At 31.9% G+C, this 70,433-nt stretch overlaps 8 protein-coding genes and 1 pseudogene across 64 annotated transcripts in view; 2 read left to right on the plus strand and 7 right to left on the minus strand.

The window, feature by feature from the left end:
• The window catches only part of LOC112790369 (protein PLASTID TRANSCRIPTIONALLY ACTIVE 10), a 6,127-nt gene extending 5,675 nt beyond the window's left edge, over positions 1–452 (minus strand). The window contains exon 1 of the mRNA XM_025832731.2: positions 1–452. This exon is cut by the window's left edge and continues 489 nt beyond it. Within this exon, the coding sequence (XP_025688516.1) occupies positions 1–261 (261 nt within the window). The 5' untranslated portion in view covers positions 262–452.
• A 16,159-nt stretch (positions 453–16,611) lies between these two features.
• Positions 16,612–20,160, minus strand: LOC112790370 (zinc finger protein ZOP1). Its single transcript, XM_025832732.3, has 5 exons — positions 19,450–20,160; positions 18,756–18,956; positions 18,028–18,103; positions 17,337–17,432; positions 16,612–17,119 (listed from the first exon to the last, which is right to left on the minus strand). Exons 1-5 carry the CDS (start codon positions 19,456–19,458, stop codon positions 16,752–16,754), a joined length of 750 nt encoding a protein of 249 aa, XP_025688517.1. The 5' UTR covers positions 19,459–20,160; the 3' UTR covers positions 16,612–16,751.
• Positions 20,161–22,179: 2,019 nt separating this feature from the next.
• LOC112790371 (small ribosomal subunit protein uS5w-like) lies at positions 22,180–23,115 on the minus strand (annotated as a pseudogene).
• A 325-nt stretch (positions 23,116–23,440) lies between these two features.
• On the minus strand, positions 23,441–27,564 carry LOC112790373 (uncharacterized). Of its 3 annotated transcripts, none has more exons than XM_025832733.3 (7): positions 27,122–27,564; positions 25,541–25,986; positions 25,226–25,378; positions 24,801–24,947; positions 24,155–24,307; positions 23,881–24,003; positions 23,441–23,686 (listed from the first exon to the last, which is right to left on the minus strand). In XM_025832733.3, exons 2-7 carry the CDS (start codon positions 25,697–25,699, stop codon positions 23,609–23,611), a joined length of 813 nt encoding a protein of 270 aa, XP_025688518.1. In that variant the 5' UTR covers positions 25,700–25,986; positions 27,122–27,564; the 3' UTR covers positions 23,441–23,608. The 3 variants fall into 3 exon arrangements, with proteins under 3 accessions (XP_025688518.1, XP_025688520.1, XP_025688519.1); XM_025832735.3 differs by having other exon boundaries at positions 25,541–26,006; XM_025832734.3 differs by having other exon boundaries at positions 25,541–26,016.
• Positions 27,565–29,165: 1,601 nt separating this feature from the next.
• LOC112790374 (lysine histidine transporter 1) lies at positions 29,166–40,506 on the minus strand. Of its 50 annotated transcripts, none has more exons than XM_072232895.1 (15): positions 40,120–40,502; positions 39,845–39,995; positions 39,604–39,675; positions 39,177–39,460; positions 38,074–38,106; positions 37,587–37,648; positions 36,978–37,055; positions 33,285–33,343; positions 32,387–32,556; positions 31,812–32,195; positions 31,170–31,563; positions 30,321–30,426; positions 30,116–30,207; positions 29,954–30,022; positions 29,166–29,571 (listed from the first exon to the last, which is right to left on the minus strand). In XM_072232895.1, exons 8-15 carry the CDS (start codon positions 33,300–33,302, stop codon positions 29,473–29,475), a joined length of 1,332 nt encoding a protein of 443 aa, XP_072088996.1. In that variant the 5' UTR covers positions 33,303–33,343; positions 36,978–37,055; positions 37,587–37,648; positions 38,074–38,106; positions 39,177–39,460; positions 39,604–39,675; positions 39,845–39,995; positions 40,120–40,502; the 3' UTR covers positions 29,166–29,472. The 50 variants fall into 50 exon arrangements, with proteins under 50 accessions (XP_072088996.1, XP_072088997.1, XP_072088994.1 ...); XM_072232896.1 differs by having other exon boundaries at positions 38,074–38,192; XM_072232893.1 differs by lacking the exon at positions 37,587–37,648.
• Positions 40,507–51,187: 10,681 nt separating this feature from the next.
• Positions 51,188–53,091, plus strand: LOC112776611 (uncharacterized). The gene is made up of 3 exons (XM_029297420.2): positions 51,188–51,485; positions 51,621–52,087; positions 52,283–53,091. Exons 2-3 carry the CDS (start codon positions 51,647–51,649, stop codon positions 52,895–52,897), a joined length of 1,056 nt encoding a protein of 351 aa, XP_029153253.2. The 5' UTR covers positions 51,188–51,485; positions 51,621–51,646; the 3' UTR covers positions 52,898–53,091.
• Positions 53,092–55,677: 2,586 nt separating this feature from the next.
• Positions 55,678–59,701, minus strand: LOC112790377 (uncharacterized). Of its 6 annotated transcripts, none has more exons than XR_011879843.1 (13): positions 59,327–59,652; positions 59,115–59,252; positions 58,960–59,044; positions 58,795–58,871; positions 58,606–58,709; positions 57,972–58,101; positions 57,669–57,785; positions 57,497–57,582; positions 57,055–57,121; positions 56,795–56,873; positions 56,519–56,610; positions 56,187–56,335; positions 55,678–56,073 (listed from the first exon to the last, which is right to left on the minus strand). XR_011879843.1 is itself a non-coding variant. In XM_025832758.3 (13 exons), exons 1-13 carry the CDS (start codon positions 59,459–59,461, stop codon positions 56,038–56,040), a joined length of 1,290 nt encoding a protein of 429 aa, XP_025688543.1. In that variant the 5' UTR covers positions 59,462–59,701; the 3' UTR covers positions 55,678–56,037. The 6 variants fall into 6 exon arrangements, 4 of the variants coding, with proteins under 4 accessions (XP_025688543.1, XP_029152864.1, XP_029152863.1 ...); XR_011879842.1 differs by having other exon boundaries at positions 57,669–57,803; XM_025832758.3 differs by having other exon boundaries at positions 56,187–56,330; positions 59,327–59,701.
• A 2,296-nt stretch (positions 59,702–61,997) lies between these two features.
• LOC112790376 (uncharacterized) lies at positions 61,998–66,442 on the minus strand. The gene is made up of 8 exons (XM_025832757.3): positions 65,625–66,442; positions 64,998–65,156; positions 64,578–64,670; positions 64,405–64,479; positions 64,237–64,308; positions 63,683–63,820; positions 63,280–63,603; positions 61,998–62,599 (listed from the first exon to the last, which is right to left on the minus strand). Exons 1-8 carry the CDS (start codon positions 66,171–66,173, stop codon positions 62,315–62,317), a joined length of 1,695 nt encoding a protein of 564 aa, XP_025688542.1. The 5' UTR covers positions 66,174–66,442; the 3' UTR covers positions 61,998–62,314.
• A 2,485-nt stretch (positions 66,443–68,927) lies between these two features.
• On the plus strand, positions 68,928–69,955 carry LOC112790378 (large ribosomal subunit protein uL6m). The gene is made up of 2 exons (XM_025832759.3): positions 68,928–69,425; positions 69,747–69,955. Exon 1 carries the CDS (start codon positions 69,072–69,074, stop codon positions 69,378–69,380), a length of 309 nt encoding a protein of 102 aa, XP_025688544.1. The 5' UTR covers positions 68,928–69,071; the 3' UTR covers positions 69,381–69,425; positions 69,747–69,955.
• The last annotated feature ends 478 nt before the right edge of the window (positions 69,956–70,433 follow it).

Raw genomic sequence — 70,433 nt, forward strand, 5'->3', positions numbered from 1 at the left:
TGGCGCCCAACCGCGGTCGATCCAGTTTCGGCGGCGAGCTTCGTCTTCGGTTTCTTTGTTCCTGTGGACGAAGTTTTCGGGTAAGGTTTCGTCGACGGGGAACTCGTCGGAGGCGAAGCATTTGAGGGGAGGATGGTGGCGGTGGAGGCGCAGAGGCGGTGGCGGATGACGGTATCGAGGGTGGAATGAAGAGGTGGAAGGAGGGTTTAAGGGTTTAGGGAAAGTGAAGAAAAAGAGATAAGGTGATTCAAGGCTTTGCATTTTTGCTGCAGAGTCTGTAGTGTATTACTCACTCACTCACTCTATCCACTTTTCACTTCTTCTCAACTGAATTTTTATGCAATTTCTCCCATTTTTTGTTTTATTTTGAAGAAATTGAAGAAGAAAATTATTTGTACAATTTTATATGGTGGATGATGGGAGTGGATTCTCTACGGTGAAAAAAAAATAAATGGTGTTCACTATTTGATTTTATCCTTCATTATTTTTTCTCTCCTATTTAATTTTAGTCTCATTTATAGAATTAAATGTGAGAGATCACACTTTATTCTCTCAATATTAAAAAAATCGTAGACAATAATATCTTTTTACCAAAACGGTATTGTTAATATATCTTACCAAATATACTTATTAACCATCTAAAAATTTATAATATAATTTTGATGTGAAAATCTCATTATCAGAATATTTTTTTAATTAGAACTTTAGTGTTATTTTTTAAAAATATTGTGTTATCTTAAAATAATAAAAATTCTAGTATTTTTTACATATTTTTTGAAAAATTTACAAAACACCAAAAAATTTATATTTTTTATTTTGAATTTTCTTCCTTGACGGACAAACTACGTTTCCTTTATTTTCAAAATTTATGTAATGCTTTACAGCCCATGACCTCAAGGAATAAAAAGAAAAAGTAAGAAGGAATTTGGGAATTGATAGAATAAAGAGATAGGGGTGCATATAGTACGGGTGAAGTCGGGTTTGATAAGATCCAGATTCGACTCGAAATATACACCGAGTTTATTTATTAGACCCGAATCTGACCCTAGACCCGATGAAACTAATACATTTTCGGGCCACAATTATACCGGGTAAAAATTGGATCGTTAACATTACATTACATTGATACCTTTTTGTAAACTAGCATGTAAAAATATCTAAATTTCTAAGACTCCAACCATTATTTAACATGGTAAAATTCACTTAGAAAAATATAACAAGAACCAATCCTTCTTTAAAATTAAAGCATAACCACAATTAATACTAAAGCAAAACCACAATCAATACTAATATTGTCTAATAATACCAAATATTTAAATCAATACAAATAACACAATATTATACATTAGTCTAAAGTCTTATGCATTCTAAACATAAAACATTAACTTATATAGCGTTTGGTGGAGAGACAGAGACGGAAAGACTGAGACTGAGAGCAGAGACTAAGAGACAGGGATTGAAATAAATCTCAGTATTGTGTTTGGTGCAAAATGGGAGACAGGAATTGAAACAAGAATGAAACTCTAATTTAATTTGCACAAAGGGTAAAATTGGAATTAATTAATTGAAATGAAAGTATTTTAGGTATAAAATGTTATTAAAGTTTCAGTCTTCATCTCTAAAAATTTCAGTCCCTGTGTCCCTACTTTTTGGAGGTACTGAAATACTGAAATTTTGGAGACAGAGACAGAAATTTTAATACCAATCTCTAAACCAACAAACACAATACTGAGTCTCAATCTTTCAGTCTCTGTCTCAGTCCCTCAAAACAAATAACACAAAATATTAAGGTTTACAATACTTAAATTCCACATAAGAATAGTCATGACTCATCACTAATAACACAAAATATTAATTGTAAATGATGACCGGGCCACCGGGTCGACTTCGGATGACCCGAACTATGGCCTGGACCCGACCCGAAATAATAATCGGGTCTACTTTTGAGACCCTTACCCGACTCTAAACCCAATAAAATCACACCTAATTAGCCACTAAAGTGTTCGGAACCGAACTAGGTCTTCGGGCCGGGCCGGGTCTGTGCACCCCTGTAAAGAGATAAGGAGAGAGATAGGAGGTAGGTGATAATAGAAGAAAGGTATCTGATTCTTGAATGTAACTTGAAATTTTTTCCAAAGGCGAAAATGATTTCTCCTTGTTATTATAATGAGGCATTCAAGGGTTCAGCTAGGACATAAAACATGGTCTGAACCAAAACTCCAGATTCACCACCTGAATCTGAAGTATTATAAAAGGATAAGGTGATGACTTGAATGAATATTGCTTGCTCCAAATTTCTGAACCATTAGACAGAAGATGCCCCAATCGGTTGTGTACCTGAATAAAATATATTTGACGAAAGAAATTATGAAACAAACTCTTCCCGTTACTCAGTTTGCTATCTACATATATGGATATCAATAAGCGTACACTTTAATTTGTGAGTAAGGTTAAATAAACAATAAAATTCAAGATACACAAGCTAATGTTCCAGCAGGAGATTGCATTGGAGTCTTTCCCTTAATACTCCACTCAATAAATGGTGTAGCTTCATTTATGTCATATCCACTTAATAGATCAAGTGTCTAAAGAGTATGGTACTGAATTTTATCATAATGATTCATATAAATGGCATGTATCACTTCACTCACTATGCTCAACTAATATTAAGTCATCCCAAGATTTCCCTTGATCAACGGTTAGCAATTTCATAAAATAAAAATCATATACATATTCTGAATCAAGATAATAATCAGCTGTTTTTGTAAACAGCAAATGCTAGATCAAAATTTCCTGTCTTTGTATCACAAATTTGTACCGGCACAAACATTCAAATGGATAAGATCAGCATTCAGCAGGGTACTACTTTGAAGTAGTTAATCATAAAGAGATTAATGAATAACATACTAACCTTTATTAACAAAATAACAATAAAGAATTATTCAGATACATTGACTAAAAAAAAGCCGAATAAATAGAGTATTTGATACTTTTCGGTTAATGCAGGTGATTGCTTGTTCAAGCATCCCATCTTGTGTTGAATTCTTTGCAATACTGAGGAACAGAGTAAGAACATTACCTGAAATCATCTGCAGATTGGCGAGGGTGACGAAACAAGAAGAATCATACTGCCTCTAAGGATCAATTATCAAAACAATACCTCCATATATATGAATATATTGAAAGTGAGGAGTGGACTTGAAGTAGCAGTAGGGCAACTTGTTAAATGCATCTTCCACCTACCTACCAAGCTTGGCTTTTTAATTTGCTTACATTGACAAGTTATTTATTTTCACCCTAGGGAGGAATCAGGCTTCCAATTGTTGCGATTAACAGACTTTACTAATAAATAATTCTTCATGAGATTGAAGGTTCTTTTGTCACGACACAAAGTATATAGACTGAGGAATATACTAAGTATATTAGATATTTCAGGAGCACAAAAGTATATTTCAACAATTTTCATGGATGAAACTTACCAGTTTTGCATGACCTATCCAATATGATATATCCATTTTCATCTCCAGCACACTTAAAAAATAAACAAATAAATAAATAAAACGGTTAACCAAGTTACAGAAAGAAAATTCATATGAGTTCCCAATAATTAGATAAAAAGAAAACTCAAGATATTTGGTTAATCTGGTTCAGATTCATTGCATCATTGACTTGATCTGATTTTATTATTAAATTTCATACATTGAGTTTGATGTCACCCAAATCAAATCGAGCAGCTTCTTGAGGCTCATATCAATCAACTTGGATCCAGAATGACCATACCTAACGGTAAATCCAGCCACCAGGTTCGGGTCAATAACTGTCTTGATTCTAACGTTCTTATTAACCCCGTTAACTTGTGCACTTGCTTTGCTATCTGTGCTAAGTGCTGCGACTCAAGCTTCACCACTGAACTCACCACAGCCATTTCTATATCTGTGAGTGTGTTGTACACGAACTCATACTCCTTCACAATCTCCTTCAACAGCCCCATGCGCTTCGTATCAACGAGAATGTTCAGAAAGTTGCGCGTGTGGGATTGAAAGTTATTCAATTCTTTCAGATTATATAGGGTAAAAATGACATGGAAAGTTGAAGAGGAAAGCATGCTAGAGTGAGGAATCATGAAGAAACTTGGAGCTTGGAATTCTGCTGGTTCTGCATACGCGAGCACCTGGTCGCGTACGCGAGCTATGGATTGAATCTTGTTAATTTCAGTGTTTATTACTTTAATTGTAGTTTTTTCATTCTAATTTTGCTTAAATATTTTACTAGTAGTTTCATTTTAGTTTATCTCTTTGTTTCAATTTGTGAAGCTTGTTAATTTTAATATTTTATCATCGCATTGATGTTTTTATGTTTCAATAGTTTTATTTTAGTTATTATTATTGATAATTATTAGGGGGTAGTTTTAATTTGGGTTAAATACTTTTTTCGTTCATAAGATTTGAGATTAAAATTAAAATTGTCCCTAACCTTTTTTTGTTATTAAAATCATCCTAACGTTAGAAAACATTATAAAATCGTCTTTTTTTTATTTTAATTTTATTCTTTTTATCAAATTATCCTTAATAATTAAAATCAATAATAAAAATAATATTAAAAAATAAAAACAAAATCCTCGCTCGCGCCTGCAGCCCCACTCCTGTATCTCTTCCAATTCCCTTTCGTCTTTTCCCATCCCCTTCCTCGTAACCCCCCTAACCTGCACCCCCACTTTCGTATCTCTTCCCTTTCTTTTCTCCCCATCTCCTTCCTCATACCCCTATTTTCGAAACCCCTAAATCCCAATTCTTCTTATCTCCCTTTTTGCTGCCCTATTATCTCCGTCTTTGCCTCCTTCTCCACCTTTTTCTTCCTCTCCATCACCAACCTCAACCCTTCTTCCATTGGCGTTAGCCTCACCTTCCTCAGCCACCCACCAACGGCAACCATGTTGGCATCGATCTCAATGACGTCGTTTTAGCTCTGGCCGCTGCCATCACGTTGTTCTCCATCACTGTCGTTTCTTTCCTCGTCAGTAGCAGTAGTTTCCCACACGTTGTTCCTCTTCTTTCCCTCAACTGCGACGGCAACGGATGGCAGCAACACTACCCCTCTTTTGAGTTCTCTGTTTCTATCTTCGTTCTTCCTTTTTTTTTGAAGAACATAAAATCATCTCTTTTTTTTATTTTTTTAATGTCTGTTGTTGCTGATTTTAGATCTGAAATTATTGTTAATGATTATTGAATTATTGTTTAATCTGAAATTTTTGTTGATTTATTTTGTGGATGATTTATTTTGGGACTGTTGTTGTTGCTGAAGGAAAGTGTTAGGAGTAATGAATGGGTGATAATAATCTAAAATGATAAACGAGTAATAGAGATAAAGGAGTGTTGGTTATGGTGGCAGTGGTCATGGTGAGGAAAGGGAGAGGGAGGAGATGCGAAGCAATGATGATGATGTGAAGTTAATGACGAGGGTGTGGAGATTTTTTTATTATTTTTGTTTAAGGGTAAAATTGTTTAAAAAATATTGTTTATGGACAAAAGGACAATTTTATAACGTTTTGTAATGTTGAAGATTATTTTAATAATAAAAAGAGGTCGGGAACGATTTTGATTTTTGCCTCAAAACTTAAGGACGAAAAAAGTACTTATCCCTTTTAATTTCTATTTAATTTTGCAATTTAATTATGTCTTTGACTATTGCATATCAAGTGTTTGATGAAATGTCTTCTTTGATTATAGGAGTAGTTTTTCATACTCTTGGTCTAGGTTAAAGAAATTGAGTGACCTTGAGTCATTGGGTCTAATCGAATTGATGATTTAGGAGTCCTTATTAGCCAAGTTGATACTCATTGACACTAATCTTCTACTAAATTAATTAGTAGCTAAATTGGGACTTATGGGTTGATATTAACTAAGCCTATTTGACATATTTCAATTTTAGAAGTAAACTTAATAGGATTAACTCCTCATAATTGTCAATATATAGTTATTAGACAAGAATAGTGTTCCGGGGCTTACCTAGAACCGGACGGTGGTTGGACTTGTTTGAGGCCCAAGCGCTGGAGGAGTGTGGTCTCCGACTTGGTTTACGTCTGCGAGCTGCCTCCGAGTTGTGTGTTCCAAGAGATGGGGGGTGGTACCTGCAAAGACACTCCGATGCCTAAGTCAGCATGGGGTTAAGCAGGTTTAGAATGTATTGGAACTTGGTTATACCTGAGGAGTGTCAGGGTATTTATAGTGGTGATCCAATAACCACCGTTGGAGTAGTGCCACCTTTTTAGGTGGATAACCGTCCCTTTATCTAGGGATTGTTGGGATATGGCTTCTAGAAGTGGTTAGAGAGATTTTAGGGGCAGTTACTTATTTGAATAAGTGTTATCTGCCAGCTATTTCTTGAGCCTGACTTCTTTGGAAAGAAGTCTGTGTTGAGTCCGACCTCTTTTGAAGAGGTCGGTGAATAACGAAGGCCAATCTTTGGATTGGGCCTTTTGGTGTATTTGGACCTGGGCCATACCGTTGGGTCAGGGTAGGAACAGTGCCCCTACTCGAGTCCAATCTCTTTTGCTTATGAGTTGGATTCGAGTATTGAACTTGGTCTGTAGCTGACGTAACTTTTAAAACTGGCGTGATTTTAATTTTCTTAACCGCCAAATCTAATCAAACGTCGCGTCTGTTGGGGTTTTCGCATTTACACGTGGGAGCAGTTACATTGGTAACAACGCGTTTCTTTAATGATCGCGTCAATTTACCCTTATGCCCCTGGCGTGCTATAAATACTTTTCCCTCTTTAAACGACTTGTTTTTGGCCAAGTCTTTTTTCTAAGACTGATTGGTACAACTCGTTCTTTCTGAGTTATTTAAGGCTTGTAGGCTTTGTATGACTGGTTTTAGCACATCGTGCTTAACCAGAAAACATTTCTTATCCTAATTTTGTACAACTCGTTCAGTTCGAGCTGTTTTGAGGATGCATGACTTGTTTTAATACAAATCACCTTTCTGAAACTTATTTTGATTTCTTACGACTTGTTTTGATACAAATCGTTTATTTCAAAACTCGTAATTATTTTTTTAGTATAACCTCATCTAGCTCGTTCAATGCGAGTAGTTTTAAGGTCTTACGATTTGTTCCATTTCAAATCGTTTAATTAAAACGTGGCTATTTCTTGATCTAATTTCATACAACTCATTTAAATTCGAGCTGTTTTTTAGGACTTCACAACTTGTTTCAAGTACAAATTGTTTATTTTGAGTCCTTTTAAACTATCAGATCATCTTTATAACCATCGGACTTCGTTGCTTTATCCATTATGCCCCTGCTCGAGGTCGAGCTTTATGAAGTCGGACTCGAGCTATCAAGCAAAAAGGATTTTCGAATGAAGCCTTTTTTTGTTGAACTCATTCATTCTGAGTTTTCTAGATGACTTGTTTTTTATACAAGTCACTTTTTTGAAGCACAACTCGTTATATATCAAGTTGTTTTGCGCAATTTAAATTACTTAGATCATATGGTTATTTTTTACTCAATTTTGTTCAACTCATGGGCTTGAGTTGTTTTAAATCATCAAGCCGTATTATAACCATTGGACACCAATTTATACCTCGTCGCTTTATCCGAGCAACCATTGAAAAGGCCAGCTCGTGATTTTTGCGCTTTGTCGAGCATAAATTGGCGCCTTAGGTGAAGGGATTATATGCTTATTCCCTCCCCTTTCTAGTTTTTACAAGGTTGTCGTCCTTGTGTATGATACAACTTGTTTTATCCAAGTTGTTTTGGAGGATAGTTTTTACGTTTCGATTTTGTTCAAAAACGTTTACAATCCTTCCTTTTTAACTCGTTTCTATACGAGTCGTTTGGTTGAAGTGATTCATTTTCATACAAATCACTTTTAAAGCTTTGCTTTTAGATAGACACGACTTGTGCTTAACACAATTTCGTTGAAAATATGGTTGACTGGCATAACTCGTTTAATCCAAGTTATCCTTATGTTGTTGTGAATGCTAGAACAAGTTTTCTTGGAACAACTTGTTTTTGTGAAAGTGTTCCATTTTATACGACTAGGTCGTTTATTTTTAGAACTTGTAGAGATGAGATTGTGGGCTTGAGATTTTGTACGATCCATTTGTTATCCGTGTGGATCGAGTTGTTAGATCGTATTTATGCCTTAAGGGGCATATTTAGTTAAGTTACTTTTGCGACTTGTTCTAAACACAACTTTTTCAACCCGTTTGGCCCGAGCTGTTTCGAGGTGTTTTCTTTCCAATTCGCATATGTAACTTCTTTCCACCAATTGGTTCTTCGTCGCTTCATCCAGGCGATTTCTATATGATCGGCCCGTGATTTTTGCGGTTTATCGAGCTTCAATTGGTGTGTGTTAATTGTAGAAAATCAATTTTCTTAAGGAATTGTTTTATCTCCTTATGTTGGAGGTGTGTTGCGACCTGGGTAGTTTTTCACCCTCGAAGTTAGACACTTTGTAGTAGCCCTTTTCTAAGATTTCAGTAATCTTAGAAAAAACCTTTTTGATCTTTGTTTTGAAAAACCTTTTTCTTGGCTGACTGTCCCTTTCTTTAAGTTAAGTTTTCCTTAACAACTCGGGACAGCCTTTTGCCTTAGTGCTTTCAATAGGTTTCCTGATCTCTTTTTGGTATTCCTTATACTCAATTTTTGATTTATTGAGCTCTTATGATTTAGGTTATTTTTGCGATGCGTTTCCTTTTTTCTCGGTTTTTCCGACTTGTAAGTCAGATAATTTTCGAGTTTATTACGATCGACTTTTATAACCTCTTTACACCGACTTGTACCTCGTCGTTTTATCCTGACGACCATCTAGGTCGGTTCATCGGATTTTCACGCTTTGTCGAGCTTAAGTCGGTACGTTTCGTAGAAAGAAAGAAAAACGAGAAGGAATTTATAAGAGATAAAAGATCTTTATTTATTTGCGAAGGTACTTTTATTGCTACTAAGGGTTTTTCACTATCTATGATCCCTTAGTCTCTACTACGATGCCTCGTTAAAAACCCTTCTTCAGAAAAAATCCTTTAATTTTTGGGAATAAATCATGAAGTTGGAAAAAGAGTACATCAGGGAGTAGAGTTCGTTTTTAGTACCTTTTCATGTTACAAGCATGCCACGACCTTGGTAGCTCGGTGTTGTTTAAGTCAGTCACCTTGTAATAACCTTTTCCTAAGATCTCAGTAATCTTGTAGGGTCCTATCCTTTTTGTTGTCAGCTTTCATTCGCCCGAACTCAGTAGCCTGATATTTTTTCTTATCAAGATGAGGTCTTTTGCGGCGAATCTCGTAGCCATCCTTTGTCTCAAGAGCTCTTTCCTTATCTGAGTTTGCTCTCAGGTTTCTGGAAGGGGGTCACGTTCTTCTTTCGTGCTCTAGCATCATTGTAGAATGTTGTCTTTAGTTTTTAATAATTTTGGACTTAGCTTTCATGATAAGCCAGTGCCCCTACTCGAGGTCGAGCTTCATAAAGTCGGACTCGAGTATTCAGTCATGCCATTCTTAAATCTTACTATTTGTTGCTATGTGACTTTTACAAGTTATTTTGGACTCTCTTTTTGGGAGGTCGGATAACTTGTTTTATACTTGTTGTGTCAACTTAGTAAGGTTGGATACTTATCTCTTGGCTTGAGGAGGCATTCTTATAAATCGCCGTCCTTTCTCAATTTGTTTTAAACAAATTGTTGTGACGTCGGGTTTACATCCTCTTCGTGTTGATGTTTGATTATGATCACGTTGTCCTTAAGTTATTTGTGCAATTCGTTTTAGGCTTTGCCCCTTGCCAGTTTGATTTAGTACAAGTGGCTTAATGAGGTCGGACCACGATTTGCATTTATAACTTCTTGCGCCACTTTGGATCTCATCACTTCAAGTCAGAAAAAGTGTGCATTAAGGAGTAAGGTGCGCTTTCTAGCTGTAGTATCCCTTTTGTTGTAAACATGGCACAATCTAGGTAGATTGTTTTCGAATAAGTTGAGTATGCTGTAGTAGTTCTTTTTCAAGTCTTAAGTGACTTTGTTGGATCTTTTTATTTTGGTGTTGGCTTTTCTTCGTCCGCTTTTGGCCCGATGTCATTTTGGATCAAGACGAGGTTGTCAGTTGAGAAATTTCTTCGTATGACCTTCTCGTGGCCATTTATGCTTGGGATCTGGTTCTCGAAGTTGTACCTCAAGAAAGAAGTCGGACTTTTCTTTGTAAGCTCTAAAAGGAAGTCGGATTTTTATTTGTAGACTTGAATCCTCAGAGGAGGTCAAATTATCTTCATAAGCTTGGATCTTTAGAAGAGATCGGATTTTTCTTTCTAAGCTTGGAAAGAGGTCGGAATTTCTTTCTAAGCTTGGAGGTTTTCGACCTCATTGTAGACCCTGATCTTTAAAAGAAGTCGGAATCTCTTTCTGATATTCTTCGAGGTTTTTGACCTCATTGTAGAGTTGATCGTGAAAGAGGTCGGATTTTTTACAGACTCCAAAACGAGGTCGGATTTTTTCCTTGTCGGATCTAAAGAGGTCGGATTCTTCTGAGCAATGAGGTTTTAGACCTCATTGTAGAGTCTAACCTTTAAAAGAGGTCGGACTTTCTTCGTGGGATCTAAAAGAGGTCGGATTTTTTTTGTGAGCTCCAGCTCATCCGACCTTGTTGTAAAGTCTGACCTTTAAAAGAGGTCGGACTTTTCTTCTTGAGCTCTCTAAAAGAGGTCGGATTTTCTTTGGTGAGCTCCCAACTCATCCGACCTTGTTGTAAAGTCTGGCCTTTAAAAAGAGGTCGGACTTTTCTTCATGAGCTCTCTAAAAGAGGTCGGATTTTCTTTGTGAGCTCCCGGTTCATCTGACCTTTGAAGAAAAGTCTGACCATCATTCTCTCCAATGAAGACTGGGCCTTTGTCACTCTGACTTTCTTTTTTCTTTGGATCGGATTCCAGTTTTCTTCCCAGAAGACATCCATCTTTATTGGTGTGCAAACAACATCAAATTCTACCGCAGGAATATTTCTTTCCATATTCATTGGCAGTGATGTAATTTGTGAGCAACCAACGAAAGATGTACCATGTGAATTTTTCGTGTTATTCACTGCTCTGTTGTAATTGATATGTGAATCCAATGAAGAGAAAACTGGATTCATCACTTCATTGTCAGATTGGGTTGCATTCAAATGGATTGATGCTGCACTTTTTGGCATAAGTTGAAAAGAGAGGTTTCATTGTTTTTATCAACAACGTTTTCCCTTCTTTCTTCAATTACTGACTAATATGGGATATTTTATTTATTTATAAAACCTGTGAATTTGGAACATGCAACTGCTCCATTCCATGAGTGGGTATCATGGACTTTTCCGAGATTGTAAGTCGGCACAGATGTCATTGTCCATCCTATTTCACGAAGAGGTTGGGATTAGTCACGTTCCCTTTTCTCCCCTTCTTTTTTTATACGTAACTTCTTTTGCCAATTAAATTTTCTGAATTGAAAATTCTTTTATTCAATTGGCTTTTGAGTTTGTCTTTTTTTTTCACGTAACTTCTTTCGCCAATTGAATTTTCTGAATTGAAAATTCTTTTATTCAATTGGCTTGAGTTCGTCCCTTTTTTTTTTCACATAACTTCTTTTGCCAATTGAATTTTTTGAATTGAAAATTCTTTTATTCAATTGGCTTTCGAGTTCGTCTTTTTTTTTTCACGTAACTTCTTTTGCCAATTGAATTTTCTGAAATGAAAATTCTTTTATTCAATTGGCTTTCGAGTTCATCTTGGTTTGCTTTCTACAATGGCCTTGGGACAGTGCTTTCTTCTCTTTTAATCCAATTTAACTGTAGAAGTAGAATCATCATCCCTATTTGATATCCTCTGCTCATTGGGAGAAGTTTTTACGGAATTTCTGGTATCCATAGAAACTGTATTCCAGCTTCTTTTTAACATGCTTGCATCTTATTCATGTCGAGTGGTTGTCTGACTATGTTATTGATCATCCGCCATTATCAAGAGTTGTGCTCCAGGTCCCCGGCAACGACGCCAATGTTCCGGGGCTTACCTAGAACCGGACGGTGGTTGGACTTGTTTGAGGTCCAAGCGCTGGAGGAGTGTGGTCTCCGACTTGGTTTACGTCTGCGAGCTGCCTCCGAGTTGTGTGTTCCAAGAGATGGGGGTGGTACCTGCAAAGACACTCCGATGCCTAAGTCAGCATGGGGTTAAGCAGGTTTAGAATGTATTGGAACTTGGTTATACCTGAGGAGTGTCAGGGTATTTATAGTGGTGATCCAATAACTACCGTTGGAGTAGTGCCACCTTTTTAGGTGGATAACCGTTCCTTTATCTAGGGATTGTTGGGATATGGCTTCTAGAAGTGGTTAGAGAGATTTTAGGGGCAGTTACTTATTTGAATAAGTGTTATCTGCCAGCTATTTCTTGAGCCCGACTTCTTTGGAAAGAAGTCTGTGTTGAGTCCGACCTCTTTTGAAGAGGTCGGTGAATAACGAAGGCCAATCTTTGGATTGGGCCTTTTGGTGTATTTGGACCTGGGCCATACCGTTGGGTCAGGGTAGGAACAAATAGTAATCTCAATTCCAATACATTAGCCAAGAGTTCTTTTGCCATTTGTACTTGAAAACCCAAAAATCCCATTCACTTAATTCTAGTCTTAGTTATAGTTAGTTAGTTTAGTTAGCTTTAGAGTAGAATTAGATTCATACATTGATTTGTTAGATTGCCATCCATTTAGGTATTGCTTTAATTGCTTGAATTTAATTTCTTATTATTTAAGCTTTTTGCATGTCAAGTTTACTAGTTTAAATTCATGCTTATGTCTTTCAACTCTAGAATTCTAGCCAATTTTAATATACACGATTATCCATTTTTGTGAGAACGATCCGGGAGTAATACTCTCAGTTATTTTTATTGAGTTGAACTTGTGACAACTAAATTAAACTTTGATTGAGAGCTAGTTGTCGATTTGGAACTACACTTGCAACGCAATCTTCATTGATAAATTCTAGACCGACAATTGGCCCCATCACCCCACAGACGGCGCCAATGTACAAAAAGTCTCTGGTACGGGTTGTGAGATGGATCGGGGACTTTCGCCGGATTATCTGACTAAGCAATGGGGATGGGTACCTGCAAAGACACTCCGACGCTCAAGTCAGAATGGATCTAAGAGGTGTAGGGTGTGAGGAATGAGTGAGTACTTGAAGGGGTCTCTGGCTCCCCTTTATATAGCTGGTGGTAGTTATATCATCTTACCTTATCTGACTAAGATACTTTATTTGACTAAGATAAGGGAGGTATTTGAATTCGAATGTCTGGTAGTAGTTATCTCATCTTATCTTATCTGGCTAGGATAAGAGAGGTATTTAAATTCGAATGTTGTTAGATATTGTAGGGCCGTTTTAGGCCGATAAAAGGAGGTCAAAACCCCGAATAACCGGATCGGAGGCCGTTCCAGTGTGAAACCCGAAAAATGGGTCCGTAACATTTTTCAAATTTTTCTTCCTTTTTTTTGAATAATCTCAAAATGTGTTTGATATACATGACAACAAGAAGAAGAATCAGAACCCATCCAAACCACAACAACACTTAGGTAAAGCAAAAGTAGTGGCGAACTGCTGGCCAGAGAGGAGAGCAGCAACGAAGGAGAAGGACCAACGCAGCTCAACCAACCAAATCTGGAACTAGGTGAGGAGATTGAAACTAGAAGTCGAAAGGAAGCAAAACAGAGGCGAAGAACGAGGCGGTCTGACATGGAGAAAAATGAGGCGTCAAGTGGCGAAGAAGCATGAACGATTAGGGCAAGCGAGCAATGCCGAGCCATTCGACCTCTGGCATGGTGGTGACAGAGGGATGATGGTGGTCCAGTAAAAAAGGGACAGAGGAAGTGAAAGTGTGAAGGAGGTGGCAAAATCTGAAAGGGAGGGAAACTTTAGGATTTTTTTTAAACTAAAATAAAAAATCTTTAATTTCAAAAAAAAAATTATTCTATCTTTAATTTTTAAAATTTAATTTTTTTTTGTTTAGAAGAAGCTTCCCTAACCATGGGCAAACTTTACATAATGCGTAAAAATCACCTAATATTCAACGAATTTTATCTTATTCATCCAATTAAATACACGTTATACAAGAATGATACTTTTTGTAAATAAAAATGTCATCTACCTCCATTAAATATTTATAATGATTTTTTTTCAATTTTTAAGTGTGTTATTGACCATTGGCATATACTATAAAATTCTTTAAGCCGACTCTTAACTATTTTTTTTATTATGTTCACTCTTATTCTTTCATTTTACACCATATTAAATATCTACTATACTATAATAAAATATATTAATGAGAATAAAGGTGAACATAATAAAAATAAGGATGAACATAACAAAAATAAATAAAAAATGATTAAGAATATGGTTTAAAGAATTTTATAGTATATGTCAATGGTCAATAATACACATAGAAAATGAAAAAAAAAATTATTATAGATTAGATAAAAATAGATGACATTTTTATTTACAAAAATTATCATCTTTTTATTTGTAACATGTATTTAATTGGACAAATGTAGTAAAATTTGTCAAGAATTAGACGAATTTTAGGCATTGTGAAAGTTTGCCTAGGGTTGGACAAATTTCTTTTAAACAAAAAAGATTGAATTTTGGACACTAAAGATAGAATAATTTTTTTCTTAAATTAAAATTTTTTATTTTAGTTTAAAAAAATCCGGAAAGTCTATCTAATGTATTGATGTGGGTTTTTGATTGAGCAGTAGGTGAGTATATATATATATATATATATATATATATATATATATATATATATATATACGGTTTTAAAATACACATAAATCGCTAATGGAGTTCCGCGGCTTACGTTGATAACGAATTTGACAAGAAATCGTAGTAGGGGTTTCATAGTTACTATGTGAATGGGAAATAAGCATAAATAATGGAAGGGTCCAGTGATTTATGCTTGCATCAAGTTCCACTACATATAATTAACCCAAATTTAGAAGTTATTCGCCATCATTTAGATATATTATTTGTTGCATTGCAAATATCTATTTAGGTTTATGATTGGGTTCCATTCTTTTTTCATCAAGTATTAATGGATTTATAAACATTTAATAACATGAATTTGGGTGTCTGAACTCTAATCTCATTGTATTTATTACAATGCAGGAAGGTGATTATGAGATGATATATATTGACAGAGCATTTAAAGTGGCCATTGCTCTTTTTTCTCTTTCTATGCTTGGAGATTATGATGATAAATTGATAATGATGTTACTATTTGAAATAGAGAGCTTGTGATGGATTATTTTGGATTTAGATGCTCTCCAGGAATTAAAGTAAGGTATTTTGTATATAAAGGATCAAAGTATCTTCTTGTGAATATCAGCAAATGTAGCATCAAAGTTTTTCCTCTTATAAATATATAAACATTTATTCCACATTTGAACCTAAAATGTTATAAAAAAAAAGAGACAAATGTATTTTATAGTTTTTGGATTTGGGTGAGGTAACTGAAGGATCATGTGTGAATTATAACTTGTGAGTTAATACTTACTATTTATGAATTTTTTCTACTCCAATATTATGATAGATTCATTGACATAGAAATTTGCTTCAAAGGGTGATCATCATCACCATTAATATGATATAGAGAAGTTAATCAATCAAGTTCACGTTTATATAGTCATAAGATTGTCACCATGAATGCATACATGCCACGTCATCACTCACCAGTCACCATGATTTATATGCAAACTTTTCAAAAGAATGCAAACATTCTCATTTCTCTATAACTTCATGCTATGCTCTTAAGTCTTAACTAACTCCTCTCTCTGTATATTTATATGCTTCTATTATTATATTGCCATCAAAGATAAAAGGTGTTCATGTAAAAGAGTTAGTTAGAATGTACTTATTCACACAGAAATTATGGAACCCCTATCATGGTTTGCGGAATCTCCTCTCGCGGTTTACATAATTTTATAGAAAGTTATATTTTCGTATCCAAACTGCAAAAATTGTATTTCCGTAATTTTAGAGTCTAAATATTTTATTTTAGTAATTTGCCCATATATATATATATATGGAGTGAAAAAGATGGATTGATTGGCGTGTGACACATGAAATGAGTGACTGATTTATGTTAGACTATATGTATGGTATAAAAATACAAATAGAAGACAAATAAATCTCTTATCAAACTAAAATACAAGTAAATATCTGACTTATATAAATAGAAGGCACAAATTTTTCTAACAGATGGTTTGAATTCAGTACAGAAAAATCTATATCTCCCTTATTTACAAAAGTTAGAAATTTATTTATATTTAAGATGAAAGATTAAAAACTTATTTTTTATTTTCTTTAAAATTTTATATCACCGCTCGATGATAACCAACCAGAACGTATTGACCCATTAAACTAAATAATTTCAGACGGTCAGGTAGATTTATCTTCATGCTAATTTTAAGTTATATGAGCGGAAACAAATATATTATCATGATGTATAGTGTAGTATGCCCAAGTGCATGTGAAAACCACATTAGTGATGTGATATGTAATCATCGTCGAAAATTATAAGCGAGGTTAATATGCATGCAAAATGGCCAAAAAATATATGCAAGTATAAAAGAAATGGAACATTTTAATTTTACAAGGTGCAATCACATAGAGAATTACAACATCTACCTCAAGGGAACAAAGCAAAGGAAGTATAATCCACAAAATTTAGGGTGAAGAGGAAATGTGTTAACGCAATTTCCAAAGTTAGTAAGGTTTACCGTATAAACCAAGCAAGGATTTCTCCCTCTCTTCTACTCTTTTCCTTGCAGCTTCTCTTGCCTTAAGAGCTGCTTTCTCTTCTTCGGAGATAACCTTGGCTTTGGACTTCTCTTCAGGTCTCTTTCTCTTGCCAACAGTAAGAGATGAAGGGGCACCCTTCACATTTCTTTTGGGATTCAAAGAAGAACTAACAATTGGCCCTGGTGAAGGTCCATTTTGAGATTTATTTTCTGTTTTCTTTTCAATTGATTTTGATTGTGAAGTTGACAAAGACTTTGAATTTGATCCACTGATCCCAGCATTTGACGAAAACTGAGGTGAGGCATATGCTTCTTCCTGAGTCACCCACTTCCCTGTTGAAATTTCATTGAGTAAAGGTCCCATCCATAACTAATAGGGTAAATTACTTGAAGGCGATATTGCAGACGACACCCTTTCATTTTAAATAATCTATGATATTGACTTATAGAAATCATGTGTAATGTCACTTAATCACAGACGAAATCAAATAATCAATATAATATTACTTCATATAGTAAAATGAGAAAAGGAGAAGAATAAGGCCCAAACCTATAGCATCAGAATAGTAAAACCCTGATTTTGGATCATAGCAAAATCCATTTGTTTTATGGTAGTAGTAACCTGAACTGTCATCGAACTGCCATTCTGCAAATTATGCAGTCAACTTCAGGTATGCATAAAATAGAATTGCATGACAAAATACGCTTGAAACTCGCAATGCATAGTTACATGAGTTGAGTATATAAAGCTAAGTGGATATTTTATCATGCTTAACAGCAGCAAAAATGTATTTTTGTTTAAATCTCAACTCAGAACAAAAAACGATACACAGTATGAGAAAAGGCAAAGCAGTTCCAAATTTCTCTAAGGGGAAAAAGGTTAATAGTTATTCGACTAATTTTTCTATTTCATTGATCTTGGTGTGACATGAAAACATATCTAATTTTCAACATTATCTAGTAAGTTTCCTGAAACACAACACAGTACTCTTAATTATTGAAGGATAGTTAACTTGGTCTTTTATTTATAATCTACAGATAACTATGTCTGCTCAATCTACCACAGATAGTTGATTGATTATACAAGAAATTGCAAATGTTAAATAGACAGTTTTTATTTCCTTATCTTTTATTTATGGAGTTAATTCTGGGATACCCATAGAATGCTATCAGACTATGCTAATTAATTATTAATAGTCCTGTATCAAGAAAATAAATAAACAAAAACTCATAGTTATAACCTTCGTCATCCAACTCATGAGATTCTCTGGTTTCCTCAAACTTTGCTTTATCCTTTTGATAGCTGCGTTGTGCTTTCTGCAAAAGAAAACACAGATATAACAAAAGTTATACATCTGATCTGAGTGTAAATGTATATAAAACATTAGCACTTGTCCAGATATTTCCAAATCCTGTACAACCTATATTTTTGAGTTCCTAATCCGTAGTTGCTAAAATTGTATAGTCCCTTTGGAATTTGAAGACTGTTCTGAAATCAGGTCTTATATTTGGACTATAAGCAATGGTATATATGTGGAATTGTGAGTTATGCATTAGCCATGTGGATCACATAAGATACTGTTTATTATCATAAATCATGGTCGTAGACAAGCTATTAAAACTAAGTTATGAAAATGGTTTTGTATATAATTTTCTAACCCCATCTGATATCTATCTATCGGACAGTCCTCAATCTGATTTACTCTTATTACTAAAGAACCAACTAAGGTGATTTTATCATCTTTCTTTTCTAACTTTTTCACAAGTGCTCATCTCTCTCAAATACAATGATTACTAAAATTCACAAGCAAGCTTTCTAGTGAAACTAGACAAAAGGCATATACATAGAAATAAATCATACGCTTCTGTATCAGAAGCTAGTATATACTCAAAGGGTTTTCGAAACAGTGGAAGAAAGAGCCAGGTAAGCATCATTTTAACTAATAAGAGAAGTGTAAAAAGATCTTACCGCTTCAATTTGCTCGAGGGCGCGAGCTGTTTCCTTCTGCTCTTTCTCCTTAGCAACATTCTCCTTTCGCATAACAGCTAGCCTCTTGGCGACATTATCTTTGTGGCGTTGACCAAGTTCATGATTTCTAATGCTCGAAGGATTGTTCGATATATAAATTTTACAAAAGTCACACCATTTATTACCTTGGCTCACCCAGTACTGATAACAAAAAAAAGGTAATCAATAACAAAGTGCCTCCAATCAAAATCCATTACAACTCACAAGTCTAACTTACACGCGTCATAAAAGTGAACAAACCATCACATCTCAATAATACACATTAATATTTGCATCCTTCCGTAACGAAGGAAGCAGAATCATATAATGCAAACAATAGAACAACCTTCAGTTGAAATAATTTGTTGACTTGACAACATTAGCAATCAAAAGTCATATCATATTAACAATGTAGTGAAATGCACACAGCTTACAGTTTCATCAAACTACACTTCTTTGGATTATTATAATTTACAAAAGCAAAATACTAAATAGGTACCAAAGCTGCCACATCTAGTATCACAACTGAGAATTACGGCGGAAAAGTAATTTTGAGTGCGGGAACATAGAACGTAAATTTAAAAGAAAATCATAGAGAAAGTTAAAGCATGGAATATAATCAGGGAAACTAAAGTAATAAAAATTAGGTGTTTACTTCCGTCATGGCAGCAAATTAGGGTTCCGAATAGGAAGGTATGAAGAGATTTCGGAGATGTAGGTTAAGCTCTGAAAAGCTGGGATTGGTTGGAACTTTGAAATTAGGCGTCCCTAAATGTCTTCAACTTTCAAAACGTCGACAACGAAGAAGATGAGCTCGAAAACTCGGTCAGAGGCGTCGGATCAGAGACACTGCAACGACGGAAACAAACAACTGCAACGGAACCCGCAAACTTTTTAATGGGCTTCTATGCTAAAGAGTTCCATCTCGGTGCTCCGCATTTTAATATTATATGGGCTGATCTAGGCCCAAAATTAGATTAGTAATATAATTCTAGCATTCCAGACGCCAACTAAAAACACAGGAGATAGAGTTTTCTAAGCCCAAAAAAATGTTAAGACTTAAACTCCTTCTTCTTCGGTTTGACCTCCACCGTTGGGTTGCCAAAGAAGTGGAACACCTGTAGATCCGAGAAGATCTTGTCGATTTCCTCATTGTCGGTGGTGGTGACATTGTGGGTGTCGTTGGATTTGGCAACGTTGGCAAGGGAGGGCGTAGCTTGCGGCGGCAGTGGAAACCATGCGGGCACCAAGCGCTCCAACGGCGCGGCCGGGCGGATCTTGGAGTTTGGATTCAATGGAGTAAGATAATTGGCTCCTATGAATACGTGGACATGATTTGGTGCAACGGGAATATCCTTTTGTGTGGATTAACTACTAACTTGGTATTAAATAAATATAACCGTGTATAAAATATTTTTTAAAATATATTATTTAAAAATATAATAAAAATAATTAACAAATATTATATTTTTAATAAATAATAAAAAAATTATATTTAATAAATAATTTATTTGATCTGAATTTTTTAAAGACATTTGAATAAATATTTAAGATATATATAAAAAAAGTTTGTAAAAAAATTAATCTCTAAATTTTCTTTTTATGTTTCAAACAAATATAGTCATTTACACTAAAAAAATTCACTTTACATAAAATTATAAAATTTTAAAAATAAAAAATTTATTTTTCTAATAATAATTATAAAAATTTTATTTTTAAATTTTTTTAGAATATATATTTAATATTTAATATTTTTATTACGTTTTTTAATTTTTGAGAGCTTATTTATTATTAGCTTATTTTAAAACTAAAGATAGTTTACTTTATTTAAAAATATTAGATTAAAAATATATTATTGAATTATTAGACTCAAAGTGGACTAATAACTAATATCGACAAAAGATAATAAATTTTTTCAACTCTTAAATTTTTTTGTTTGAATATAACATTTTTTATGAATAATATATAGTATCAATTAATATATTTATTATTATTAAATATAATATATATAAAATCTAAATTAATATCAATAAATTAAAATTCTTATCTCTTTGTTTAATAATTAATAAGAATATATTGATAGAAAATCATATTGGTAGAAATCTAAATTAATACTGTATTTACTAATAACTAACATGTATATATGAATGACATTTGTGTGGAAACAAATCATTTTGATAAGAGAAAGTCTAGGGAGCCAATAGTCTAAGCGTACAATGTGTACAATGGAGGTTTAGGAAGTATTAGAGATATGACCATTAGTGTTACATTGTTCTATTAGGTTACGCTTTTGGGATGAGTGGTTGTTCGATTCTTGGTGAACTCCAAAAATAGTTTAATTTTCTATTGAGATGTTTATTATCCTTGGTATCCAGATGGTTATCCTTGGTATCCGGATGGTTATTCTAGATAGTATGGTGATGTTCATTTTATTCATGGATCAAAGATTTAGTCCATTGTACACATTGTATATTTAGTCCATTGACTCCCTAGCACTACTCTTTTGATAAATCTACATGCTATGCAGAAATGTGTGCTGAAAACTTTGAAAGATACCAAAAAGAAATTTTGACTAAAATGGCGCATAATCGGCCATCTTTTTTCCCCGGATCCCATATGGCCACATCCCCTTCATCTCTCTTCTTCCCTCCTTTCCTAACAACTATGAATTCTCTCTCCTCCGTTGGACAACTATGAGTTCTCTCTTCTCCGTTGGTGACCTCTCATTTTCTCCATTTGCCATCTTTTCTCCTACAAAGTTTTTAGTTTTACTCTGATTTTGGTGTGTCTATGCATATATCTTTATATATATTTTTAGAACTCATGTTGTTTTAGCTGGTTCAATCTGTGGACTATACTTGTGAGTGAGGAAATGTTAAATTGATGATTTTGAACACGAACCATACATGCTATACACGACCACCTAATTTAATTTGTTTAAAATATCTAGTCTTACTGATTTACTATATTACATTTTTAGAAAATTAATATACTCTTTTAATTTTATTATGACAATTTTAATATACTCATTTGTTTAAAATAATTTCATCTATTTATACAATTTTTAATAAAATTATTTTGTGTGTGTTTATCTTTCATAGATTACCTAAGAATTCAACAATTGATATGAATTTGTGTCTATTTTTCGTGATAAAATAACCAATGTTGGATATGTGCACAATCTCTAAGTGGTTTGTGACCCGACTCACATTAAATAATGCTATGAAAGAATAATTTAAAATTATTTTATTTAACTTAATAAATATAATTTCATAGGTGTAATATGTATAATTACATATTTATAACCTTTAATATTATAAGTTATTCTGAGTAATTATTAAATACAAACAAAAGGCAAAAAAAAAAAAAAAACAGTGAGATCGAATTTTGTTGTATGTTAATTAATTTGAAATTGGGTGCACGCAGTCTGTTGATTTATTGAAAAAAATGGTGAACATAAATGCCAAGAAATGGTAAAGATTAAGCTCGACCCTTTCATCCTCCAAGATGAGAGAGCCTTGGCTGTTGGCTTGGCAAGTAGATCAGTGTGAAATTTCCAAAGAAATGGTGGATCCTCTAGAAGAAGTAAATACATCATCAATCCCTGCAAATTGCAAGACCTTCTTGGAACCCTAACAGCAACAATTCTAAAACCACGAGGAGCAGGCACCATACGGACAGTGACGGAACCACAATTTTCGGTGACCTTGCAGAGAACGGTGTGTGGCTTTCCAATCTTGTTACCCCAATAACCTCTCCTCACAGGAATCACCGAAAGTTTTGCCAATATAATGGCACTGCAAATGGCAGTTGCCATCTCCTTGCTGCACTTAACACCGAGTCTGACGTGACCGTTGGTATCACCGACAACGACGAAGGGCTTGAAACGGGTTTTTTGACCGGCACGTGTTTGTTTCTAAACGGGCATGATCTTCATGACTTCATCCTTCAAAGAAGGACCAACCAATGTGTCAACGATTTGGTGCTCCTTGATTCGGAGATAGCGGAGGTAGATTTGTTCGAGGCTACTGAACTTTCCCCCTTTCATGAGGCGACCCAGCTTCGTCACTGGAACCTACTTCTCCTCTTCCTTGCGGCATCCACCGCCCCTGCGATGCCCACCGCAGCCCTGTTGCCCCGACCACCGCGGCCTCTGAAGCCATGCTCGAATCTGCCACGATCTACGCTGCCCGCGTTCAGCCATTGATGAGAGAGAAGAAAGATAAATGTAGGGTTTGGAATTAGGAGGATGGTGGTGTGAAATAAAATTAAAGGATAGAGCAAGGATAATTTAAAAATTTTATTTAATTTTTTAAGATTTAGTTAATTTTGTATGTAAAAATTTATTTTTTATAGGTATAATTTTAATTTCTATTTTTTATGGATAAAATTGTTGGCATCTAAATCTTTCATAGGTAGAAATAATTATTTACTCATATATATATATATATATATATATATATATATATATATATATATATATCTGAAAATAAAATATAATTCTAAATAAATATAACAAATCATAAATAATTTATTATTTAATTTTCAAAAATTTAAAATTTTACCGAACTAATGGTGGTGGTAGTAGTGAAGAGAAGTGTAGGAGGAACTGAAATTGGTTAGAGTTAGATGAGAGAAGGGTAAAATTAAAAAAAAAAAGAAATTAATTAAATGTTGACTGGTACAAATTTGACTGTAAGAGTAAAATTGAATCAATCTTTCTATGAAATAAAGTGTATTGGTATCACAACCACATATCGGTCACTGAAACCCAAGACAATGCTATGCAGGAGTAACTTTTGTGGAAAAGGCTTTTAATCTCTGAAGTTGGGTGGCAAATTTTTATCAGTAAAATATTTCTTCCTGACCTCTTCTGCAGTGCAAAATCTTACCTGCGAAAGTGGATTTAACCAAAAGAAAATAAAGATAGGGAAGCATTTAGACTCGATATTTAACACCAAACACTGCGGAAAATAGTAAAAGAGAGTCATCATCTTACATACAATATAATTAAGTAAAATTATAACAGATCTCCTCTTTCTTATAATCATAAATAGAGAGTTAACATAACATGGCTAATGCTCACCAGAGAAACATAGGACTTTAATAAGGGTTTGGCTATCTGCCAAATTGGCTTAAACACAAAAGGGGCATCCACGAATAGTACTTCACCCAATCTCTTGGGATAGTAATAATAGAATACATCAAACTGCAGAAAGTGAAGGAAATACATTAGGTTTTTGGAATGCTCCTTTAGTACAATTTCTTACCAGTGAGGCACTTGCATTCATAAAACACAAATTACACCATGGTAATACATATTTATCAATAAAAAAACTAGTAAGAAAAAATAAATATACCAAGAATGTCAAATATTTAAGATCAGCATTTTCTGTTCCAAAACCTCTGAGATCAACTATTGCAACCATCTGCTCCTTCCCAGTTGGAAGCTTACTCAATGCCTTCTCAACCAAGAAAACACACAATCTTTCATCATCTTTGGGGTCCTGTGCCTAATGATATAATCAGAGGTAAGGTACATCCACTGACAAATAAATGCAATGCAATAAAAGAATGTACTATGGTAAATCCAACATAGTAGACATTCATGGGTCTTGCTTGTGCAAATTGAAATTAAATTGGACATAATTGCGACCATAAATTCATGGCAATTTAGGCAATCTTGTACTCAAATTTAAGAATTATTATGCAGAACATTGCGGCACTTGGAAGCAATGGACGGACAAGGTAGAACAAAGGGAACACAACTATGAGCTAAACATGTAGGCAAGTTCTTAACAAATCAAAGAACCATGGGCAAATGAAAATCATACAAAATAAGCTTACAAAAATTGAAGAACCTGGCTATTCAGTAGAGCAAAGCAATTTGCACTTGCATCCGAGTAGCCATGCTTATTTTCCTCTTATTGTATATATAATTAGAAACAACACAGGCAAACATAAATCAAAATAAAAGATTTCTATTACTGCAACTTCCAGACTTACTTCAGGAAAATGTTTTGAAGCAACCACCATAAGTACAGGTCTGCCATAGATATCTAGAAAGTCATGCACATATGCCTTTCCAGTTTGAGCAACATCTTTAACTGCCTCTTCGGTAAGCTCCGCCACATTAAAGTCTTTACGCCATTTCTTATAGAGTATAAGGAAAGCATAAATCATGTAAAATTTTCAAGCAAGGGCTGTTCACTTGGTTTTGTAGTTGGTACATGGGAAGGTGGAAAACTTGGAATGAAAATCAAATTATGCTTGCTTGCTTAGTTTAGCAAATGATCCATAACAGTTGAGTACAAAATGCACTCAAAATTCACCAACATTTCCACTTTTCCATATTCCAATTAGCAAATGTCACTATCCCTATCATGTTTGCAAAAATTTAGTGATGATGTATATAAGTAGGGAAAGGATACAATGGCTTTAGTCAACTTCTTAACAGCTTCCTTAACAGAGAACTTGCGGTCTTTAAGGAACCATAGTATCATGTCTTCATCATCCCTTCCATTTTTTCCTACAGGGAGGCTATAGTGTTCTTTCTCAAGCTTCTCCTTCACTGCCACAACTAACTACAAAATTCTCAACAGACCCAACCTATAAGTGTGCCTTTAATGAAATTAGTAGCGTTCAATTAATCAATTCTAATATTATCTAAGGTGTGGTCAATTTCAAGAACCCTAAGATAGAAAGGAATGGGAAATTGGAGGAAACAAAAAGAAAAAGAAGAGTACCTTGCGAGACTCATTAGGATCCAAGTCGAGTGGAAAGTTAGAGCTGCGAACGGTGAGATTGGAAAAACGATGAGGATTGGTTGTTACAGGAAGCTTTGACCCAGCGACGGAATAAGGAAGGTGAAGAGTCATGGCTGGGCAAACTCGTAGCAGCAACATTCTGAATTTTTTTTTTCTAGCGGTATAGTTTATTGTGGAAAAGGTGATTGTGGCTGGGAAGTTAGTTAGGATGAAGCTAATAGCAAGAGAGTCGAATTGTGTGGCTGACCAGCTTGCCAGACATGGAGGATGGAGCCCTTGGAGTTGAATGGCTTATTGGCTGCAACCTTCTCAAGACCTGAACCTATCTTGCAGCTGTTGGAGTTTGACCAAGGTTTTGAAAACCGGATCGGTCATCGAACCGCTCAAGTCACTGATTTATTGGTTTTTTGGTCCAACCAGTTCAACTGTAATTCAATTGGAATAACTGTTTTGTACTAAAATAATAAATAAAATATAAATAAACACATTAGAACATATTATAGTCTAATATAAACTTTAAAATGTTATCCAAATTTAAAGCACTACATGAAACGCCATCAACCAAAGTCATAACTTCTCCGGTTATAAGTTTAAAACAAAGCCTATTGTTACTTTAGCTAAGAGCACTCTGGATCGGACAAAAAATAACGTGTTTACTTCTCCAGTTATAAGTTTAAGAGCTTTGTGATATAATAAGAGTATTAAGCACCAACTTATGGCAAAATGTACTATCAAGGATACATATACTCATGTTTTGCGTGTTTGTTGCCACTTTATTTGGCTAATCAAGTTCAGTTTTAAAGTATGAAATCCCAAAGGTTCTAGAAGTTGATTTCTTAACCAATAAATCAAATTGCATAGTGTCACAAAGTTAAATTTTATGTTAAAACATGAGGCTTGTTGGTATTAAGCATAAAGTGAAATTAACAACATTCAAACTTTACACACAATTACTTTTAAGTTGACATATAGTGGTTAATCACATATCATTTCAGTTTTTCCCTGTATTCAACGGTATTGACACGGACGGAAATGATAATCACTTGGTTTCTGAGAGCTAAAACAGTATTACTAAAATGTCAGTAACAATATTATACGAGTTCATTCCAATACACAAATTGTTACATTTTGTGATTAAATTACAAGTATTCCTTTAGGAGGCATTTGTTTTGTTTTTTGGTTTATAACTAGTTCACAGAAACTAACAGTACTTTAAATAGCGAAAAATCAACACATATCAAGAACATGCCAAAGTTTTCAACCCAATTTTAATAAGCTCAGCACAATGATTAACAACACAAAAAAAAAGCACTGAATGAGGCAATGAGCACAACATTTATCACCAAAATACTTCAACAAAATTTAACAACAGCAAAAAAAACAATTTATCAGTATCAATTTATCATCAATCAGTAAGTCATTAACTGAGTTAATCAACCCAGAACAAGCAACAACAAGCTAGTAAGCCTATACCAGAGTTAAAATTTATCATCAAGCAGTGAGCAAAGCCAATCAACCAAGAAAAAGCACCGAGAACTGACTGAGCATCCGAGGCATTACCTTCAGCGAGGGCAGTGACCAGAGATTTGAGGGAGAGCGACGGACGACGGGAAGCTGGCGACGAACACTGGCGAGCTGGCGACGGTCGAAGGGGAGCTGGCGACGAACACGACGGACGTACGACGGCGGAGCAGAACCTGGAGACGCTGGCGTTGGGCGAACGGGAGGGCCTTCGAGCACGGCGAACCAGGAGGATTGGCGAACGACCACGACGAACCAGGCGGCGACGGTGAGACCAACGGCGGAGCGATGGAGGCTAAGGTTTTCAAGGAAGAATGGGGAAGAACTTTGAAAGAAGACCAGGGTTTTCAAGGAAGAATAGCATGGCGAAAGCTTGGAAGGGGAGAGAGAGACTGGTTTCTCAATATCAAAACGGTGTGTTTAGAGTACACTGGCCGGGTCCCGATTAACTCTTCTTGGACCGAATCAATACTTCCAATATTAAATATTAGTTTTGAAAATAAAATACCTATTATACGATAAACTATGCTGAACGGACACTCACATAGACACACGATATGGGACAAGTTTTAAAATTTGATAAAACACGGGGACACACATACACATAAAATATAAAGTATTTATTAGATAAATTGTAATAATATTTTGATATTTTATTCAAATAGTTTGAATTGAATTAAATTTATAATTTTATAAATTAAACAAATTAAATATATATAACAAATCTCAACATCAAATTTTAAATAACCAATAATAAAATAATAAGTTTCGACAAAAATAAAATTAAATAAATAAATCTCATTTTAAATATAAAATATTTATTAAATAATATAATACATAAATAATATAAAAATATGTAATAAATAAAATATATTATAAGTATAATAATAAAATAATAAATTATGTAATTTGGATAGGATTAAATCAGTTTTGTAAAATAGATTTAAAATTCGATCTAATTTATGCAATTTGCAAAAACATAATCCAATTATATCTAAATTAGTGTAATTTTGATCGATTTTTAATTTAAATTAAATTAGATGAGTTTAATTTAAATTGGTTTAGATTTAAACATCTCTAATACTACGTGGTACTAAAATCTCTGCTCTTTCTACAATTAAAATATTATTGCTTAATAGATTTGTTGATATTTGAATAATGACTCCTGTATTGGTATATATTGATATTTATGACTTATATAATACTTTAGTGATGATTTTAAACAAGCTTTAAATTAGAATAATCCGTTTAAACATTAAAAAGACATAAAAGATCAGCCCTGTTTTCATGTCTATTTTTTATTATGAGAATTGTAGTTGTTAGTACAATTGATGTTAAAGTTATTTACAGATTAATTTATACACACAAAAAAATGATCTAACTAACTCCAGAACTATATAAATTTAGAGTAAATAGCAACTCCAAAAAAAGAATTTTTAAAATGTGTGATTAAAAAATCAAAATAAATTATTTCACTTTGAAAAACATAAAATAATTTTTTAAATTATCGAGGACAGTAATTTAAAAAATTATGTGGTGATTTAAATATATAATACCTTTAAAAATATTAAAATAATTTAAAATCATGATTTATCAGTAAAATGTAAAATAATTTAAAATATACAATAATATATAATTTAGAATTGAATAATATTAATTATAGAAATTGTGTATGAATTTATTAAAATTACATGATAAATAAAAAATGTGTTTTTATTATTATAATATAAATTATATGTATTTATTTAATAAAAATATAAATTGATAAATATATATAACTATAATATGTTATTTAATATATGCACTTAATAGTTTTTTATACTATAAATATTAAGGTAAAAAAGATAAGACTCCTGAAAGGAATAAATAAACATTACTTATCTTATTAAATAGAAAATTTTGGCTATTTTTTATTTTTGCCATCTACTCAAATAGAGATGCTAAAAATATTTTCTTACGAAAATTTGTGTTAAAAATATATTTTACTTATTTAGCCATATTTTAAAAAAAATACTTTTATAACACATCAAAATCAAACCATAAAATTCATAATCTAATGATAAAAAAAAAAAACATCTTCATATAAAGACAATTGTAAAATCTTCATTATAATATCTACTTTGTTTTTGGTTCCCAAACTTTTGCGGGAAAGGAATATGGATTCTACTCTAATGAAATAACCTATTAGAAGCTAAAAAGGAAGTTCGACCATACTTAAAATGAAATTAGTCTGTTCTTCTAACAATACACTTCACTTAATAAAAGTGTTTTTCTAAAATAGCTAACTAGGTATTTGACTAAAGGGCTAAAAGAAATAGATGAATAAATGTGATGAATAATATTCAAAGTAACATCATCGTTGACGCAACCTCATTTGTGCCAAAAAAAGATCAAGAGAAAAATTTATAATCCTTAGCTTGCAGTATGATCTCTCTCATTGCGCCAATCGAGCCTAAAACCATCAATAATACTCCAAATACGATGCAAAACTGAAACACCATGAAAAAAATTTACAGTCATATATATCGTATAATCGTAAATTTTGTGAGATTTTAATCCATACACTCTTAGTACGTATAAAATAGTACTACACTTATATTTGATTTTTTATTAGTTATTAAGAGCAGTATATATTTATGGAAAAGTCTAGGGGACCAGCAGTTTTATTGAATTTTGGCCAACATGTAACCAGCAGAGGAAGGTGAGCCATTGGATGAAATTTCACATCAATCTTACACCATCAAATCATCATTGATAGCTAATTGATGGCTAACAATCACAAAAATTGCTGGCTCCCTAGCATTGCTCTTTATGCAATATATGGAAATTCAACTATATAGAACTATGAGAAGAATTTTTAAAAATACATACCCAATTTGCACACCAGGATCCGCTAAATCTCTTTGGTTTATAGACTACTAGCCATATTATGCAAGGGAGCTGCGAAAGTTTATTAAATTGAATACCATCAGAGTTTTTTTGTAGGTTACAAAATAATAAATAAATAAAATGGGATTAATTTGATTTCCTTACGAAGTATGTGGTTGGAGCGAAGACAAGTCCTCCTAAGAAGCTAAGGAGCCCACCAAAAAATGGAAATATAATTGCAACTAGCATAGTAAGTGCTGCATGTGAACAAAATTTTCAACGGTGCTATTAGATTCTACTCCCGTATTCATTGAAAAAGAACAACTATATATATATATATATATATATATATATTATGAAGAACACTCACCAACATAAATATTGCGGGAAATGAAACGAAGGTACCAAGTTGGCCTGAAATTCATTCTCCGCACCATGACTGATTCCATCATGTCAAACACCGGAACAGCAAACACCTGACAACATGAGAACTTCTTAGTGCTCTTGGGAACTCTTGTATTCATTTATTAGTTAAATGATAAGTCATTAATAAATATTTATAACAAAATTACTTTCACCGTATGTAGCATAAATTAATTAGAGAAGATAAATCCTCTTATTTATTCTAAGAGCACCTATACAAATGACTGAATATTATATATCCTATCCAGATAATAAATTATGATAATGATGTAATACATCTATATTTTTACAGTGAAAGGATACAATGAACCCTTTCCGCTATATATAAGTAAACTCTTAAAAAATACTATAAATACATAAAAAAATAGCCATCAAATTAATTATTAAACTAAAATATATAAAAATAATTTAAATAACATATGTATTTATAAAAAAAAATCCAAAATATTAATTCATCTATTTAATTATCAAGTTTTGAATTTTTTTATTTTTTATGTTTTTAAAAATTAACATATAATTTGAAGTTTTTACTCTTTTAATTATTAGGAGAATAAGTAGGAAGATGAATTATGATTTTTAATTATTTTTTGTAAAAATATATATTAACTAATTTAGTGACTAATTTTTAGTGTACAAATAAATTTTTTAAACAGAAATTTGATAGCTAGCTAGTGACTTATATTCATTTAAGTTTGTGTGTAAACAAAAATTATAAAACTAAAAGATACGTGAAGCCCAATATGGAACCCTAAACTAGCAAATAAATTAACACATCTTTAGTGTAAGTGAAATGTACCTGATAACTTCCGGTGACATGAATAACGACAAATATATTGGCAACGGCGGTGAGCCAGTGGGGTTTGTCGAGGGACATGAGGATGTTATCAGTAACAGAGTTTCCAAAAGCCCAGTAGCCAAAGATTGCAACAGGGAAGTAGCACAAACCCACAACAATGTAAGCAGCAATCATTCCCTTCCACATGGCCTTCTTTGAAGGCTTCTCTGGCGTCGAAGGAACTGTTGCTTGGATCTCAAGCAACACATTGTGTGCAGCATACCCAAATGCTATGGTCCCCAAACCGGTAAAGAAGTCGAAAACGTTTCCTGTCGTAGTTGAAGATCTTCCATCATATTTCACATCTGGTAAGGCACCTTTATGAGCCGAACTTGTCCATGCAATCGTTGAGTAGCTGCAATTTTCAAACATGTAACTAATCAAGTTCTTAACTAATATAATTAATTACCAGACTAATATTATCTTAGCATACAATATATATAAACTTTTAGGCTGTGTTTGGATATTGTATCTAGCACAGAAATACAAAGATAAAAAACAGAAAAACAGACATACATATAATGACTGATTTTTATCTTCTTGTGTTAGGCTCAAAAACAAGATCGAAACAGAGTCTTAATTAATAAATAAATATGTGATTACCAGATGGACATGACGGCTGCAGAAATAGATACACCAATGATGGAATTGAAACTGGGGAGATGCGAGAGGAAAAACTGAAGGCTTGCAAAGATCATAATGAAGTAAGTGGTCCTAATTGGCTTACAGTCTTTGCAAAGAATCTGATGGGCCTTCTTCAAGGAATTTCCACCAGTAATCATGTAAATTATATCTGTGCCAATATCCACTATGAGTGTTTGAGGCACCACAATCCATAAACCTAGCTTCTCTCCGAAGGCATATTGCCCTAATTCATGGTACCTATCAAACCTCTTCCCAGACTCAGCCTCGTGCATCTCAATCATCTGCCATGCCGTGTATAATGTGCATATCCACGAAAGCACCAAAACCGTGATGCCAGGACCCCTAAGAGGAAGAATATTTTTATACAAAAAGATATAAAGTTACATCTTTAATATATTTATTAAAGAAAATTATAAATTTTAATTAGTAGTAATGTTCATACACTATAGCTGAATCTTGTATTAAAAAAGAAAATCTCAATTAGAAAAATAAAGTTAATTGATGAGGGAGATGGATGAAAGGAATAAACAAACCATCCAAGTTGAGACATGGCATAGGGAAACCCAAGCACTCCAGCTCCAACCAAAGCAGTGACATTGTGAAAAGCACTGTACCACCACTTTCCATTCCTGGACCTCGTCACTGCGAGCCAATTATTGATATCTTTATTATTATCTTCCATCTTCTCTTTTTCTCTATTCAGCTGTGTTCAATCAAGAGAACTTCAACCAACTGCATGTGTTCAGCAGTAACACTATTTTTATATTGATATTCTGTTGACAAAAGATAACAAAAGATTAAAAAAAACGTCTTTCCTTTTATAACGGATAAGATTTTGTAAATCTTTTTTGTTTTTGTTTTAATTTAAGTAATTCTTTATTTATTCATCTTTATAATTATTATCTAAAATTTCAACTTAAAAAGATTCAAACATCACTCTGATTTTTTTGTCAAGATAAAATTCCAATGACACTTAACTTTTATTAATATCTTTTTTAAGGACTTGTTTGAGTGAACTTCTACAAAAAGATTCTTTTTCAAGTTATCTTTTTTCAAAAGATCTTATAGAAAAATAAAAATAATTTTATATTTGAATAACTCATACAAAAAGATCTTTTTATTTATCAATTATATTTGGGTATAACTATATAAAAGTATATTTTTGTTTATTTATTACGTGAAAAACATCTTTTTTTTTTAAAAAAATTTTAAAAACGATGTAAATTGTAGCTTCTCAAAAAAAATTTTTTTTTTATTTTTCTAGTGCTTTTACTTTTACTACTAAAAATTTACCAAACACGTTAAAAAATTAAAAAAATCTTTTTCACAAAAAAAATATATTTTTTTATCAACTTAATAGTACCCAAACAAACACTAAATAATTTTATCTTTTTTAACTTTCTTTTTTTAAAAAACTTACATAAAAATTACCTTCCTTGTAGATGACATAAGAAAAATCTACCTTTTCCACATAATTTTGATCCTTCATTCTATGAAATTAAAATACAATATGTATTAAAAATTGATATTAATAAACAAAGCGGTAAATACTTTTCAACTTAAAATTTCCTTTCATCTCATACAAAGTAATTAATAACACTATTTTATTTTCTTCTTTTAATAGTCAAATATATCAATCCATGGAGTTTCGGTTGGATAAAATTGGTGTACATAAAAATAAATTAAAATTTGCTTAAGATATGACTAGTGGCTCAATAGACACGGTTTTTCTATTATTTTTAAGAGATTAATTTTTACATTTTTATTTTTAAAATTATAAATTTAATAAAATAATTTAAAAATTAAAAATAAAAAATATTTTAAAATAAATATAAAAATTTTATAAATTATTTAAATTTTAGAACGTATAAAATTTATAAATTTAAATTAAATAAGATATTAAAAAAATTATTATATGTAACAAAATCAAGATAAACATTTATAAAATAATTATTTATAAACATTAAATAAGTTTATCTATTTATTTTTTAATAGTATTTAATTTAAAGCAAAGATAAAAATTATATTTAAAGTATTCTTTATTTTCATGCATAATTCTAAATTTTATATTCAATTTATTTAATTATCTTTAATTTTATTACTCTTTTAAAATTAGAAATTTATATTTTTATTATATTCTTTCATTATATCATACACTATTATTTTCTTTGACTATTATTCTCTATATACATACCTGTGATTGTCTCACCGCAATTGTTATATTGCTTTATTCTCCTTTTTCATTTTCATTTTTTCCTCCCACATTCTCTTCACCCAATTGTAATTAATTATCACCAAATACCAATATAACCATTCATTCTGTTAACTTTTATGAGTTGTTAAAGTGTTATTAAAAGAATTCGTTTTTGTGTCTTTTGAATATCTAGATGTATAAAAATAATAGTTTTTTCTTAATGTGCATGTTAAGTAATTTTATTGTTCTATTAAGAAAAAATTTAAAACATAAAGCATTAAAAAATTTTGTTCAAATTATCAAAATTTAATATTAGTAATCCTAAAAATTAATATCAAAATATATTATTTTTAACTAATATAATAAAAATAGTGTATTATTGTAAGTTTTTGACAAATAATTATAAATTTAAGTTACAATTTAATATAATACCTTAGAACATAATGTTGTCATTACTTTTTATATTTGTCTGCTATTATATAAGTTTCAGGTTTGTTTTATTGTGCACATTAATTAAACTATACTTTATTATTTCATTTTGTATGTTTTGAAATAATGCGACCGTACTATAAAGATAACATTAGTTTTCATAACTAATCCGAATCCTTTTACTATTTTGTTTGTCATTTAAGTGCTTGTTTGGGTGCCATTATTTTGATAAAAATATCTTTTTTAAAAGAAATATCTTTTTTTATTTTTTAGTGTTTTTGGCAAATTTTTAGTAACAAAAGTAAAAACACTAAAAAAATAAAAAAACATCTTTTTTCAAAAAAATCTTTTTTTAAAAAAAATACTTTTATCTTATTTTACCTAAACATAAGGCTTGTTTGGATGAGCTTTTAAAAAAAGATCTTTTTTCAGAGTTATCTTTTTCTAAAAGATCTTATGAAAAAGTAAAAATAATTTTATGTTTGGATATCTCATACAAAAAAATATTTTTATTTATCAATTATAATTACACATAACAATATAAAAATACTTTTTTGTTTATTTATTACATGAAAAATATCTTTTTTTAAAAGAAAAATATCTTTTAAAAAAAGATGTAAATACAGCTTCTCAAAAAATGTTTTTCTTAATTTTTCTAGTGCTTTTACTTTTACTACTAAAAATTTGCCAAACACGCTAAAAAATTAAAAAAAGGGATCATTTTTCATTGAAAAAAAATCTTTTTTTAATCAATTTTTAGCGCCCAAACAAACACATAATTGATAGATAAAAAGATCTTCTTACATGAGATAACCAAAATAAGCTCACTTTTGCTTTTGTAAAAGATTTTTTAAAAAATATCATTTAAAAAAAAATCTTTTTCGAGAATGACACCCAAGTCCTAAATACTATCTATAAAAAATTACTTAAAAGTAAAATACTATATAAAGAAAGATAGAAAACTTTTGAATTTATACTTCTGGTTTGTTTCTAAATTTCTCACTTAATATTACTCAAATTTAATAGGTTGATGATAGTGATTCTTTTTTATTAGTTAAAAAATTTCATATATCTCTCTCTTTATTTTATTGAAGTTTTTTTAGGTCAAAATATTTTTAACTTCTATAATTAGTATTTTTTAAATTATCTAGTGCATAAAATGTAACATCTTTTCATTTTATTTTGAAAGTTTCATGTTTTTTTTTTATATCAAAACATCACGGTTTATTATATTATGAATAAATTACCATTTATATCCATGAAAGATACAAACGCTGACAAATGTATCCATATAAGAATAAAACGACAATTGTACCCACGAAAGATAGCTTCCGTGTGCCAAGAATACCCTAACAGACCAATTGTGTAAACTCTTGGCACACGAAAGCCATCTTCCGTAGTTATAATTGTCGTTCTATTCTTATATGGGTACATTTGTCAGCATCTGTATCTTTTATAGGTACAAATGGTAATTTATTCTTATATTATTATATATTATCTTTGTACCACAAAACAAAAAATAAAATTTTATATCTTCTTGTTACTTATTTTATTTTATTTTGGTTATCTAAATTAGCATGTATGTTACAACTTATTTTCTATTATTTATGCAATATTTTTACAATATTTTTTCTATTTCCAATCAATATTCATTTAAAAAATCATCTTTAAATCCTAAGCCATGTAACACAAAGGTCATTGCATCCATATTTTCAAAAGTTTCAAAAAAATAAAAGCTTCTCGTATTTTTATAGTTAGTTAAATGAACAAATAACAACGATAACATCATAATTTTAATGAATAAAGTAAAATAATTTATCAATTTTTGTTAAATTATTAATTTTAGTTACACTTAAAAGTGAATAATAATACTTTAAAAATAACTAAAAGAATTCCAAAAGTCTTGTGTGTGAATCAACATGTACTTAAAATATTATGTGAAAAAAAAAATATAAACATTAGGGTAGTCAATAAGTAATTACAGAAGAATAAAAAAGAGAAAAAAATAATTGTGAATTTTAAGAGTTGAAACGGTAATAAAAAGGAAGAAAAATTTAGATATTTGTTGGGTTATTCCTCTTGAATAGGATAGAGTTGAACAAAAATATAAAGATTGTAATTTAAAAACATATGTAAAGACAATTAGAAAATAATTTGATACTAAATTGATATGTTTTTGAAGAGAACCCTCGAATAAATAAATAAATAATATTAAAGATTTTTCCCAATACTCAGCTTGTCATGATTTTAACTAATTAGAAGATCCCAAACACACAATTATTTTAAGTATTTTAATTTAGTTTCACTACTCATATAATAGTATTATTCGGAAGAACACCTAATATTAGGATCTAAACACATTTTTTAATAAAAAAGAAGAAAAGAACTCTACTTTTTATAAGAGCAATAAGTTCATAATAGAATGTAAAAATCAGTGTCCCATTTTCCAAGAGGGAAAACACAAAAATACTAAATAGGTTAAATGTATATGTAGAAAATACCATATCAAAGAGATCCAAACAAACTTGATTATCCTCAAACTCCACTTTTGTTCAATCAACACCATGTAATTCATAGTCCTAAAACAAGAGAAGTAAATTGCAATAAAGTTATAGCACAATAACACTGATAGACAACTAGCAGGAGCAACCAATAAACTAATTAACATCATTTATAACTAAACAGCTGTATGAAATTGTCCATCATAGCTTTTAGGTTTAACTTTAAGTCAACAGCTTTGGCAGAACCTAAGATGCAATTTTAATCGTTATTGATTATATCAAATGTTATCCTCATCAATTATCAAGTAAAAGAACACTTGCCCACAGCAAAGACGAACAATTAAGAGAATCCATAACACAACAAAAATTGAAACTCTAAAGGAAAAATCCCTATTCATTCATCCAAATTTAAAATAATTGGATACATTCTCTAACCAAAGAAAATATTTAAAAGGCATAATTGAACATAATAATCACATTTAATTTTTCATTAGCTCCACAATAGCTTAAAGGTCTTAATCTATTGAAATCTTCTTGACCTATTCCAAAAAAATTGAGAAAAAGCAAGACCCTCCCAAAACAAACTTGATAAACAGTGAACTAACTCACCAACAGAGTCCCACAAACCCAAATTCATGGTGCTCCCATCCACAATAAGCATTTACCAAGTCCTACAATAGGTAATCCTACTTGTGATTATGATTAGTTTATAAATATAAAAGGCTCCAACAACAGTATAGCCTCTGGGACTTCAGCACTGAAGTTCAATGCATAGTTATTTTCAATTTCCTTACACAAAATGGTATTATTATAAAGAGGCTAAATTTTCCTTTCAAAAAATCTTCACTTTCATAAACTTAGTTTAAAATTCCAAAATATTCTTCATCCTTTTTTTTTATAAATCAAGAAGCAAAATCTCTTTATTATAAAGACAAAATCTTTAAGCAAAGCAAACCTACAATCAAACACACATTTGGAATCTAAACTAAATTTTAACAATTGTACTATTGTGCCCCTAATTTTCTGAATTTCCAACAAACAACATATAATTTACAATTCAAATATAAATTCCAAAATTGTGAAATTGGCCACTTACAATTAACAACATTGTCCAATCTTTTGTTTCCTTCTGTTAAAGAGTGCATTAACATAGAATGTAAAAGACATTAGCAGGTTGAAATAGCAAGATATGCACAAGATAGACCTACGAATAACCTGAACCAAATGTGAGAGAAAAAAGTAAAATATGTGAACAGGGCATTGAAAGCAACTACCAAAGTATAGGTAACAATGCACTTGAATGTTGAAAGTTGCTTTTCATTTATTTGGTTAAGGAACGGACCATGAATTCAGAGAATTACCTATCTTTGGCTAGGGATTTCATATTCTGGAGTTCATTGCAGTGGAGTGGATGTAGGAGATAGATAGTAAATACTGCACCATATGCTTTTGACACTAAAGGATCGTCAAGATCCTTTATGGCTAGCTCTTTTTCCAAAAGGAACCAATTATATGCATTACCCCTTAATCTTATTTATCATATCCATGGTAGTTCTCATATTGAAATATGATGAAAAGGTTGAAAAAAAAAAAAACAGAGGCCAAATACTAAAACAAATTTTATAAGAAAACAACACAATGAGCTAGAAAGTGATGAGAAAACTGTGACTCTCGCAGCAACGAAATGGAAATTTGAAATTGAAAATTCAGGACAAACAGAATAAAAACCAAAAAAAGCAGAGAAAAAACAAAAGAAAGAATTGTAAGAAAACAGATCAAAATATATATAGCAACATTTTCCACCAATTTTGACACCCAAAAGAGGTAAATTGAATGGATTTTAGGATTTGTTATTTGTGCAACCCAATTCAATAACTTCAATCCGTGTTAATATCATTATAGTATATAGCAAGATTGGAAGTTCTATTATGTGTACTTAAAAAAATGACTACCATTTATTATGATACAAATAATAATAATAACTCATTTGACTGATACATATAAATTTTAAAGCACAAGATATCTGTTAAGAACTTAAGATTGCTTAAAATTGAAAATTCAAGTCTTTTTTAAATAGTAAATACATTAAAAATAATAAAACAAAAGAATCAAAATTCAGAGCATGTTGCTTAAAATGAGTTTATAGAGTGTGAATATCTTAAATATGATCGGCCTCTGAAGTATTGAGAAAAACTATACCTAGATTTGAATCTCTGAACTACTGCCCCAGTGCCCCTGAACCAGCGACCCTCTCTGTTTTCTGCTTATTATCAAAACCGTGGTATCCAGGACTACCATCTCTGGCCGTCGCAACGGTAGCTGGGATACCAGAGCTTGATGCCACACCCCCATGTCCCACTGCCACTGCTGCCTTTGTGGTCCACCTCACTGCAACCGATCTCATAACTCTCCTCTTTCCCCCAACATCGCACTTCCTAGCAGCTGCAGCTACTCCATCAATGTAGGTGTCGATGATCTGCCTCCTTTCAGGGTTCATGATCATCCGAAAATCATATTATAATGGTAAGAGAATATTATTCATCAAATTCTTCTCATTTCTGACGATAAATAAATTTTAACTGAATATATTCTCTGAGAAGTGAGAAAGAAACCGAATAATTCTTACCTTAACAAAATTAAAATGTTCCTCCTGTTGTTGCACCCTCTTCACTTTATCCTCTTGCTTTTTCCTTTCCATCTAACAGAAAATCGAAAAAAATCTCTATTCATGAAGACGGAGTCCAAAAAAATAATTAAAATTATTTAAAAAACTACTATAAATTACATAATAGAAAACCAAATCCAATCTAATGCCTACAATTTCTAGGATACATGAGAAACCCTAAATCAATCTAAACCCTACTAACCTCCGATATCTAATCAAAGATCTTCACCACCGACATCATCAGATCGGAGAATCAGAAGGAAGAGAGAAATCGAACTTGTAAAGCTAAATTTCTTTCAGTCACTCCCACAAATCTCTCCCAGAAATCGGTACTCATCTCTCCAAACCCTAACCTAATAGCACGAGAGAGATATAGCAGAAAAATGTGGCAAATAGTAAAAAATTAAATCAAACAACACAAAAAGAGAAATGAAAAAAAGGAATAAACCAATGAATCAATCAAAATAGAATGCTCACCGGCCTGAGCAGGAGGAACAGGCTTAGAAGCCAACTGAGTTTGCTGCTGCTGAGCCGCCGCAGCTGAACCCTTCTTGAGTGGAGACGCAGCTGCCGCCGCTGCGATTTGCTGTGGGGTCCTCAGCTTCGTCACCTCATAGCGATTGGTGGTCTCAGAACAATGGAAGAAGAAACTGGCGAAGATTGAAGAGACATACGAACTGGAAAGAGGAAAACCGGGTTGAAGAGGTAAGGTCTGGGAGCGAGAGCGGGAGAGAGAAAAACTGAAAAAGAGACGACGCATAGAGAGTCTGTAACGAAGTAATGGCATAAGGGAGAGAGAGAGCAGCTTCCTTCCCTTTCGCTTTTCTTTTTTATTTAATTAGAACAGATTAATTATTTACAAAAGCATTTAAAATTGGTGGATAGTATTTATTTGCGTCAGAAAAAACAACAGTTACTTGATGATTATAATAATATTCTAGTGTAAGAAGAGCTTCTATGGTTCCAAAAGTCCAGAGAGCAATGGGTAAGGTTTGAGAATAGAAATACAAGATTCTTTCATATTCAAATTCTTGTGCCAAAAAAGCATAATAAGATTTATGGCCTTTTTTTCAAGGATGGAGTGTAGGAAACTGATCCAGAAGTTCTGAGTCAAGAAGCGGAGTCTTTCTATAAAAGCTTATTCTGTCATTTGGATGATGTTGATTTGGGTTGCCTTGGTGATGTGTCTCTTCCTTCTCTGAATGAGGAAGTTTGCAATAATCTTACGGCACCAATTACTATGGAGGAAGTTACAACAGCTGTTTTTTACATGAATTTTTTTAAGCTCCGGGTCCTGATGGATTTCAAGCTTTCTTCTTCAAAGAATATTGGAAAATTATTGGTCTTGATGTTTGGAAGATGGTTAAGCAGGTATTCTCCGGTGTTACTCTTGATCCGAGAATGTTGGAGACTTTACTAGTTCTTATTCCAAAGGTTGAATCACTGGTATCTATGAAAGATTTCAGGCCGATTAGTCTCTGCAATGTAGTTTACAAAATCATCACGAAGATCCTTGTTAATAGGCTTCGTCCTCATCTTGCGGAGATTGTTGGCCCGCTTCAAGGAGGATTTATTCCGGGACGAGGAACTCTTGACAACATTATTATTGCTCAAGAAGTTCTCCACTTTATGAAGAAGACTAAATCAAAGAAAGGCACATTGGCCTTTAAGATTGATCTGGAGAAAGCTTATGACAAAGTTGACTGGAGGTTTTTATCTCATACCCTTAAGAGCTTTGGTTTTCCTATTCCTACAATTAATTTGATTATGAATTGTGTCACTGCTTCTTCCTTATCTATTCTTTGGAATGGGAATCGTCTGAATAGCTTTACTCCTAGTCGAGGTCTTAGACAAGGAGACCCTATGTCACCCTATCTTTTTGTGTTGTGTATGGAGCGATTGGCATGCTTTATTAGTCATCAGGTTGATTTGGACTTGTGAGAGCCGATTGCTATTTCTAGAGGGAGACCAAGAATATCCCACTTATTGTTTGTGGATTACTTGCTTATATTCTGTAAAGCTACAAAGAGACAAGTGCAAAATGTGATGTTGGTTTTATAGACTTTTTGCAAAGCATCTGGGATGAAGATTAATGTGGAGAAGTCTAAAGCGCTTTGCTCCAAGAATGTCTCTGCAATAAGGAAAGAGGTTTTCACCGGGGTATCCTCTATCAGATTTGTCCAGGACTTGGGTAGGTATCTTGGAGTTACCCTTAGCCATTCTATTGTGACTCGTTCAGCTTTCAATGGTGTCCTGGATAAGATTCGGAGTAGGCTAGCAAGCTGGAAAGGGAATTTACTCAATCGGCTGGTAGACTCTTCTTGGTTAATTCTGTTGTAACCGCTATTCCCACGTATCAGATGTAGGTCTCTATTTTTTCCAAAGGAATTATTAGTAAATTGGAGTCTATGATGAGGAATTTTCTTTGGAAAGGACAAGTTGATGGAAGAGGATTGAATCTTGTTAGTTGGAAGGTACTGGTTACTCTAAAAAAATATGGAGGTTTGGGATTAGAGATCCTTATTGTGTAAATATTGCTTTTCTTGAGAAGCTAGTTTGGACTTTTTTCCAGCAGCCAAACAAGCTATGGGTCCAATTGTTGGATGCCAAATACCGATCATCTATATATGACTTTTTAGTTATTCTAAGAACAAGGACTCTCCCATTTGGAGGTGTCTTTGCAAGGCTTGGGAAGTGTTGAAGGATGGGTTTGCTTGGTGTATTGGAGATTTGAACCAGAATTTTTGGTTTTCTAGATGGAGGAGAGAAAGACGGTTATCTAATGAGATGGATTATGTTCACATTTCTGATTCGAGTCTCCGGATACAGGATATTTGGTCAGTTGGTAGGTGGCATTTGGATACTCTTTATTCTCCTTTATCTCAAAATCTGAAAGGTAATATTCTTTCTTACAATCCAGATGAACAAGCAGGTCCGGAAGTGGGTTGGTATTGGTGTGGGTCTGCTGTCAAAGTCTATGACTCACGCAATGGTTACTTGTGGTTGTGTAAACAGCTATTTGGTTGGGAGGAGCGGGAGAATTGGCTTTAGCTTTGGCTATGGCGTCAGCTTGTTCCGGAAAAGCATAAGTTTTTGGCTTGGTTGTGTCTTAAGGAGGCTCTTCCTACTGCAAGTTTTCGCTTTAGAAGAGGGATGTCGTCATAGGATAGGTGTCTAAGATGTCTTTCTAGCCAGGAATCGGTTTTACATTGTATTCGGGATTGTCCAAAAGCTTAGCTTGTTTGGCATAGGTTGGATATTTCTTGTCATCCTTTGGATTTGAAGAACTGGTTCTTGTATCATAGCAGAGAGCATCTGTTCAAGTTCTTATCGGGACTTTGGTGGATATAGAGAGTAAGGAATAATGACATATTTAATCCTCATAAAACTTGGCCTCCAAAAAAAGTGATTTTGTCTGGCATTAACTTTAAAAAAGGATTTTAGGAATATTTTTGAATTACAACGTATGTCTCTTCCCTCTACTCTAAATGGTTTTTGGAATCCCCCATCCATTGGTACTTTTAAGATTAATTGTGATGCTAGTTATTTTGGTTCGGGTGATAGTGTTGGTTTTGCTTGTGTTATCAGAGATTGTAATAGGAGTTGACAAATGGGGTGTTTGGGAATGATTGAGAGTAATAGTATTTTTCAGGGAGAATTGTTTGTCATTTGGAGATGATATCTCTTAGCTTGGGATGTGGGTCAACGAGATGTTATTTGTGAGACGGATTGTGTGGAAGCATTTAATCTTGTTACTTAAGATGGTTTTGGGTTTATTGATCCATTGGTACTCAAAATAAGAGATATCATGCATTAGAATTGGCGTGTTGACTTTCATTTGATTATGAGAGATGCAAACACGGTGGCAGATACTATGGCAAAGATTGCGATGAAGTTACAACTTTCACATGTGGAGCTTCTTTCATCTTGGGAGGAGTTTAAGAGTAGTTTTAAACAGGACTGTCCCACTATTTAAACAGTTTCTTGTTTTGTTTGTTTTGTTTTTCTTTGTTTAGTTTATTTCAGTCACAAAAAAAAAATAATAATAATTAGAATCCATTTAAATCCGTTAATATCATTTATACTAATAGATATTTTGTGCATTTGTACCGTTTTATACATGATATAAAAAAATAAATAATTTAAGGTGGAAATTAGAGTCAACTTTACGTGAAGTTGAATGCACATTTTATACATGATATAAAAAAATAAATAATTTAAGGTGAAAACTAGAGTTAACTTCACATGAAGTTGATATCTGATAGCTCTCAGATATTAACTTCACGTAAAGCCAACTTCACTCGAGTATTTTAATTAGAATGGGTAAACATAATTTGTTGAAATAGAACAGCCATTTTACTTCATGCATTTATAAATAACCAAAAAAACTTAACAAAATGCATATATATTAGAAAAATAATGAGTGAAAATATTTAGTTTATTGAAAATGATATTCGCTGAAAGATGTAGTAAAATATTTAATTATGTAAATTAAATTAATAACGATAGACAAAATTATGAAATATATATACTTATATAAATATAAATGTGCAAATTAAAATACAGTTGACATAAAAATTAAGAATTATCACTTAATCGTAGACTAAAATTATGTAATGTCATAAAGAGATTAAATTATGTAATGTCTTAAATTAAAAGTATAATGTAAAGTCTCAAAATTAAACACACCAACATAAAAGAATACAATAGTGTCTTCAATCCAATTTTTATTACTGACCTTGGATAAATATTCAACATCTTTAGACCTAATGATACTGATAACTGTCTCCAGATTTTTGTTGTGGATGAAATTTCTCTTTCTAATTTTGCATCACCCGGCACTTTGGCAATTAAATATATTAGTTAAACAATATATACATTTTAGTTAAACAATGATTATAAAATCTTTAGTTTATTTAATATAACATTTACCTAAAATTCTTAGTAAACCGTTTTATTATATTAATTAAATAAAAAATAACAGGAATAATTTTAAAGTATATATTTATACAAATACAAAAAAAGATAAATTAAAACACAATTGTGATAAAAACTAAAAGTTATCTTGTTATCATTAACTCAAACAAAATACATGTTTTTCAATTAAGTCTATTTTAGGTAAACAGTTTAATTAAATTTGTTTGGAAAAAATAGCTTAAATAATAAATGACTATATTAAAAGTAGCTTACAAATAAGTTATTTTGTGTTTGAGTTTTTAGTTCTAAAAGTATTTATTTTAAAAGAAATATGATAAAAAAAATTTTATTACGAAATAAGTCATTTTTTTAACTTCTCTATAAACTCGTAAATAACTTCTTAGAAAGCTGCAGTTTGGTTTTAAAAATTATACTGGATATTAATACTACTACTATTTATAAGGCAAAAACCAAAAATTCAAAAAAATTACTTTTAAAGCTTCGCAAACGGGTCCTAAATACGATATCTGTATATTACATCTATCAATATATTTAATTGAATTGGATCATCCGTAACAACAACTGAAAATCAACAATATCAAAATTTATTCATGAAAACAAAACAAACATAACAATGAACACTCTGTATTTAAGATCTGCAATATTACTCAACTTCTCATCCTCATCAACAACCATGCAAATTTGTTGAAAAATATGAGCAACACAATTAACATTAATAATTGAAAAATAAAATAATTATGAATATAAATTTTGTTGTTTAAAGCAATTCTATAATTTTAATTTTTATGTTTACTATATAATTATTATACAGAATTTTTAACTAAATTAATTGATCAACTACATTAGTTGATCAACTCAAATGATAATTAAAATCTTAATTAATAATACAAATCTTAAAAGATAACAAATTTCACATTACTAACTCTTTAAAATTTAATAAATATAAATATTAGGGCAATGTACTTATATAAAATAAAACTGAGAAACCTTTACCTAAATGCAACATTTGCTATTTCGTTACGTGAGTGTCCTTTTTTTATTATTATATAAACCGTGGTAGTTAACTACGGTTTTTAATTTACATGTAAACCGTTGCAGCCTTGCACGGTTTATGGAGGAAAAGCATTGAGAGCATTGAGCGTAAACAGCGGTAGGTAAAGGCAGAAATATCACCATAAAATCCTGTAACCAGCCACAGTTTATGAAGGGTTTTTTAAAGATATAAACCCTTGCAGGCTGTCACGGTTTATAAGGAGAGGAATTTTATATATATGAGCGAGATTGAAACTGCTGAAGAGATCATTATCACACAATGACTAGTGAAGAAGAGAGTTTTTTTGTTTTAGTGCATTGCTATGGAAAAATTAAAAGAAGCAAAAAATATGGTGTGAAGTTCAACGACAGAGAACCATTGAGTGTATTGCCAATAAAAATATACTAATACAATTTAAATCGTATTAAACCATAAACAAGTTTGTTGAGTCCATAAACAAACTTTAAGTAAATAAACTTATTTATTTATTTACTAAACTTATTTATTTACCTAAAGTTTGTTTATGGATTCAAGAAACTTGTTTACGTTTAATACGATGTAAATTGTATTAGTATATTTTTATTTTTCATCAATTTAATTTTATTTAGAGAGTTTTCTTATCTTAGTGCATTGCTTTGGGAAAATGAAAAGAAACAAAAAATATGGTGTGAAGTTCAACGACAGAGAACCATTGAGTGTATTGCCAATAAAAATATACTAATACAATTTAAATCGTATTAAAACATAAACAAGTTTGTTGAGTCCATAAACAAACTTTAAGTAAATAAACTTATTTATTTATTTACTAAACTTATTTATTTACCTAAAGTTTGTTTATGGATTCAAGAAACTTGTTTACGTTTAATACGATGTAAATTGTATTAGTATATTTTTATTTTTCATCAATTTAATTTTATTTAAATAATTAGATTTTTAAATTATAAAATTTGTATTAGTTTATAATTTAAAATTTAAATAGATATAATTTAAATTAATGATTTATAAAATTGTATGTATTCGTATTATTGTACTCATATAATTAATTATACTTATTCGATTTTTAAAAAACAACAATGGTTAATTTTTTTTATTTAAATACATTCATATTATTTTCAAATTAAAAGACTATACTTATTTAAAATAATATGAGTACGTTTATTTAAATTTAAAAAATTTTAAAATAATAAGAGTATGTTTATTTAAAATATTAAAATTTAAAATTTTAAATAAACTTACTTATATTAATTTTAAATTTTATTTAAAATAATACAAATATGTTTATTTAAATTCAAAAATTAAAATAATAAGAGTACATTTATTTAAAATAATAAGAGTACTTATATTAATTATTTAAATAAAATTAATTATTTAAATAAAAATTATATCTATTGTAAAGTTTGTTTATGGACTCAACAAATTTGTTTACGTTTTAATATGATTTAAATTATATTAGTATATTTTTATTGGTAATAGACTCAATAGTTCTCTGTCATTGAACTTCACACCATATTTTTTGTTTCTTTTCATTTTCCCAAAGCAATGCACTAAGATAAGAAAACTCTCTTCTTCACTAGTCATTACTTGATAATGATATTTTCAGCAGCTTCAATCTCGCTCATATACATAGAATTCCTCTTCCCATAAACCGTGGCTGGTTATAGGATTTAATGGTGATATTTCTACTTTGCTAAACCGTGGCTACCTACCACAGTTTACGCTCAATGCTTCTCCTCCATAAACCGTGCAAGGCTACCACGGTTTACATGTAAATTAAAAACCGTGACTAGCTCCCACGGTTTATATAATAATAAAAAAGACACTCACATAACGAAGTAGCAAATGTTGCATTTAGGTAAAGGTTTCTCAATTTTATTTTATATAAGAACAAGGTTCTGAAAATCGGACCGGACCGGTCAGTTTGACCGGTTTAACTGCGAACCGACAATGCATGCGGTCCGGTCCTCTTGTATTAACCGGCGGGAAAAAAACCGCAAAGAAACCGGTAAACCGGTTAAAAACTGGCCGGTTGGACCGAACCGGTGACCGGCTGGTTCTTTAAAAAACACAAACGGCGCCGATTGTAATGGTTTTTTTAAAAAATAAAAAACTGAAACCCGACCCGCCCGGCTCGCCCGACCCGTTACCACATGAAGCCCCCTTCTTCCCCATTCCCAAATCACAGTCTCACACTCTCACTGTCTCTTACTCTTACACCCTACCCTAGCCCTCTGAAGAATTCGAAAACCCCAGCCCAGACGCCACCGCCGTCGCCGGGGTTTGCAGGTCGTGACCGCCACCACCGTCGTTCATTCATCTCAGTCTCACTCCAGATTCTAGGCGTGAATGGTGAACCCTAGCCCCTTCTGAAGCATTCGAAACACAGCCTCATCCTAGGATTCCTTTCCTTGTATTTATCTTCCTCATCCTCATCAAACACAGCCTTCTTCGATGAATTATCAGAATCATTAACAATGGAGTAATTCACAGTAAAAACAATAAGATTCACAGATTAATTAACACTTATTCAACAATTATTCAACCCATAACAAGTTCACAAATTAACTAACAACAATTATTCAATAATTGTTATAAAAAAAATACCTAGAAGCTAGAAGCCCTAGAACAGAGCAGAGCAGATCCTCCTGAGCAAGAGGGGGACAAGGGCACGACCGAAGGGATGACATGTGGAACAGAGATAGCGCCGGTGACGATGGAACAGAGCTGCGCGACGAAAAAAGGAGGCGAGCCCGGCGACGATGGAACCGAGCTGCGCGACGGTGCTTTCAAAGTTAAAACAGTAGCTGCACGATGGTGGAACAGAGCTGCACGATAACCACGGTGGCTTCGAAGCTCGTTTCGGCGATGGCGGCGGGAGATGGACGGAGGTGAGGGAGTGAGATCGATGACGGAGAGAGGAAGGAGGAGCTCGAGGGTGATGGGAGGGATGGGTTCGCGTTTAGCCGTTGTGTGGAGCTAAGGTTGCTGGGTTTGGTAATTGGCTAGGACATCCCAGCAAAACGATGACGTCTTGCGTGCGACCCACAGTGAGACAGATGAGAGAGATCGAGTAGGAGAGAGAGAGGATAGGAAGAGGAGAGAAGAAGATGAAGAAGACCTTCAGAGGCGTGAACGAGAAGGTTTCTGAATCCAGATGAAGAACAATCTTGGTTTTTTGTTTTTTTAATATGTTTAACATAGATGAAGGATAATTTTGATTTTTTATTTTTTTAACATATTTTTGTTTTGTTGTTTCAATTATTTGAAACTATAAAATTAGGATTAATTGAATTCTAAAATTTGATTAATTTAAAAGGATATTTTTGTCTAATCAAATAAAAGAAGGATGTTTAAGTCTTTTTATAAAATTAAATAAATAAATATTTTTTATTTTTATTTAATTAAAAGGGTATTTTAGTAAAAGTAGTGATATACTATATATTTAAAAAAAATTAAATGCTGATGTGAAAAATAAATTTCACATGTCTTATTGTTATTTGTCTATATTTTAAACATATCGGTACGTATTTATTTATCATCGTACCGTAGCAAACACCTATTATATATTTAATCTCTTTATATAGAGAAAAAATCTAGCAAAATAAATTATCAATTGAACATTACTGACATTAAAAAATTGCATTTGAAGTATAACAACTATAAAGTAGTATATATTGACTTTATGCCTATCAATTTGAATAAAAAAATCAAAAATAATATTTATTTATCATAATTTATTTGTAAAATTTAATAGACAATATTTTAGATTCAAATTCTAAATTATTTGTAAATCTCTTTAAAAAATCAAACTTTATTTATTATTCAAACAAATTAAACAAAAAACCAGATACTCAATTCAAACTCTGAATTTAAGAAGAAAAATTTTTTGTTCAAAATCGGATTAGTCAATATATAAATTAGAATGATGAAAACTCAAACTGTTACAACAACATAGAAATTATAAACAACCTAACAAAAATGAGTCCACTTAGAACAAAGTACATTAATCCTTCGCCTGTTAGCCTCTCGCAATAATACAGTAAGTTCAAGAGGCAGGAATACCAAAAGGCTTGATTCTAAACTTAATTTGAAGAATTATTTATAAATACAAAATTATATCATTTAAAAAGAACTTGCATACATAAGAATCTAAGAAAAAAAATTGATAACTTTAACAAAGTAAATGTGTTTTAAAAATATTTTATGAATAAATCAATTTTTTTTTTTACTTTTGGATAAAGTTTTATTTCTATTAAGGATAATATATGATATTTTCTTTGATTTTTAACTTTTGCTAAGCGAGTAAGAAAAAAATTACAAAGTTTAAAAAATCAGAGTTATATATATTTTTAAAAAAATTACTCTCTATTTGCCATCTTTTCTCCTACAAAGTTTTTACTCTGATTTTGGTGTGTCTATGCTTATATCTTTCTCTTATATATATTTTTAAAACTCATGTTGTTTTAGCTGGTTCAATCTGTGGACTATACTTGTGCGTGAGGAAATGTTAAATTGATGATTTTGAACACGAACCATACATGCTATACACGACCACCTAATTTAATTTGTTTAAAATATAGTCTTACTGTTTTACTATATTACAATTTTAGAAGATTAATATACTCTTTTAATTTTATTATGACAATTTTAATATACTCATTTGTTTAAAATAATTTCATCTATTTATACAATTTTTAATAAAATTATTTTGTGTGTGTTTATCTTTCATAAATTACCTAAGAATTTCGTGATAAAATAACCAATGTTGGATATGTGCACGATCTCTAAGTGGGTTGTGACCCGACTCACATTAAATAATGCTATGAAAGAATAATTTAAAATTATTTTATTTAACTTAATAAATATAATTTCATAGGTATAATATATATAATTACATATTTATTACCTTTAATATTATAAGTTATTCTGAGTAATTATTAAATACAAACAAAAGGCAAAAAAAAAAAAAAAAAACAGTGAGATCGAATTTTGTTGTATGTTAATTAATTTGAAATTAGGTGCACGCAGGCTGTTGATTTATTGAAAAAAATGGTGCACATAAATGCCAAGAATTTGGAGAAGCAAACAGCATTAGACTTGCCAATGATTGAAAGAGCGTTATTGAATGCTAGAGCAAAACTTGGTGCATCAATTGTTGTTGAATACTTTGACTACGTATGTTTGATTATAAGAATAATTGTTAATTGTTACTGGGAATGTGATTCTGAATATTCATATAAAATTTTGGATTATGCTAGGTAACTAATAACTTTTTTGAACCAATATGAACAACTATCAATAAAATAAAAACATTTTATACTTTTAAATTACCCATCTAAATCTTAATATTAGAATAATCATCTGCATATTAGTGAAATGAACATCCGATATATCTATTGTTCACCAATGTTATTGATTACCTATACTTTTTCAATTTCAACTCTTAGTATGAAGTCCTTTTTATTTTGAGTTAATCAGAACCGTTACTGTGTATAATTGTATAGCAGGTAAAATCACGTGCTTTCTTTTGTATAGTTAACTTAGAATATATAATCTTCCTATAATTTATTCACAAATCTCAAGGTCCTCAAACCAATAAACTTTACATAATACATAAAAAAACGAAGGTTAAAGATTGCCACTTATTTTAACAGGGCGATTCAAGGGTTGAGTTCACTTCTGTTCAGTTCCTCGGTTCTGAAAAGAAAATCAAGGAAGGTTATCAAACATGGCAAATATAGTGAGTTGTATGGTGCTGCTTTGTTAGGAGAAACAGACACTATCTACAAAGTTATTCAACAGAATCCACGCATTTTGGAGGTGGTTGATGCAGTGCCATTTGTCAACACTCCTCTGCACACTGCTGCATATGCAGGTAAAAGTCTCTTAAATCTCCAATTTTACTATTTAAATCATTTTATAATTTACTGGTTTAGTTTAGAGTTTAGACGTTTAATAATATATACTCTCTTAGTTTTGTGTAAAATATGATTTTTATTCTCTTTTACAGGACATCTAGAATTTTCTATAGAGATTATGAGATTGAAGCCTTCATTTGGTTGGAAGCTAAACGAGCAAGGTTTTAGTCCAATCCACCTTGCATTACAAAATAATCAACACAATCTGGTGCGTCGCCTTGTAGAAATCAACAAAGATCTCGTTCGAGTTAAAGGAAGAGAAGGCGTCACTCCTTTGCATTTTGTATGTCAATCTGGTGATGATAATGAAAACATCACACTTTTAATTGACTTGCTTGAAGCATGCCCTGGTTCTATTGAAGATGTGAATATGAAAAATGAGACTGCACTCCATATTTCGCTCATAAATGGAAACTTGAGAGCCTTTCAAATTCTGGTTGGCTGGGTCAGGAGCATTGTCCGTGAGGATGCTTATTCTTTAGAGCGCTCTATTTTAAACTGGAAGGATTCAGATGGCAACACCATTTTGCACATAGCAACACTCAATGCTAACCAGCAGGTATCAGTTTTTGACATTGCCATCAACAACTAAGGATCAAGATTAGTCCACTTTTTATAGCTCTTAATCCACCTGTTGATAACTTCCGAGACACCTGCTTTTAAATTCTTGAAAATTCTGTCATTTCTTTCCAACAAAGTATTCTAAATTTATTGAAATTTAGTTGTTAATTAATTTGAAATTGGGTGTACGCAGGCCGTTGATTTCTTGATGAAAAGAGTGAACATAAATGCTAAGAATTTGGAGAATCGAACAGCATTAGACTTGGCGGAAGCTCTTGCTTTACCAACGATTAAAAAAACATTATTGAAAGCTAAAGCAAAACGTGGTGCAGCGGTTGATGATAATTTCAACCGTGAAGACAAACTAAAATTTAATTCACTTCTGTCACTTCTTCTCATACGAGCGGATCGCAATAGAAGGCAAGTAAGTGAACAACAACGCAACGCTTTAATGGTAGTTGCTACTCTGATCGTGACCGCAATTTATCAAACGGTTCTGAGTCCCCCAGGTGGACTCACTCAGGGTGGTAGCGACAATGGTCCAAATAGTAATAATCTTGTAAACGCTACTTCATCCCTCAATTCTACTGCAGTAGGGACATCTGTCTTGTCAGACAATGTTTTCGCTACTATTACAATGTTGAACTATGTCACCCTTTTGTTAGCGATTACCATGATTACTGGGTTGATGCCAACTACAAAATCATCCATTGTTGTATCAATCCCACTTGTGATGTTTTTTATAAGTTATATAGTATCTGCGGCAGTCATATGGCCGTCACAGAGTAGGGCAAAGATTTGGTTTTGATTGGATGGATTGAAGTCTATGTAATCAAGGCGCTTGCTGTGTGGTGTTCTTCTTGTACTCTCTTTCTTTTGGTTTCCTATGTCTGTGAGTGACCTTTGGGCATTCATGTGATATGCCTACTTAGACTGGTTTTAGGTGTTCTTCAAGATGTTGTTGAATTAAATACTAGTTTCTGAAATTACACTTGGATTGTATTTTAGTTTTTAAAATTTTGATTTATTTAATTTGGTCTTTTAATTTAATATTCATCACTGATACTTTATTTTTATCACAAAATTGTTAAACTTAAAATCCTGAACCATGAGATGTGTACTTAGATAGAGTAACGGTTACTTTACTAGACTTTCTAACTGCTGTTTAAGTGACAATTAAAATTTTTTTACTTCAATTTATTTTCTACAAAACATTTAAAACCATAATTCAAATTTCATTTAAGAGTTTTAAATGCTTTTTATGGAACAAATTGGGGTAAAAAAATTTAATTATCATGTCACGGAATGGATCTTCTGATTTTTTTTTTAATTATTTGGTAAGATGTGATCTCTCACTATACACTCTTTAAGTGGGATCAAGAAAAAACACGTGAGAGAAAATAGTGAATGATAAAAAATCACACTTTAATAAATAATTGAAGACAAAATAGAAAAGATCTACTCCCGTCACATAGCTTTAAGGAGTCCAGCATAACTGTCATCAGTCTATCTCAACATGTCGTTAATAGTTCTATGACGAAAATAGAATTAAGAACTAATGTAAGCCACATATGATAAATTCGGAGATAAAATTGAATAAATTAAAACTTTAAATATCAATTAGAATATTAGCTCATTATATATTTATATATAAATATATGTCGTGCCTAACTCATTTTAATATATATTTTATATTTATCAGATATTTTATATAAATGACTGATTTGGTAATTATTTTTTATTATAAGAATTGTTACTAGCAGTTTTATAATATGTGACACAATTACTTTTTAAAAGTATTACATCATTTATAATATTTGGATACTATTAATTTTTACTTCAAATTATCCCCAATAATGATATCATTTTAAAAAAGAAAATAAGTATAGTATAGCATAATTTTACATAAAAAAAATTACAAAGGAGTCAACCTACATATTTGAAAAAGTTTGTGGAGTAGATTTGCACATGATGTAAAAGTTTAAAGAATAAAGTGCTATATTAACCCTAATTAAAATTAGAAGTGCAATAATAATAATAATAATAATAATAATAATGGGTTAAATATAGAAAATTTCAGTTAAAAGACAAAAACTTTCAAGTTTTTTAAAATTTTCAAAGCAATTATTGTAGCAAGAATATCAAAACTTTTTAAATTGACCATATCAAAATATCTTTATATATATTAACCCCATAAGTCATGAACAAGAAAAAAAAAAAACCTTCGGCATATAATGTTTATATTGTTCACCAGCTTACTAGCTTCAAATATAGCCTTCAATTTGCAAACATGGCCTGATGAACTATAATAATAGAGTAAACTATCATTTCTGGCTACCCTTCAAAGGCAGAGGCATGTCTTAAAACAACAGAGAAATAATTGCTTCTGCATGGAGCACTTAGGTGGATTCTGTTTTATCTACTGAGATGTCATCTTTTAAATAAATCAAATACAATTTATCTAAGTGCTCTATGAACAAACAATTGCCTCCATCTCTCGATTATAAAATCTTCTTCGCTTTTAGCTTTAAGGTAATCCTTTAGATGTAATCGTGTAAATGAGAAAGACTTGTTGAGTAACTAAAAGATTCTCCAAATTTTTTCATGTTAAAAAGAGAACGGTGTAAATGTGTTATGTCTTTCCAATTCATGGATTATGGTGGACATTTTGATCGACTTTTTTGTTTGTTTTTTGAAAAACCTTTTAAGTGTGTTTGATCAGAGTCAATTTGTAACTTCGTCTTTTGAGAAGAAGTTAGTAACACCTCACTTCTAAAGAGAATCAAATTACAATTATGAACAAAAATACTTCTCAAATAGTGTATCAAATATATATATAATTTGGAAAACAATTTGATCTCAAGCACATTTTCATTTGGAAAATAATTAAAGTTCAGTGATAACCTGAGTTAAACTTGCACCCTTTGGGGTGAAGGTCATCTGTGCTTTATTATTCAGGCTTGTCGCATGAGAAACATCATTACTAGCTAGTCTCCCCTTGTAACCATGGCAAGCTAACCCCATCTTTTAAACCAGGAATCTAGGTATTACTGGTGGGTAAAATACTATATGTTTCTGGCTTTATCAATGCTCCAATGGATGAGCTTGTATCATTCCTTCCTCCATCCAGAGAAGAAATATCTGTAGTATCTTCAACATATGAAATAAAATCTTGAAAATATCTCTCCGCCTCCTCGGTTCGGCATATAGACATTCTGCTTCTGTCATTACTTCTCTGAAAAATAGAATTATAGAATTGTTAAAAGGTCAGACAGCAAAATCATTATGAGAATGCTTAGTGTAAAAGAGTTATCCACCTTCCTGGCTCTTGATGATTTTTGTGCAGAATTATTCTTCATAGCAGGAATCAGATCATAAACAATCTTTGAGAGTTCTTTGCCTCGCTGCTCCTCAAACACTGTTTCAGCTAATAAGTCTTGTTTTCGCTTCTAATGTCAGTTATTTTATTTTAAAAAAGTATATCATGGGGGTAAAGGCAAGCATGAATTGCAAAAAAGCATTTTTCCATAACATAGTTTTAGAACAACCAGGATACCATTATGAATAAAGAATAATAAGAATAGATCATTTGCAAAGCTATTTATAAATATACTAATACTAAAGTTAGAAGAGAATAAAAAATATCAAATAGAGAATAGGTGCAGTAGAACCTTATCAAGTCAGCACTTATATTCACAATTTTATAAAAGCAAAGATGGAAGTTCAACAAAGACTAGTTTGATTATTTCTAATGACCCCATAGCATTTGATGAACTCGTGCTATACTGAAGCACCTATGCAATTGAGTAAGCACTCAAACTCGGGAGAGAAGGGTAATTTTGACGATTTAGCTTGCTGCAGGCTCGATTTGTTGATCCCTTTGCCTGAGGATGTGTGTTATGAAAGAAGACGAAGCGTGTAAAGCTAGCAATACCAGAGGACCTTATGTTATGTGTGCACAAAACGTGTTACAATCCAATGTATCTGCAAGGAGAAGATATGTGCATTCAAATGGTATGGTTAACTGTTTGTGGCAAGTGGTAACTACATTAAAACTGACAACATAATGTGTAAAGCAGCAGGCAAGAGTATCATACAATGTTGTTTTCGGGCTTAGTCCAATAAAATCCTTGAATAGCAATCACAATCATGTTTGAAGACACGAGCACAAATATACTTAACGAGTGCTTTCCCATCCATTCCAACACACTTGTTAAACGCCTGTGACCATTAACATCTACCTGCACTGTCTAAACACTATCACAATTTCTTCAAAATCAGAAATGTAAAACAAAAGTAAATGCCACATGACACAATGCTCACGAAAAGAATATTAAAATGTAATGAAGCCAATAAAGGATGTTATATATTATCGAATCCGTATCCAGATATTATTCTCTGGCAAAAGCACTAAGAAGTAATAACTCACCAGAACATATAAAGCGATGAACGTGAGGCCAGAAGCTGCGGAGGTTATTAGCATATAACTGATTGTGTACAGAGATTTATTTAGAGGGATGCCTGAAAAAGGATAAAATATATATCATTTCTTCTATAGCATCATTTAACTTTAAAAGAAGCTAATAATTTGCAAAAATACAAACAATCATGATGATGAAAGATCATCCTTAAACTATTAGTTAGTAACCTATTGTAAGTACTCCACATATTGAAGAAATCCAGCGACAGCTTATATAGCACACACCTATTAAAGCCAAGAAAAACCCGAGGGCCGAAAATGAAGCTGATAACCATAGCCACTGGTTTAGCCTCCCTTTGTGTTCCTATAGTAGAATTATACAGAAAAGTAAATTTCAATCCATAATTAACTAAAAGTATGGGAGATGACTCAATGCCGATACACAATATTTGAACCAGAGTATCAAGGCTTTTAAGTGTTCATATCATTGAGAATGATAAATTTTACATGCCATGAGTTTCAATAAACTTGATGCTCAATCTTACCTGTAGATGGGCAAGAACATGACCATATTGAAGTCCAATAATGCATGACACTGCGGCAGTTATGGAGCTGTGAACAATTGGAAAGGATTATAAACTGTCTATCTATTGGTCCAACCAACATGACTTTAAAACCAAAATGAAACTTACAACCCCAAACACAATGGAATACTAATAAAGAATGTTAAAAACAAAAGATGATAGTAGATTACTGATGTCTGCAATTTAATTTATAGAAAACAATCCATTTTAGGTTCATCGAAACCATGGTACAATAGAAGGAATCAAACAAGATCACATAAAAAAATTGAGGACACACAGGTATGATTGTTCAAAGTAAACAAGGATCTCACAAAAAGGTATCTAAGGTCCTTTCTCATTTTCTTAATCAATCGAATTATAAAAGAAGAAAAATAAGTTTAGAAAGTGTATTTAGATTGAGCACCTTAAAATGCCTTCTGGATCAAATGGAGAATGACACCATGGAGGTGAGGTATCCGAAACTTGGCCCTTGGTAGACATGTTGCACTCCTGGCAGGTAGATCATGAGCAAGACATTGATGTATCATCTTATGCTGTAAATCATGGAGCAAAGAAATTGAGCAAGTATAAGTTACCTTAAGATTTCTGTAAACGGGCTTTCTGTAAAGATGGTTAATGCCAAGCACATAGCGATCAATCATTCCGGCAGAATTACAGGCAGGTCCAAGATCTCCTCTCACAGAACAATTCACCTTATCAATTTGAAAACACTGCAATCATCAGCAGCATATTTCCAACAAATGAATTTAAACATGCAAACTTAATTAGCATAGAAAACCATCTTCTGTAAACATATGCAGATCATATTGCAATTAAAAACATTGGCTCATGCATCAAATCCAGAACAAAAGTCAAACCCAGGTTCAGCCTAATGTTACCGTGTAAATAATGTCACCATCAATTTGAGGAAAAGAAGAGGTTGAGCTTGATTCTGGAAATTGCCAATCTGGCACATATAGACCATACAATAATCCCGAGTAAAGCGCCAATAGTGTTACAGCAACAAACCTGCATATAATGGATGAACATAACTACTCTACTAGTATTCAGCTATTTGAGTAAAAGGTAAAATGAAGGGAAAATATTATTTCATTAAAATGAAGTTAAGTGCTATTGACAAATAAACAGTAACCGGAGAGAGGCAGTATACAGTTGTCTAAGTGATGACATTAACGGATTGTTATGATACCACTTCTCCCAAAAACTTAAGCTGATAGGAGAAGACAACATAAATGATTATATTTTTAACACACCTCTTCAAACAAAAACCTCTTTCGGGTTTGCTTAATTTTTTGCATAGGTCTTCTTTACTCCTTTTATTTGCCTTATGCTATTCTCTCTTTTTTTTCAACTCTAGACTTTTCGGTCATAGAAACTCTGATACTATGTCATGATACTACTTTTTCTAAAAGTTTAAGCTGATAAGAGGAGGCGACTTAAATGGTTATATCTTTAACACGGATGATGATTGCACAATGGAATTGAAGCGATTGTGAGAGAGGTCAAATTTACCAATGCGAGAAATAACTTCTGAGGTCAAATTTGTGTTCTTTGCAGCGAGGAGGTGGAAGCCAAATCTCGCATAAAGCAGCAACAGTGTATCCAATAGATATCCTCTGGGTTGACAGAAGAACGGAAGACTTATAGATTCATCACGAGTTGTGAGTTGTAAGTTGTAAGAAAGAAGGGGGAATACCTCACCTGTAAAATTCCCAGCCAGCGTATTGTTTGGATGTCAACACCAAAAGTAAAGGAATTCACTCCATGGAAATAGCCACCTAAATTAAATTAAATGATAACCAATACAAATTAGAAGAATTACATGGTATATAAGAATGACAATTATAAATTACGAATTATGATTACCTTGAAGGAGGATACCAACGGCGAAGAGTTTGAGTGCTCTGAGTAAGGCTTGCGATGTGGCTGCTAGTCTTCTTGGAGGCCTTGTCTGAAATTATATGAATAATGAATGAATGGAATAATGAGTGAGGAAACAAGAAGAAGATGTAACGTGTTACCTTATAAACAAGAGCAAGAGAAACTCCGGCTATGAAGAGGAAGAAAGGCATGACGAGATCAGCCAAGTGAATTCCATTCCAGGGGGCATGAGCTATCATGGGGAAGATGGAGCCACCATAATCAACCACCATCATCAGCTGAAAACGGAATTTGTCAAGGGCGTTGACTAGAAGAGAGCAACAAAGAATGAGTTAGTTAGTTAGTTAGTTACAAAAACAGAGAGGCCACGGAAGACATCAAGGGAGGCAACTCTGGGAGGGCGTTGAAACTGAGTTGGCTTGGAATTCGAATCAGAAGCGGGGAGGAGCAGCGGCTGAGCCTGTTCCTGTTCCTGAGAATCAGCCATTCCTGTAATTTGCTGAATTGGAATGGTATGTGGTAGTTTGTCATCATGGTGCCAGCTGATTGGATCTCCTGGGATTGCTGACTAAGCAACAATTATTTTCACAACTTTTCCCTCCCCACGACCCCACTACTAAGGCTGCTCTTGTTTGACGTTTTTCGCAATTCCTATGATCCTATCTATCCTTCTCCCTTTCAACTTTCAATCACGTGCCTCTGCCTTGTATTCTACCCATGCTCACACGAACGTTTATACTTACGTTATTCGCCTTATATAATTTGTTTCAATTCAACTAGGTATCCTTTAAAAATGGTACAACATTCAGCCTTTTATTACAATAATTAAAAAAAATTAAAACAAACACAACTAAAAATTATGAATAGATTTACTGTCCTTTTAAAATTAAATACACGTTCAAAATACAATCTAAAAAAAACTAAATTTTAAAATTTAAAATTTAAATTTTTGTTTCAAATTTAATATATTTAATTATTAATATATTATAATTTAAATACATATCTAAAAATCAAATTATTCAAAATTCAAAATTTTAATTTTAAAATTATAAAATAAACCTTAAACCATCAAATTATTAATTAAACTCCTACAAAACACTCAAAGAAGTAGAAGTCACGTTTGCGCCATGTCGAAAATCAGAGGCGCACATGAAAAACTCAGAGGTGCACATCGTTCATCCATGCCACTTTCCTCTTCTGCGCTCATCTTCAACGATGCCTTCTTCCTTCTCGGCGCTCATTCACAACGCCACATTCCCCTTCGTCAACACTCATCTTCGTCGCCGCCTTTCTCCTCCTCGTCGTTGTTCGTCCACGTCGAAAACTTATCTAAGGTTTGGATGAGTTTCTAACACCATTACTTTTTTTTATTATTCTGTATAAAATTTGATTTTTTTGAAATAAAAAATCGAATAAAATGGCCTAAAGAGATTTTCATATATATTGCAATGTTAAATTATTTTTGCATGTGCAATTTCTGTATTTTGGAAGTGTTTTAAAAATATTTTCTATATAACTTCATAATTTTAGATGTGTTACAATTGTTTTTTAATGTTTAAATTTAAATTTTAGATTTATGATTTTGGATGTGTTTCAAAAATATTTTCTGTGTAACTTCATAATTTTAGATGTGTTACAATTATTTTTTAATATTTAAATTTAGATTTTAGATTTATGATTTTGGATGTATTTCAAAAATATTTTCTATATAACTTCATAATTTTAGATGTGTTACAATTGTTTTTTAATGTTTAAATTTAAATTTTAGATTTATAATTTTGGACGAGTTTTAAAAATATTTTTAGATTTATGATTTTGGATGTATTTCAAAAATATTTTCTATATAACTTCATAATTTTAGATGTGTTACAATTGTTTTTTAATGTTTAAATTTAAATTTTAGATTTATAATTTTGGACGAATTTTAAAAATATTTTTTGTATAACTTAATAATTTTAGATGTGTTACAATCGAAAATATTTTAGTTTATGTATATAATTATATTCGATCATTCATCACTAGAAAATCGTAAAATAGATGCTGTATTTTATCAAAGGTACAATACGTAAGGGATTAATTTTTTTCTAAATGCACTGATTTTGAATTTTTTTGTCTGCAGATACAAATTGAAATTTTAAAGAAGAAAACCGTTTTATAGAGAGAAGAGAGAAAAAACGTAAAAGAAGAAAATAATAACTAACTATGAAGTGGATAGGAAGTTAGAAAAATTTTAGTTTTTAAAATTTAAATTAATCTTAACTATAAATATGTATCCTAAAAAATAGGAATATGTTTTAATTAAAAATTAATTAAATAATATTAAAGGCTGATTAAAGGTTAAATTTTATTGTACAAGTAACATTTTTCAATTTGTTTGTTATATGAATTTGTAGGGAAAAAAATAGCATTATTAAAGTTAAAGTGGCAATATCTATTTTTCATTTGTTATTCAAAATATATGTACTAAAAAATTACTCACTATTTTTCATTATTAAAATTGTGCTTTTTAATCGGAATTTTTTAAATTTCTCCATTAGTCCATTACTCTAGCGGTTTCAAATTGTAAAATATATTGTACTTATTACTAAATCTTGAAAAAAAATCTCAAAATACCACTTTATTTTAGTTATTATATATTATATATTTTATTTCACATGTTTTTTAAACATTCTATATTTTAATATATATTTTATACAAATAATTAATTAATTATTAACATCGAATGTATATTATATCTTTTAATAAAATTATCACCTTTCAAAATAATCAAACTTCTTTGCAACAACATAAAATTTTTATAAACACAAAAACTAATAATTACTACATTTTTATACTTTTCTAATAACAATAATAAAAAGTTGTTTAAGGTGTTAAATATAGAAAATTCCTGTTAAAGCACAAAAACTTTCAAGTTTTTAAATTTTTAGAGCAATTATATTATAAGAATATCAAAACTTTTTAATTTGAACACATCATAATATCGACAACTTTTATATATATTAAACCCCACAGGCACAATGTGATAAACAAGAACAAAAAACTTCGGCATATAAAGTTTATATCGTTCACCAGCTTACTAGCTTCAAATATAGCCTTCAAATTGCAAACATGGCCTGATGAACTACAATAATACGAATAATTATCTATACACAGAATAGAAACCATGCCACAGAAGAAGGCAAATTGGCCACCCTTCAGAGGCAGAGACATATCTTAAAACAATTGAGAAATAATTGCCTGTGCATAGAACACTTAGATGGATTCTGCTCTATCAATTGAGATGTCATCTTTTAAATCAAGTACAATTTATCCAAGTGCTCTATCAACAAACAATAATTTCTCAAAATAATCTCAGGTTACATAATACGAGGCTGCCAGAATTAATTCTATGCTGTTGCCTCCATCTCTCAATTATAATATCTTCTTTGCTTTTAACTTTAAGGTACTCATCCATGTCGTACCTTAATCCTTTGGATCTGGCCGAGAAAGACTTGTCTGAGTAACTAAAAGATTCTCCAAATTTACTGTATACATCCTTTCCGATATACTCTTTAAGGCATTCTGGGCTCCAACTTCCACGACTGCTCACAGAATAGCTACTTTGATCTTGTGCCTTCGATATTTCCTATGGGGGTATAGTATGTATGAAATCTATAAAATTTGTTTCTAAAACAAAGAGCGGTCTTTTAATTCATTGATTATGCTGGCCATTTCGATTGATTTTTTTTTATTGTCTTTTGAAAAACCTTTTAAGTGAATTTGATCTAGAGTCGATTTATAACTTTTGAGAAAAAGTTAGTAATACCGCACTTCTAAAGAGAATCAAATTATAATTATTTGGATAAAATATATTTTTTGTCTCTAAAGTTTGTCAAAAATTCAAAAATACCCGAGTTTTATTTTGTTTCAATTTTGTCTCAAAAATTTTCAATTTGCATCAAATATTCCCCTAACACCTAAATAGCTTAGCAAATGATTTATTCGTAGAAAATAACTTCCCTAGAAAAAAAAATACAATATACTTAAAATAAGTTTTAAGAAAAAGTCGCTTTTCAAAAGCAAATGCATCCAAAATCTTACTGGCTACTTGAAACCATCCAATTATGCAACAAATCAGGGGACATATTCGGACATGTTAATATGACCAATCAAAAAACATGATCTCCGTGTTCACATTATTGAAACCAGGCTTTTAGGTCAGAATCACGGTATTTTTCATATAGTCATGTTATCTCCGGGAAGAAGCAAAATCATTTTATCTCAAGCACATTGTCATTTGGAGAATAATTAAAGTTCAGTGACAACCTGAGTTGAACTTGCACTCTTTGGGGTCAAGGTCATCTGTGCTTTATTATTCAGGCTTGCTGCATGAGAAACATCATTACTAGTCTCCCATTGTAACCATGGCAAGGTAACCCCATCCGTTAAACCAGGAATAGATCTAGCTATTGGGGGGCTACTATATGTTTCCGGCTTTATCAAACCTCCAATGGATGAGCTTGTATCACTCCTTTCTCCATCCAGGGAAGAAATATCTGTAGTATCTTCAACATTTGAAATAAAATCCTCAATATATCTCTCAGCCTCCTCAGTTAAGCACATAGACATTCTGCTTCTGTCATTACTTCTCTGAAAAATAAAATACAATGGTTAAAAGGTCGAACAGCAAAATCATTATCAGAATACTTAGTGTAAAAGAGTTATCCACCTTCCTGGCTCTTGATGGTTTTTGTGCAGAATTGTTCCTAGTAGCAGGAACCAGTTCATTAACAATCTTCGAAAGTTCTTTGCCTCGCTGCTCCTCAAACACTATTTCAGCTAACAACTCCTGTTTTCGCTTCTGTGACTGTTAGTTCCAAACAATAAGAAGAATAAAATCATTATCTTGGGCAAAGAATAACTTCTAATGTCAATTATTGTATTTTAAAAAAATTATATCATCTGGTAAAGGCAAGCATGAATTGCAAGAAGGCAGTTTTCCATAATACACTTAATTTTCAATATCCAGGATACCATTATGAATAAAGAATAATGATACAAATAAATCATTTGCTAAGCTATTTTATAAATTTACTAATAGTAAAAGCAAAAGAAAATCTGAAAAATATCAAATAGAGAATAGCTGCAACAAAAAGTCAGCACTTACCGTTGTTCACAATTTTACAAAACACCAACCAAAAGAATGCGAATGTTCTAGGGAAGAAAAAGTCCATGTTATACGAATAAATAGGAGACTGTTTATCTTCTAAAAATTTCTATTACCTGTTCCAGTTCACTTTCATAGTTCCTTCTAGCCGAAGAAACAGACTGAATACCTCTTGGTTTTGCCACAGCCTAAAAGTGAGCGATTCATTAGAGAGACACAATGCACGATAACATTCATATTAACAACAGATATAGAGAAAATAAACTCATGTAACAGACACATACTTGTTCAATTCCCAAATGCCTAATTTCTTTCTGAGTTACTTTGTGTGATCCATTATCCATGACTGAATCTGCCACCTGAAGTGTTGTTTTTTTTTTTTTTTCCAAAACAGGAAGAATATTAGAAGTGAATATTATTGAACTGAAGCAGCTTTGAACAACTGTAATTCATCAACCTTCTTCTGTGGATAAACCACTTGTTTCTCACTTCCATTCTTATTAAAGTGAACACCTGCTCCTTCATCATCCGTAAGAACTGAAGAATGACTCTGAAAAGCAATAGAAAGATTAACAGATTTAGCTAAATTACAAAAAATATGTGCAATGAGATATTGAGAATGACATTAGTTTACGATTCCTTTTATTACTTTTATCTTGGACATTTTAAAAATTCTATCAACACCATTAGTTTTCCCCCTCAACTTCAGCATCCAAACTATAGTAAATGTTAAAACATTCAAATCTCCTAGCATAGCATATTGTTTCAACTGATGCATCACAAGATCTAATTGGAAAAATTTACAACAAACATTGAAGTTTCACATAAAGAAACAAATACTAACATTAGAAGAGAATACGATAAATGTAGTACTTACAGAGTAGCCATCAAACGATCTCAAATCCTTCTGGCTTAGAGACTTCTTAAGACTTGGTCTTTGATCTGAAGCAACTGATTTGTTCGTTAGCTTGTTCCCAATATCACTATTTTTCATACTCACGCGACTTCTAGACTTCTGAGAATGATCCAGGTCACTCTGCCAAGAAAAAATCATACATGGTTTTATATTTTCAGTACTTTTCTAATGTGATATGTTATTAATAGTTATATCAAGGTTAGTTGACCGAACAATGATTAACCATATAATTTTTAAGTCTCTTTTCTTCACGAAATTCAAAAAAAAAAGGTGAGATGAAAACAAAAACCAAACATGCATATCCAAATGAAAATGAACCATATATGATATATCTCTCAAAACAGTATAAAGCAACAACATTTGAAGTCCTAAATCATATTTTGCTTTCATGAAAACGTTTTTTACCGTGTTATACAAAATAAGAATAGAGCTCACACTTTGCTAAACTCAAGATATTGCCTGTAATTTCTCTCAATGCATAATTCAAAGACATTCGTTGCTTTGAAGTGCATAACCGCACATATTGAAATTGAAATCGAAATCAAATTCAATCCTAGGAAATGTAAAGGAGCATTATTTACTTCTGACCTCAGAATCGCTAATTTGGTACCGAACCACCGAAACCGATCGCCTCCTCCTCGGATTATTCGCATCGGCGACCGTTCTTCCCCCGCCGCCGCCACCGCCGATACTGATCCTCCGATCATCTCCAGCTCCGGATCCTTTCCTCGATACAGACCTCCCTCTCCTCTGCGACGCGGCAGGAGTAGCCTCCGAATCGAACCTTCCAGAACCTGAGGAGCGGCCTCGGTTCGCTGACTCGAAGAATTCGATAGCGAGGTCGTCGAGGCTGATCTCCGGGAATCCAGAGCCTCTTACGGTGTTGACGAACTTCCCTCTCCTCGGAGCAGAGAAATCGTAACCGTTTCCGTTACTGTTGCTGCTATTGCTATCGTTGTTCTCGTGAGAAGTGAGAGAACGGGAGAACCTGCTGAGGCTCCTTGAACGGCGGTGGTGGAGTGACGTGGAGCTGCCGCCGCTGCGGTTGGAGGAGGCGGTGTCCTCGGCGGAAGACGCTGAAGCTCCGGCTCCGACAGGAGTTCGTTTTGTGGTCGATTTGAACGCCGCAGTGGCCATTGGATTCAGCGTGTTGGAGAGGTTAGGGTTTCAGTGTTTGGGAAATTTGAATTGGAAAATTAGAAACAGATGAAGAAGAAGAAGTTGAATTCATTGTATCCGAAGAAGCTTCAGTTCTGAACTCTGTGAACTGGAAACACAGTAAGGAAGGAAGAAATATACAGAGAAGATTGGCGGAGAAATCAAAAAGTGAGAGATTTGAATTTTATACAACAATAACGTAAAAAGATCGTTGTTTATGAATTATTTATTATTTATTGTTCATGATTTATTGAGGAAAAAAAAATACTAGTGCATGTATTACTCTATTTTTGGTCAACCAATTTTGTATGCCATTGAAAATTTACTATTTATTTCAAACAATAGTTAATAATAATAGTTTTTAATTTAATGATTTTTTTAATTTGTTTTAAGATAATATAATTTTTAAATATAAATAAAAGTAAGCCATTATCTTATTTACAATTTAGAATATTAAAACCCAAACAAAAAAGAAACACTATTTACAATTTCATAAAAGTCTTTGAACAAAATAATCGAGGTATATATGTCTTTAAACTAAGATATTTCTTGGGTTGCAACCCCAAAAGTAAAATTTATGTATTAAAAATTTTAAATATATTTAAAATATATTCTTTAAATAATTAAAACAAGTTTGTATAACGTATTAATTTTTTTTTTTTTCCTATTAAACGTATTAATGCCGATAAACAATTATTTGTTACTTATTGAGAAATATCTCCGTTACTAAACCATATGCAACGTACTTGTACTTATTTAGCTGTTACTGAAAATAATTTAAAAAGTACTAATCATCCTTTATCCTTAATGGAAAAAAAATGTTACAAATGGTAATTAATTGAGTGCAAATGTGAGTTAATTTGTTTATGTGTAGAATGTAGATAACTATTTTCAATACAAATTACGTCGTCGTTTTACTAAACTTGCACATTTGATACACTAATGATAGTTTCATATTTGCAAACTAATACTCATCGCCTTGATTTTATTCATCTAATGATCTTGTTCTCTTGCTTCAAATATGAACAATGCTATGGTCAAAGCTATAACTTTGCTTACCGTAAAAAGCAATATGTATAAGAGCATGTCATAATAATATTTATTATTTATTATTATTATAACAACAACAACAATAATAAAGAGGACATCGATAATTCATTATGACAAATATCGACAAATAAAAAAAATTATAGAATTAATTTTTTCAACAACAATTAACCAATAAATTAAGAAAAACAGAAGTAAATATAATTTGAATAATTATTGTACAGAAAAATATAAAATATTTACCTACTATTTGTTAAAAAAAAATGTTTCTCTATAGAGCTATTTTTGGGTATTAAATTAGCTAACCCAAAAAACACTAATTAAGGAACTAAATATAGCGACTTTGTATTTGATAACTAAAACTTTTGAAATTTTAAAATATTAATTGTATACAACTTTAAAAAATAATTCAAAATAAATAATTTCAACTAGTGTTTTCAAGGAATATATTAACAAACCCATATAATAAAAATGGAAAAGCTTTGTGATCCCACAAATGACTTACAAGAGTATTGATAATAAGCTGAGTGTAATAACTAAAAAGTTAGCCAATGAAACAATCTTCACAAGATTGTTGTTGGTTAGGTGGGCCTTAGGTGGCAAATGGTAGTAGTTGGAAAAAATTTGGTGCACAATAAAAAGGCAAAAAGAATTTTTAAAAAATATAATTTTTTAAAAAAATTAAATACAATTTTAGTTTCTAAGATAGATGTTAAAAATATTTTTCGTTCTCAACTTCTTTTTTTTTATACAAAATCACCCGCAAGATTTAACTTGGTTTTAAAATCGGACCAAAATCGTACTTAAAGGAGATTTCCTACAAAGTTACAAACTATTGAGTTATATATTTTTTTTTGTACGATATCTCCCAATCCAGTAATCCAAGAATTAATCTGTCACCGCACATTGAAGCTCTATTCAAGGGTTTGTCTTCACCCAATGAATTGCTGTCGAAACTCAAATACTTGCTTAAGTAGACTAAGGGTCCGTTTGGGAAACACTAGAAGTAACTTTTTTTAATTTTTGACTTATAAAAAGTAGTAGTATTAATGTCTAGTGCAATTTTCAAAACGAAATTACAACTTTCTAAGAAGTTATTTAGGAATTTATAGAGAAGTTAAAAAAAATGACTTCTCTCGTAATACTTCTACTTTTCATCACATTTCTATAAAATAAGCACTTTTAGAGTTAAAAATCTAAACACAAAATAACTTATTTATAAGTTACTTTTAACAGAATCATTTATTGTTTAAATTATTTTATCAAAAGAAACTTAATTAAGTTGATTACCCCAATTGGGCCTAATTAACTAATCACTGGACCAACTAATTTGATTTTTTTTTTTTGTATTAATGAACAAACCTCGAATTTTTTTAACTTATTTCGTATCTTCCAAGTTTTTTTTTATATTTTCAGCCTCAAATGGCCAAGGCAATTGAAATCGGACCAACGCTTGGCCCAATACGGCCCATCTCCGGGCTCTCCTCATTAGGGGATCCTCAGTAGGGTTGTTGCCTCAACCGTGGGAATCACCTCCTAAGTCTTCACCGGTCACCGCTGTTCCCCGTGGCGTCGCCGTCGTGATCCAGTCGCCGTCCACTTCCTCCTTTTCAATTAAGAGTTATCTCTGTTATGTTTCTTAGGGTTGTTTTTATTTCAATTACATTGTGAAGGAATAAATTTATCTTGACTTAAGTTAAAATCACTAGTAATATTTGCTGGCAATCAACACCTTGGGTCAGCGTCTGAAAACAAGGTGTAGAAGTAGTGAACACTGAATTGAATCTGAATCAGATCTTGTAGAATTCATTCTTTGGCGTTGATTAAGACATGGAAGCGTCGTTTTTCCGTTTTCTGAAGATTGTTGGAGTTGGATACAAAGCTAGAGCGGAAGCTCAAGGTCGGTTATTGTATCTGAAACTTGGATACAGCCATGAGGTCGAATTGGCGGTGCCGCCGGCGGTGCGTGTGTTCTGCTTCAAGAACAATGTGGTTTGCTGCACCGGAATTGACAAGCAAAGGGTGCACCAGTTTGCTGCCACAGTGCGCAATTGCAAGCCTCCTGAAGTTTACAAAGGGAAAGGTATAATGTACATTGATGAAGTCATCAAGAAGAAGCAAGGAAAGAAATCTAAATGATTTGCCACACCAAACATTACGTATGATCCATCCATTTTGTATCAGGTAGAGATAACTATTAAATAATCCTCTCTTGTTTGTCTTCTGTACTTCTATTAATTGGTTTTCATCAATTTATTAGTTTTGTGATTTTAGAATTTGCTTGAATCAATTGTCATTACTTGTTCTCTTTTCTTGCTGCCTCTGCCTTGGTTATAACCAACTTTAGCTAAAGCAACACTGAACTTGATTGTTCTTTTAGAAGAGGGGAAAAATCACTAAGGCACTAATTTGGTTAAAGCAACAAAAGAGGATAGTTTCTTACTTTCTTTAACAATAAAGTAAAAATAAAATAAGAGTGTAATTTCTTATTTTTGCTGTAAAAAGTCAAAATAGTGTGGATTTATCGGTGGAAACCAAAGTCTTGATGATCCCTTGGCCATGGCAAGAGCTACATTGAAGATGTAAGCAAAGAAAGGATCATAATATTTTGCAGTAGCTTTAACAATACAGTTTGCTGATTGTATAAAGCAATACAGTTTGCTGATTGTATTGATTGGTCAACTTGTTTAATTTAATCATGTATTATTCAAACATTATTATGATTGATTTTTCTATTTGCTCTTATGCTTATAGTGTATAACGTTTTTGTCTGGATTTTGCTCACTTGAGAGAGCTTTATAAACAACTTACAGATTGTGTAGTATGATATATTCAAGTATTTTTGTGTTGCATTTTTTGTTATATAAACGATTTCAATTTTAGTTACAGGTAATTTCCTTCAAATTGAATATTTGATTAATTGGTGATTGGAACATGTATATAAAAATTTGAAATTTTAGAAATATCAATTGTATACAACTTGGAAAAATTATTCAAAATAAGTCATTTTAACTAATATCTTGTCTTGTCTTTATGCTCCCACGAATGAAAAAAGTTACTAAGGAAGTTATGAGGATAAGCTGAGTGTAAAAAGTTAGCCAATGAAATAATCTTCACAAGATTGTTGTGGGGTAGGTAGGCCTTAGGTGGCAAATGGTGGTAGTTAGAAAAAGTTAAGTGCATAATGAAAAG

This window comes from Arachis hypogaea, chromosome 3 (assembly GCF_003086295.3).
Source record: "Arachis hypogaea cultivar Tifrunner chromosome 3, arahy.Tifrunner.gnm2.J5K5, whole genome shotgun sequence".
NCBI lineage: Eukaryota > Viridiplantae > Streptophyta > Magnoliopsida > Fabales > Fabaceae > Arachis > Arachis hypogaea.

Coding starts and splice junctions, on each gene's coding strand:
- LOC112790377 (XM_029297029.2), bottom strand. CDS start 59,461: ATGGCTGATTCTCAGGAACAGGAACAGGCTCAGCCGCTGCTCCTCCCC. Junction 58,710..58,794: donor GCTGGCTGGGAATTTTACAG/GTGAGGTATTCC, acceptor CTGTCAACCCAG/AGGATATCTATTGGATACAC. Junction 57,122..57,496: donor GATCCAGAAGGCATTTTAAG/GTGCTCAATCTA, acceptor AATTGTTCACAG/CTCCATAACTGCCGCAGTGT.
- LOC112790374 (XM_072232900.1), bottom strand. Junction 32,196..32,386: donor GCCATGTCTCAACTTGGATG/GTTTGTTTATTC, acceptor TCTTCCTCTTAG/GGGTCCTGGCATCACGGTTT. Junction 31,564..31,811: donor GCAGCCGTCATGTCCATCTG/GTAATCACATAT, acceptor TGAAAATTGCAG/CTACTCAACGATTGCATGGA.
- LOC112790373 (XM_025832733.3), bottom strand. CDS start 25,699: ATGTTGCTGCTACGAGTTTGCCCAGCCATGACTCTTCACCTTCCTTAT. Junction 24,948..25,225: donor AGAAGTTGACTAAAGCCATT/GTATCCTTTCCC, acceptor ATACTCTATAAG/AAATGGCGTAAAGACTTTAA. Junction 24,308..24,800: donor CTTCAAAACATTTTCCTGAA/GTAAGTCTGGAA, acceptor TTATATCATTAG/GCACAGGACCCCAAAGATGA.
- LOC112790370 (XM_025832732.3), bottom strand. Junction 17,433..18,027: donor TCATGAGTTGGATGACGAAG/GTTATAACTATG, acceptor CATAATTTGCAG/AATGGCAGTTCGATGACAGT. Junction 17,120..17,336: donor TTACTATTCTGATGCTATAG/GTTTGGGCCTTA, acceptor AAATTTCAACAG/GGAAGTGGGTGACTCAGGAA.
- LOC112776611 (XM_029297420.2), top strand. CDS start 51,647: ATGAGATTGAAGCCTTCATTTGGTTGGAAGCTAAACGAGCAAGGTTTT. Junction 52,088..52,282: donor CACTCAATGCTAACCAGCAG/GTATCAGTTTTT, acceptor GGGTGTACGCAG/GCCGTTGATTTCTTGATGAA.
- LOC112790376 (XM_025832757.3), bottom strand. CDS start 66,173: ATGGCCACTGCGGCGTTCAAATCGACCACAAAACGAACTCCTGTCGGA. Junction 64,671..64,997: donor GATCGTTTGATGGCTACTCT/GTAAGTACTACA, acceptor ATTGCTTTTCAG/AGTCATTCTTCAGTTCTTAC. Junction 64,480..64,577: donor TGGTTTATCCACAGAAGAAG/GTTGATGAATTA, acceptor ACAACACTTCAG/GTGGCAGATTCAGTCATGGA.
- LOC112790378 (XM_025832759.3), top strand. CDS start 69,072: ATGGAAGCGTCGTTTTTCCGTTTTCTGAAGATTGTTGGAGTTGGATAC.